Source organism: Camelus dromedarius, chromosome 14 (assembly GCF_036321535.1).
Source record: "Camelus dromedarius isolate mCamDro1 chromosome 14, mCamDro1.pat, whole genome shotgun sequence".
NCBI classification, from domain to species: Eukaryota; Metazoa; Chordata; class Mammalia; order Artiodactyla; family Camelidae; genus Camelus; species Camelus dromedarius.
Genome location: NC_087449.1, coordinates 52,315,803 through 52,386,701, shown reverse-complemented (window position 1 = coordinate 52,386,701; position 70,899 = coordinate 52,315,803). Strand labels below are relative to the sequence as shown.

The following is a 70,899-nucleotide window of genomic DNA, read 5'->3' as shown; positions in this document are numbered from 1 at the left end:
ACTGGCAGAGATCAGGGGAGGTCTCCGCAGAAGCACAGTTGTGGGGGGGTGCGTGGGTTGCACACAGCCCATCCCTGTCTCCAGGCCCAGGGGCGCAGTAGGAGGCCAGGTTACATCTGGGAGCAGACATTTGTCCCTCTCCTCCTGCAATTCTCAAAGTGGGGTCCTTGGTGCAGCAGTAACAGCATCTGAAAAATGCAAATTCTTTTTTTTTTTTTGAATAGGGAAATTTATTAGACAGACTTCAACCATAACCTAAGATAATCGATAAAAAGATTTGGAATTAAGTATCATAACTTAGTATGCTCAGCCAATGATGTAATCCTTTTTATTTATTTATTTATTTTTTCCCTTTTCAGTTTTATTAGGTAGAATTATTACAATTCGATTGCACATACACATTATATTGCATGTAAATACATCTATACAGTATACTGCATTTTTTTAGTTTACATATATGTACTAATTATTGTTTCTAAGAGCAGATTAGATCTTTAGCTTTTTAAACGTAGATAGTTATCAAAGGAATAAAGCCAACTACAAAATAAGAATGCAAAGTCTTGACCCACCTCAGACCTACCTAATCAAGCATGGAGGGTGGGGCCCAGAAATCAGTGTTGTCATAAACCCTCCTGGGGATTCTGATGCACCTGGAGTTTGAGAAGCACCGTCAGAGTCAACAGAAGCTTAATTCTGTCCAGGTTATATATAACTGGGGTGTTTCCATTCAGCCCTGCCAGTTACTCATTTAGGGGCAGGTGTGGGGCCCAGTTCCGGTCAGTGAGACAGAAGGGGATCCGGAAAGATCCCCCAACCCCACCCCCTCATAAAACAGGACAGACATCGGAAGAGAAGCCTTGCCTGGTCCTGTCACCTTTGGATGCTGTCAGAGGCTGTACAGAGGGGTTAAAAGTGGAGGCTCTGCATTCCGGCTGCTGGGGCAGACATCCCAGGGTAGCGGGCAAAGGGAAGAATGGGACCAACTAATAACAGTGATACTGCTAACACAGCACTGCCAGCTGGAGCTCTAAGTACTTCACTTAGCATATTTCACCCTCATAGCAGTTCTAAGAGGTAGGTTCTTTTATTCCCATTTTATAGATGGGGAAACTGAGGCACAGAGAGGTTTAAATAACCTTGACTTCTCCAAAGTCACACAACTAATGTATGGAGGCCAGGATCCAGGCTGTCAGGGATGGGCATCAAAGGCCATGTGGGAGATCTTGGCCTTTTCTTGAGTGAAATGGACGCTTTTAAAAGGCCATAAGCAGGGGTGGCAGCCTGATTCATCTTTTAAGTCACTGGAGGACTTTGCTCATAAAGTTCTCCGGGTGGCTGGGGACAAGCCAGACACACTTGCATGGCCTGTTCTCTAGCCTCTTTCAGTCGCTTCTGAGCCGTCACCCCCAGTAGCAAACCTAAAGGCTTGGGTGACTGTGTGGGACCAGGGTGACTCATGCAGGTGGGGGTAGGAGAAACACACATCCCAGTCACCCTCTGGGGAAAAACCAAGAGCACCAGATCACTATAATGTCAGTTAAATAGAAGAATAGAAAGATGAAAAAAAAAAGATGATGTAGGTAATAGATGATACAGATAAATTTGACCCTGTATCACTTGTTATTTAAAAACCAATTTTATTATGTATAAAAAGAAAGACAAGGGGCCAGAACTCAGCACTCTCCAGGTAGTACTAGCTTTAGCTGAAATAAGCATAATGGTGAGTAACTCGGAGATTGTTGAGAGCGTGCTGGCCCCTTTCTTAGAGCATGTGTATTAACTCACGTAATCCTCACTAGCTTGGCCAAGATCACAAAGCTGAGGAGAGGCAGGCTAGAGTCCAGCCTCTCAACTACGTACGATTCTGCTTTTCTGGAAATTGTTTCCAAGTCCCTTGTGGATGAAAGGCCCATCCTCCCTTCCTCTCTCCGCAGTGAAAATGGCCTCCATTCTGTGCTGTACAGAATCACTCAGGCAGGGGGCTGGGGAGCAGGGGGAGGAAATAGAGGAGACAGGACAGGAGTGTTCAGCAGTTGTTTGAATCCTTGGAAGCCCAGACAACTCATTCTTCTTGCACATGTCGGTCCACAGAACCATCAGCCTAGACCCCAGGCTCCTGGGACTTCCGTGATACAGGTGGGTACAGAGGGGTGGCTCTTTGAACACTGTAGACATCTAAGCATTATGGTTCAAAATGTGTGGCTTTAAACCTCAGCTCTGCCACTTACCAGGTGTGACACCTTTGGCGAGTACCTTGTCTTTGTGAGTCTCAGTTTCTTCATTGGTAAAGGAAGATCCTGGCAGTTGTCAGTGTCGAATATCATAATACACATAAAGCTCTGATCACAGTGCTTGGCACATGATAAGCACTTATTGAATGACGGTTATTGTTATTATTATTCAATAAGCATTCAAGGAGCATCTACTTTGTGCCCAGCACTGTGCCGACAGCAGACCCCCCTAAAGATCCCAGAGCCCAGCAATTTCACCTCCAGGCTCCAGACACCCACAGACACAAGGATTTAGCAGAAACAAGAAACTGGAGCTAGAAATCCCTAGCACGTCCACAGGGCAAGGGATGGGGTTTGCATGAAACTTACCTTGGTCTCATGGGGCACGCCTGCCAACATCTGGCTTATAGACATCAGGGCAGCATGTACCCTTTCTTTCGTGATGGCAGAAGTCTGACTTTGTCAAGGTTTGGAGGGCACGATGTACCCAGGTCTCAAGGGTAAATTGTGTCTGGTTTGAGCTAAGTGTGGCTTGCCTATTCTGTTTTGCCAGCAAAGAACTTGCTCAGAGTCACTCAGGGAGTAAGCTGGCAAGGCTGATCGTTCAATTTGTGCAGTTTGAGGGTGAGTTTGTGACCCTCATCGTGATAAACAAGGAATAGTAGGGCCTACCTCACAGGATTGTTGGAAGAATTAAATTCGTGGTCACATACGAAGTGCTTAGAACAGTCACTGGTATTCATAAATATATGGTTGATATTAGCTGACTGATTTTATCTTTCTCTTCCACCACCCTTTCCCTCTTTGTTTCAGCTACTCTACACACTCTTTCTGTGCCTTAAATCACCATTTACAAACATTTAAAAATCTGCATTTTCCAATCTCCCTTGCAGCAGATCTAACCATATGACCAAGTTCTGGTCAATGGAATTTAAGTAGAAGTGGTATGTACAACTTCTAGTAACTGCCCTTAAACAGAGGGATTGTGCCTTTCTCCTCCCCTTTTCTCTTTCCTGCAAGATAAAGTGTAGTCATGATGACTGGAGCTGGAGCAGCCGTTTTGGGCCATGAGGCAAAGCTGGATGTGGAGGATTTTGGAGCAACAAGATAGAAAAATTCTAGGTCCTTAATTATTGTATTGCTACTGTACCACCCTGAATTGCATTCCTGGACATTCACATGAAAGAAGGAAACTTCTGTCTTGTTTAGGCCCCTGCTATTTTGTGTATCCATCCCTCATAGCTGAAATGAATCCAAACTAATTCAAGAACAAAACAAATTTGGACCCTAGCTTGCCTAACCCTGAGACACCCACCATGTAGATGGCAGACTACCTGAATCAGAATCATGGATGGGGACTTTGGTTAAAATGTGTATTCCAGAGTTCCACATCAGCTCTGCTGAGTTAGACTTTCCAGAGCTGGGGTCTTGGCAGTTCTATTTTAGGCAAGCTGCCAACCCAGAGGGTTCTGATGTATGCTGAAGTCTGAGAACATGGCATGTCATTCCTCCTGTAAATCTTAAAAAAATCAGGAGTCCATTCTGATCCCTTGGGTGGAGCTAAAGGCAGGTAGAGCTCAGGGTCCTAACATAACAGGGGACTCTGTGGTGGAGGACAGCTTGTGGATGGAGGTCAAGGGTCCGGAGCCTCAGGAAATCTGCATTCATCCCTGAGGCAGGTTCTGAGTGGCCGTTTCCCAGGAGGCAGCTCTGTCACAGGGTTGGGCAGTGGAGGGGTGGCAGGCTGGGTAATGTGGAGGATCAGCCACCTCTACACCCCTGCCCTCCCTCACACATGGCAGTTGCTCCAAAGCTGGAATCATCTGAGTGTCGATGGCATATTGAGATGCCCTTATGGAGCCTGGGACAAGCCCCAGGAGGCAAATCGCAGATCAGGAGCCAGGATTTTAGTTCAAAGCTGTTTCCCCTTCTGCAAGCCATTCTTCTCCTTTGGAGAAACAGCTCATGCCTTTTATAAGCTGGTGGGCCCCAGGGGAGACTCAAAGCCTGACATGAGGCACCTGGGGACCATGTGACAGAGCTGAGAGCTGTCTGACCTTGCCCCAAAGGCAGGTGTGCCCAGCAGCATCTGTCGTCAAGGGGAGAAGGCAGTCGTGGGAAAGGGACTGGGCCCAGGCGAGCTGCTGAGCCAGCAGTGAATTCTCCAGGGTCCCTTCTCCAGCTTCCAGCAGCCCCTCCCTCCACCCACATCTCAAACGCAGGTCCCCAGTTGCCCAAGGATTGAAAACTCAAGCCTGTGCTGTGTAAAGAGCTTGGGGACACTTGCTACAACACTTGGTGAAGACTGGAATTCATGGGCAGAGTGCCCGTGGGCACCAGGTCCCTGTCTGAGGGTGGAGACACCATGGGGCAGAGGGACCCGCTCTCCACCATGTTCTTCCTTTCATAGGCTAGTATGAGAATGGCCTTGGGGTGACAGGGTGATGGTGTGAGGGGAGTGAATGCTAAGCAATCTGACTTTAAGTGTCAACTCTTTGGGAAAACGCCCTCCTGGAGGCCTTGGGCCCTGAGCCCCACCTCGTCCTCATCCCAGAAAAGGATGAGCTCAGGCACAGCCCCTCCTTCAGGGACAGGGAGCCACTGGTCCCAGCTTGCTGGTTGCCAGGCAACCCAGGAGGAGCGTTCGAGGTCATTTCTCAGACAATTCTGAGCTCTCTCCACAGCCTGTTAACAGATGGTTTCACAAGCAGCCAGCCCTAGCCAGAAATCGATTGCTGTGGCACTGCTGCCCCTTTCCGACAGCGACAGTGACGAGAAACCTTTCCAGGGCTTCTAGCGGTACATTTTGTTTTTCGTTTTGCATGGAAGGAGAGGCGGCCTGAAGTCAGGCTCTACGTCAGCTCTGGGCAGTGGCTGGTGATCTTGCCAGGTGGGCAGGGGCTGGGAATGGGGGAGACTGGAGGACTGATGACAAGAAGGTGCTATATGGTCAGAAGCTCAGGATGAGCCCAGACTAAAAGAGAATGCTTGTCCCAGATGACTGTCCACCGAGGGGCACCCCTTGAAAGGAGGCTCAATATTCAAGGGACACCTGGGGGTGTCACTCTCTTCCCTTCTTTGATTTTAGGACTTGAACAAAATTTGAGAAAATATTGCAAGCTCTACTACACCTTACCTTTGATAATTTCTAATTGCTGTAAGAGTTAAATTTTGGGACAAGAGATACAGACCATTCATGGGCTTTTTCCTGTCCCGTTATCCTGACCTAAGATCATGCAAGCAACATTTGGCTATTATTCTCTGGGGACAGAACTGGTCATAACTAGACTGTGACTCTTACTCACTTAAGGCAGCTTCAGAGGTGACATCCAGCATGACTTTCTTGCCTTATTTGAGGCATGAAGAACTTCAATTTTCTGATAGAAATGTTAAACCACAAGCTAGCATTTTTTTCCCCCAGGACTAGGACAAATTCCCTTAAGAATTTTGCAAACATCACATGTTCTCTTTCTCCTTGTTGCAATATGTATAATTTATCTTCTGGTGTAACTTGCTTAATAGATACAGTTTGTTAATTCCATCTGCTTCTCCCAGGGGAGGACAAATTGCTACATGGTGATGTCCTGAGTTCTGAGACTCTCCCAGAAGCCTCAGCTGGTCAAGAACTTCATCAGTGGGGAGAAGGTGTATAGCTCAGTGGCAGAGCACGTGCTCAGCATGCATGAGGTCCTGGTTCAATCCCTCGTACCTCCACAAAAAAAAAAAAAAAAAAAAAAAAACTTCATTGGTGGAGGGGTGGCGATTTGTCCACCTGTGATAGAGCCTTACCGCAGAGTTGGATTTGCTTCCCCACCTTCCCTCCGCCTCCCTCCGTACTTCCATTCTTAAACGTACTGAATGGCACTGCTGGGCCTTGTCGAACACAACATGGCTTCCCACCAAGAAGCTCATGTTTCTGTGAAGACCGAAGACATACACCATTAGGCCAGTGCCCATGGGGTTCACTGGTCTTTCCTTGGGCCCCTCACCCAGAACAAGGCAGTCTCAAGGCTCAGGGAATGTCCCAACGCAGGCTTGGTTGTGGTTGAGACACGAATGTGTGAGATCTGCTGGCCTGCAGGTGGTGGCATGTGCTCTGAGCCAGTAACCACACGGGACGCAAGTTCTCCTGGAGTCAAATACGTGGGTCTGGGAGCCAGAGGAGGGAGGTTAGGTCCAGGAGGAGAACTGGGTCCACCAAGAGATACAAGAATGATTCCTCTGAAGTGGAAGCTGAGACTGGGCACTGAGAAAACAGGTAATAAGGAGGGTGCCCAGCTCTCTCTTCTTGTTGGGAAGGACAGGGGCCACTGGCCCTAGAGATTAGTTTGGTTGGGTTCTCTCCCTCCATAGCAGCACCCTTTGGAGGTGGTCTGGCATCTGACCTCTTGGATCCCAGTCCCAGCACAACAACTTACTAAAGGTGTATGTGTGTGTCTCTGTGTGTGTGTGTCCATGTGCAAGTTACTTAGGTTTTTTGTGGCCACAGTTTCCTTCTCTGTAAATGGGGGGAAAGTACCTAACTCTTATGAGTTGTTGTTGAAATTAAATGTAGAACTAAAACCATAACGTTTCTAGAAGAAAACAGAAGAGAAAAATTTTACAATCAGGAGGTAAGCAAAAGCTTCTTAGACTGGACAGAGAAAACAATAATCATTAAAACACAGTAAATTAGACTTCATCACAATTTAAAACTTCTGCTCATCAAAAGTCATCATGAAGAAAATGGATAGACAAGCCACAGAGAGGGAGAAAATATTCACAAAACCTGTATCTTGACAAATGACTTGTTTCCAAAAAATATAAAGAGTTTCTAAAACTCAAAAATGAAAAGACAAATGCCCAATTTTAAAATGGGCGAAAGATTTGAACAGATACTTCACAAAGAAAGACATGTTCATGGCCAGTAAGTTTAGGACAAGATGTTTAACATCATTATGTAATGTACATAAATTAAAGCCACAATGAGATACCCCTGCACAACCCATTAGAACGGCTAAAAATGAAAAGACTTCCCCAAAAGATGCCAAGGATGTGGAGCACCTGGAACGCTCATGTATTGTTGGGGAGGATAAAATGGCTCAGCCACTTTGGGAAAAGGTCCAGCAGTTTCTTATAAAACTAAACAATCACATAACCTGCGACTGGCAAGTCCACCTGTAGGTCTTTACTAAAGAGAAATGAAAACATGTCCACAAAAAGATTTGGACAACAAGGTTTATGGCAGCTCTATTCACAACAGCCCATGTTGGAAACAGTCCAAGCGTTATCAATGGGACACTGGATTCAACTGTATACTTACAATAGGATACAGATCAATAAAGTAGAAGGGACCACTGATGGATGGCAGCCACATGGATGAATCTCAGAAACAGACTGAGGGACAAAAGACAGACACAAAGAGCACATATTGTATGGTTCCATTTACATGGAAGTTCTAGAACAGGCACAAACAATCTATGGTTAAAAAAATGATAATGGTGGCTGCCAAGGGCAACTGAGAATTGACTAGGAAGGAGCATGAGGGACTTTTCTGGGGGTGATGGAGATGTTCTGTTTATTGATGAGGGTCTGGGAAATATGGATATATTGCATTTGCCAAAATTTACCTAATGGTACACTTAAAATCTGCATTTCACTGAGTCTAAATTTTATCTCAAAAGAAAAAAAGGGGGCAGAAGACCTGAATAGACATTTTCCCAAAGAGGATATGCAGATGGCCAACAGGCACATGAAAAGATTATCAACATTGCTAACTATCAAGGAAATGCAAATCAAAACCATAATGAAGGGGGAGAGAGTATAGTTCAGTGGTAGAGTGCATGCCTAGCCTGCACCAGTGCCTGGGTTCAATCCCCAGTACCTCCACTAAATAAAAATAAATAAATAAACATAATCATCTCCTCCCAAAACAAACAAAAAAGCCCACAATGTGATATCACTTCACATCTGTCAGAATGGCTATCATCAAGAAGACCACAAATAATAAATGTTGGTGAGGATGTGGAGAAAAGGGAACCCTCATACACTGTTGGTGGGAATGTAAATTGGTGTAACCATTGTGGAAGACAGTGTGGATATTTCTCAAAAAAACAGAAATAGAAAACTATATGACCCAGCAGTTCCACTCTTGGGTATATATCCAAAAGAAACAAAACCATGAATTCAAAAAGATATGTGCACCCCAATGTTCATAGCAACATTATTTGTAATTGCCAAGATATGGAAGCAACCTAAGTGTCCATCAATAGATGAATTGTTAAAGATGTGGTGTATACATATACAATGGAATACTACTCAGCCATAAAAAAGAATGAAATGTTGCCATTTGCAACAAGATGGGTGGACTTAGAGGGTATTATGCTAAGTGAAATAAGTCAGACAGAGAAAGACAAATACTGTATGATGTCAATTATATGTGAATCTGAAAATACAACAAACTAGTGAATATAACAAAAAAGAAAAGGACTTACAAATATATAGAATGTATTAGTGGTTACCAGTGGGGAGAGGAGATGGGAGAGGGGTAATATAGGAGTAGAGGATTAAGAGGTATAAGTTTTATGTATAAAATAAGTTACAAGGATATATTGTACAACACAGGGAATATAGCCACTATTTTTATAATAACTATAAATGGAGTATAACCTTTAAAAATTGTGAATCATTCTATTGTACACCTGTCACTTGTATAACATTGTACATCAACCATACTTCAGTTAAAAAAAGAAAAAAAGAACTGTAAACAAATATTGAACTCTAGACAATGCTATTCATGCTGAAGTGTTCAGGAATAAGGTGTACTTATATCTGCAAATTACTTTGAAATGCATTAAGCATAAGATACATTGTTATTCACAATAGTCAAAAGGTGGAAGCAATCCAAGTGTCCATTAACAGATGAATGAATAAACAAAACGTGGTACAGACACACAATGAAATATTATTCAGCTTTAAAAAAGAAGGAAATTCTGACACATGCTACATCATGAACGAACCTTGAAGAAATTATGCTAAGTGAAATAAACAGTTACAAAAAAAACCCCCAATGATTCCACTCATATGAGGTTCTTAGAGTAGTCAAATTCATAGAGATGGAAAGAATGGTAGTTTCCAGGGGCTGGGGTTGAGGGGAATGGGAGTTATTATTTTATAGGTATAGAGTTTCAGTTTTGCAAGATGAAAAATGTGTGGAGATGGTGGTGATGCTTGCCTAATGTGAATGTACTTAATGCTACAAAACCATACACTTAAAAGTGGTTAAAATGGTAAACTTTATGTTACACATACTTTACCACAATTGAAATAAACAGATAAAATAAAATTTGATAGATACATAAAGGGATGGATATATAATAAAGCAAATACAGCAAAATGTTAACAACTGTAGAATCCAGGTGGTGAGTATACCTACATTCACTGTACAGTTTCTTCCACTTTTATGTATGTTTGAAATTTTTCCTAATTAAATATTGGGAAAATTAGATGTAGAGAAATAGTAAGATTGTAAGTTAGTTCAACATTCCTGGGAAAATATTCAGCAACATTTATCAAGAGCCTTGTACCATTAATTTCCCTATTCTTAGGGAATAATTAGAAATTAGAACAAAGATGTATGTAAAATTAGAATTGTTACTTTAACACTTGGCAGAACTTCCAAGGATGCTTGAAATTTTCTTTGTGGGCAGATATTTGATTGCTGATTCAATTCCTTTACTCATGCGGTGAGCAGACTCTAAGATTGCCCCCCAGTGATCTCTGCCTCCTGGTATGAAGCCTTTGTGTAATCTGCTCCCCTTGAGTGGGGGCAAGACGTGTGATTTGCTTTTAACCAATAGATTATGGCAAAGGGGATGGAATATTATTTCCATGATTAGGTTATATAAGATTGTAACTTCCATCTTGCTAGTGGACTCTGTTGCCATCTTGGTGTGCACCCTCTGATGAAGCAAGTGGCTGTGTTGGAGAAGTCCATGTGGCAAGAAACAGACGGTAGCCTTAGGTCAATAGCCAGCTAGGAACTGAGGCCCACAGTCCAACAACCTTTGAGATGGATTCTGCTAACAGCCATGCGAACCTAGAGGTGAGTCCTTCCCCAGGTGAGCCTTTAGATGAAACCCAGCCTTGGCTAATGATTGCAGCCTTGTCAGAGACTCTGAAACAAAGCACCCAGCTAAGATGTGCCCAGACTCCTAACCCACAGAAATTATGAGACGATAAATGTATGTTTTTAAGTTGATAAGTTTGTTGTAACTTGTTACAGAGCAATAGATTACTGGCTATAGAACTATTCAGATATCTTACTTTTTTGATTCAGTTTTGGAAAGTAATAGTTTTCCAGAAACTTGCTCATTGTGCCTAAATTTTCAAATATGTTGGCATAAAGTTGTTCAACTTCTTTCTGTTTTAAAACTTGATTGTGAACTATAACCCACATACAGAAAGGCGCATAAAACATAAATGCGTAGTATGATGTATAATTAGAAAGCAAACATCTGTGTAATCACCTCCCAAGTCAAGAAACAGAATATCACCAGCACCACAGGAATCCGCATGTGCCCCTTCTCAGTCACATCCCCTCCTTTCCTGGTAGGAGTAATCATTCTTGTATTTATGGTTTTCTCTGCCTAGTGTTATAGTTTTATAGTTCTGTATAGTTTATCTATCCTTACACAATAGGGTTTAGATTTTTCTGGCTTTGAATTTTAAATAAATGAAAAAATTCCCTGTGTATCTTTTGTATTTTATTTCTTTTGCTCAGCATTGGATTTATAACATTAATTCATGTCATAAAGTTCTAGTTTGTTTATTTTCATCACTGTTTAATAGTCTATGGTATGATTATATCAAAATTTATCTATTTTACTATTGATAGGCACTTTGATTATTTCCAGTTTGGGGCTCAATAAACAATTCTCCTCTGGACATTTTTGTACATGTCTCCTGGCGCATAGTAAAGGCACTTCTCAATCTTTCTTTTTTTTTTTTTTTTTTTTTTGGTGTGGGGGAGGTAATTATGTTTGTTTGCTTATGTATTGGAGGTACTGGAGATTGAACCCAGGACCTTGTGCATGCTAAGCATGTGCTCTACCACTGAGCTATACCCCTCACTCCCTGTAAATGCACTTCTCAGGACATTTTTCCAGGGTGATGTTGCTGGGTCATAGGCTATGAGTATTTGCACCACTTTGCTGGAAAATGCCAAAATTTCCCCCAAAGTAGTTGGGCTAATAGTCACCAGCGGTGTGTGAGAGCTCCTGTTGCACCACATCCTTGTCACTACTTGGTCTTGTCATACTTTTGAACTTTACCCAACTGGTGTGTGTACAGTAGTACTTCATTTTAATGTTTGTACTTCCTTGATTATTTATGGAGTTAAGACTTCACTATGTTCTTCTTGGCCATTTGGATTTTCTTTTTTACAAAATATGCATTGAATTTATTTGCCCATTTATCTGTTGGGTGGGTTTGTCTTTTCTTGTTGATTTATAGGAACTCTTTGTAATTTCGAGATCAAACTACTTTATCAGTTATTTATGTTCAACTATTATTCCATTGTTTGGCTTGTCTTTTCATTCTCTTTATGGAGTTTGTGAGTTTTGATATAATTAAATGTATCTATCTTTTCATTTATGGTCACTCATGGTAACTTGTTCCCTTGTTTGCATGGTTAGCAGTTCACATTTTTAAAAACGTAATTTGCTGACATCTTTGAGGCTTAGGATGGTGGTGCATTCTCTTCCATCAGGTGCTAAGGGCATTACAAGCCCAGGATCATTTTAAACTAAATTTACAGTCTCAGTATTTGTAGATCATGATAGGTGAGGTGAATTGTATGCAATTTTGCATACGAAACAGCTTCAGGAAGCAATGTCTCGGGGATATGACTTCCATCTTCCTGCTCTTTGTGGCACCATGGCATGCTTCCTTGGAGTCCCTGGGGAGTGCAGCATTAGTTTCTCCTGGTTTGCTCTTACATTCAGAGTATGGCCCTTTTGAGGTCTTTTATCAGATTCTCCTTTTTGGTTAGGTCCTTGGCTTTGTGGGACCATCAAACCCAAGACAGATAAATGACCTCAGGGAAAAACAGCTCCAGACCTTGACTTACCTCTCCTACTTCACTTAGATTTTGCCTGGTTATTCAGTATAAACTTGTCAGAATTCAAGGATGATTATTCATTATAAGCATATTCTTAAAATATATCTTCTTTTCAGGAAGATGTTTTCAGGAAAATACTTACCAGAAATTTTACTCCCAAAGATTTCACGTACTAAGATGTTAATTGGAAAATTAGTTAAAATACAGAAAAATTAGGTATAATAGGTAATGCTCAAACGGGGGAATTATTAAATTATGATATCACATATGACAATTACCGTGCTCATTCTCTAAAGTACCCACTATGGCAAAGACTGCCAGATGGCCATCAAAATCTGTTCTCTCCTTCTTTTCTATTAGTAGTAGGTTTACTTAGCTGCCCAGCTAGAAACTACATTTCCAAGCCTCCCGTGTGGCTGGGTGTGTCTACAGATAGGTCACTATCAGTGGATGTGGGCAGAAGTGATGGGTGTCCTCTCCAAGCCCAGGCCGTCAAGTTTAAGTGTGTTCTCCTCCGTGCCCAATTCTCTTCCATTGGGCTAAACACAGGCCATGATTTTAACTATGAAGATGAAGACAACACCTTAGGAGATGTCAGAGTCACAAGATGGGAGGGACCTGGTCACTGAAAGACTGCAGGGAGCACAGTGGTCCAAACAATCAGGACCACTTATCTCAGGATTGTTACATGAGAAAAACTCTAACTCTGTGAAGTCACTGTATTTTGGGATATTTTTGTTATAGTACCTTCGCCTTTCCCCCTAGCTAATACAAACCCTCTTAACAGTGTTCCCCTCTGCTGGAGATGTCCAGTGCATTGACCACAGTTCTTCATCCTGCCATCTTTACTCTTTTGGGATAGCTTCTAGATCTTATGGTTTCTTATGATAATCACACCTCTGAAATATTAACTCCTTAGCCCCTCTTCCATTTTATCTTACTTAGCAAAACTCATCTTTCTGGTGCCTGTACTCAAATATCTGAAGATCATTGATAAAATCATACAGTTAGGCTGACTGGTTTCCTGTTCTCAAACATCAGATGGACTCAACAGGGAAAATGCTACATTGAAATAAGCACAATTTCCTTCTGTTCTACTCTCTCAAGATTACTGTTTCATCTCTTTGCCTCATTCCTCAAATTTCCTACCTCCTTTTCCAGGTCCATTTTCATCTGGTGACCTTGCCTAATTCTTCCCTGAGAGATTTAAAGCCTTCAGTTGCACCGACATGTTTCCTCTTTCTCCCACTAAATCTGCAAACCCATCTGCTCCTGCAAGCTCTGGAGAAGCTGTCTCCTCTTCTCTCAAGAGTGTCTGACTCTGAATCTCTACTCCTTTTATGTTCTCAAAGTGTCTCCTTCTCAACTGGGTCATCTCCCAACAGCTTACAAATATGTCTAATATCTCCCATCTCCCTCGACAAGACAAGACCAACATCTGTATTCATTTTATAGTCTGTATAATACACAACCACAAACTTAGTCCTTAAAACAACCCAGATTTATTGCATCACAGTTTCTGTGGGTCAGAAGTCCAGCAAGTTTTCACTGGGTTCTCTGCCCAGGGTCTCACCAGGCTGAGAGCAAGATGCTGGCCAAGGCTGTGATCTCCTCTGAGGCTCAGGTTCCTCTCCAAGCTCACTAGGTGGTGGCAGAACTCAGCTTCTCTGTCCAGATCCTCTCCCTAGATTAGTGTTAGTTCATCTGGTCTTGTGGCTTTAAATGCCATTTAGATACTGAAAGACTCACCACATTATTTGTAGCCCAAACCTCTCCCCCAGGCTCCAGACTCATTTATGTGGAGACTTAACGTGATAGCTCCATCCAGCTTTCTCATTGGCATCTCTAACTAAACATGTCCTACAGCCAACTCCGGATTTCCTGCTCCTAAACCTGTTCTTCCTCTGAGTGGCCGCACCATCCCCCACCCAGTCAGAGCACCAGGAACCTGGAGTTTTCCCTGATTCCCGTCTTTTCCTCACTTCTCATATGCAGCCTGTCAGGGTCTGTCATTATACCGCTACATTACACACATCTGCAGCAGCACCGTCTGCGCCCTAGTCCTGGCCTCCATCACCTGCCTGGACCACTGCTCCAGTCTCCTTACTTCCTACTTCCATTCCAGACACTCTTCAGTCAATTCTCCATACGGCCCAAAGTCATCCTTTAAAAGAACAGATGAGGTAATATAACTTTCCTGCTTAAATCAAGTGAATAATTTCCCAATGCACTTCAAATAAAATTCATTTTCCTCTCTGGCCTATGAAGTCTGTGTAATTTGACCATTGCCTTTTTTCAAGCTCTCAAAAATGTCCCATCCTGCCCATCCCTCTGACCCAAGGATCTCTACTACTCATCCTGGTGGGTTCTCTCTTTCTTTCAGCTGTCACTTAGCACCTTCGCAGAGAGCCCTTCACTCACCACTGAATCTAAAGGCTTCCCTCCCATTGTTCCCTCATCTCCTTTAGTGCGCTGAGCACAAACAGATCGATGTGTGTACTTGTTTATTGTCCATCTGCCCCACCAGCCCACGGACTGTTTCACCTTGGCACGGATGGTGAACCTGTGGAGAAGGGGACCTATTCTAGCTGTGGGGCTGGGCTGACAGCTAACCAGCCAGGCTCCTAGAAGCCTCCCAAGTAGCAGCAGAACACTGCATGCTGCACAGATGAATTATTCAGGATGTGACGTCAGGGCTGGTGGCTAGATTTTTTTTTTAAATATCATTTAAAAAATTTACACATAGTAAAATGCATACATCCTAAGTGTACAATTAAATGAGTTTTGGTAACACTCTGATCAAGATATACAACACTTCTATCAATCACCTACCCACACCCCTCAAATTCCTACTTACCCTCTTCCAGTCAATCCCTAAACCCCATAGGCAACCACTGTTGGTAGCTGGATTTTTATTCCTTGTTCAGGCAAGGGCAATGAGTGTTTCTATAATATTCCAGCCAATTCACATATCTTGACACCACTTTTTTTTTAACCAATGAGACCCATTTCTAATATTCAGTGTTCTAACTGGCACAGCTTCCGGGTTGATGGGAAATAAAATAAACTGAAGCTCTGGTAGCGGCCAGGACTGGAGAACAGCCCTTCTGGCTAAATGAGGGCTGATAACTTCCATCCTCTTCCCTCTCAGTGTGAATTCCCAGTCAGAGCAACTGTCTGCTCCCTGGAGCAGAGCTTAAACTCACGCACATCTAACATCACACTGTTTATGCTCAAATTCAGATACTACAGCAAAGTGGAACCAGTGGAACAGGCTAAGCAAAAGGGACCTTGGGGAGCTGGATGGTGGACCTGGAAAGGCAGCCAGTGGACCCAGGGCTGCTGAAACAGTGGGTCTGGTTGATGTGTCCTCCAGGGCACATGCCGAGCCCAGCAGACATAGATCGTATCAGAACACAGTCTTCTCTGAAGACCGGCCACTTAGTTTGAGTCACCCCGGCCTCCCCTCGCCTTCCACGATGCAGGCTGGTACCTGGGGCTCCTTTGGGATGCAAAAGGAGAAACAGCCATCCTCTTCTCTCTCTTTGCGGCTCCCAGATTTTCCACCTGGGACTCAGGGAGTCCTGCTCCTGGGTTCGACCCCCCTGGCTCTCCTTCCTCGAATCCCTCTCTGGGACACCCTGGGGGCTAGGAAGCTGGGCTTCAACTCCCTACAACTGTCCCTTCCCACCCCCATCCTTTCCCTGAGCACAGAGTACAGCACCCAGTGAACCCTCAAAAAATATTCCTTGATGGAAAATTTTTTTCCTGGTTCTCACTGGCATGATCCTTTTACTGCATTTGTGATGTGGGCAGAAATTAGGAATCCCTTGTTTCAGATGAGGACAGGGCTCTATGTGCTTCCCTCTCTTCACACCAACACACACCCCCGCTCTGGGCCTGTTTGCTGAATAGCACGGGGGGCAGCCAAACCTCAGTTTCCTTATCTGTAAACTGAGGCATTGTGTCTGATGCTCTCCACTTGCCAGAACAGGCCCACTCTTTACTTCTCTCCATTCTGCACTGGTCAACGGAGGCTGACCTTTCCCAAGTCCGCAGCTCTCATCAGCATCCCTGGCTCCCCAGGTGATAAAGCTTCCTGTGCTGCTGCCCCCGAGTACCACACCGGCCTTTCCTCGCTCCTTTAACTCTGTAACTCCCACCACTTTGTAATAATCCCTTCATCAAACCCTTTTCAATTACCCCTTTAAATGTGCCATCTGTTTCCATCCAGCGCCCTGACTGCTACAATAATTGGTACCAGAATAGCCCTGGGAAACAGATTCTTGGCTGGGATTCTGGGGTTGGGTTGCTCACACATCTTGATTAGTGTGGGAATAATCTCCTCGTCAGGGGGGAATGGACAGTGGTAATCCCTGCAGGCAGTGGCATCACAGTTACTGACTTTATGGCCAGTGGTGGCATGAGAGGGACTGGTAAGATGTGGGGAGATCAAGTAGCTAAGACACTTAGTCACTATGGTGACACTGGTGATTTCAAAGACTGGAGTGGCATTCTGACTCTGTTTGATCGCCCTCGAAAACATATGCAAAGAAAAAAAAAAAACAGACTGAGAGCCTTGAGCTGGGCTATATGGGATATAATTCTCATTATGGGCCTAGAGGCAATGAGAGGTGATGGAGTGTCCTGGGGAAAATCAGCATCCGTCTCCTGTGAGGAAATTACCCCAAGCGAAGTCACTGAAGGATTTTTATGCTAAGAAGTCTGGTTTTCTCAGACTGAAGGCAGGGGAATGCTGCCTTCACCAACAAGGAAGATTCAGGGGTTTTGGGGGGGGTTCCAAGTTCTATCCAAATGTCCTCAGCCCTTGCCTTGGCATCCCATTCCTTTCTAACCAGTGCCCTCCCGTTAGTGTGAAAGACTTGGTGGGGTGGCACCTTTAACTGGCTCTGCAACCCTGGGACCCTGACAGTCAAGGCCTGAGCTTTGTCCTCTTCTATATCTGCTCTGTGGCTACCAGAGATCAAAGATTCCTTCAGAGCCATTCTAGAGGCTTCCTGAATGTCCACCCTTGAGTCAAGTCATGAGTTCAAGGATTTCAGTTAGTTCTTAGCTAGAGTGAACCCAGTGAGACCTCAGACTGATCCTGTGTCTATAAATTAATTGGCAGAATCCTGCCACTGATTTCCTGACTCAGGGAGTAAAAGCTCTTAGGGGTGAAAGGACCAAATGGAAGCCCCTGAACTGCAACATCCCCACCAGCAAAATAGTAAACCAAAGGCAACAGTACACCCCTAAGGAAATTCCAGAAATTACTGTTATCATCAAAGATCTGAAATATGTAGATGTGGTCATTCCTATCAAGGGTCTCACCTTTTTGGCTGGTGCAAAAACCAGCTGAATCTTGAGGAATGACTATAGATTACTGTATTAATTATAGATTACTCTAATTACTATAGTTAATTAGGTGGGATGCCGATTGTAACTGTGGTTCTAGACATGAAACTTTTACTAGAACAAATCAACACAGCTCCTGGCCTTGTGTACATCTTTGACCCCCAAATGCTTTCTTTTCTAGTCCACTAAGTGAAGATCAGCAGAAACAGTTTGCCTTTGTGTAGCAGGGACAACAGTACGTCTTCACTTTACTAGCTCAGGGCTTTGTTTGCGCTCATGATTTTTGTCCTAATATTATGCTGGTCCATTTTATTGATGACAGCATGGTAGTTGGGCCTACTGAGCAAGAAATTGCAAGCACTCTACATTCTTAGTAGAATGTATGTATGCCAACGGAAGGGTGAGAAATCCCACAAAAATTGAGGGGAATAGCTTGTCAGTGAAGTTTCTAGTCTATCCAGCAGTCTGGGGCACGTCAGGACATCTCCTCCAAAATGAGAGACAAGTTACTGAACCTTGTACTGCCCACTACAAAAAAGAGGCAAAATGTTTGATGGGACCCTGGATTTTTGAGGCCATATATACTACATTTGGTCATGCTGTTCTACCCACTTACTGGAAAACCCCATCATACCGCAAGTTTCAAGTGAGGCCTGCAGCAAGATGAGACTCTGCAGCAGATCCAGACTGCAGAGCAAGCTGCCCTGTCACATGAGCTTTAGGATTTGGATGTGACTATGGCAGAAAAAGATGCCGTATGAACAAGCTCCAATAGGAGAGCTGCAGTACAGTTACAGACCCTCAGGGTTTTGGATTAATTCATGTCCTTTTCTGCCAATAACAATTCTCCATTTAAAAACAGCTCCTGGCTCACAGCTGGGCACGGTGGAGACTGAATGCCTGACTGTGAGACACCAAGTGACCCATGCAACTGGAACTGGGTATTATCTGATCCATCTAATCATAAAATTGGACATGCATGGCAACATTCTATTATTAAGTAATATATATGAGATCAGGTCTGAGCAAGTCCAGAAGGCACAAAGAAATTGCATGAACAGGTGGCTCAAATTCCCATGGTAGGTACTCTTACTGCTTCACTGCTTCTCTCTCAGCCCACAGTTGGGAATGTTGCTATGACCAGTTATCATGGAGGAAAAAGCACAGACATGAATTTTAAATGAATCTGCATGGTGTATTAGCGCCAGTCACAAATGGATAACTGTAGCATTAAAGCCACATGCAGAGGGTCTGTAAAAGACAATGATGAAGAGATATCCTCTGTAGGCAGAACTTCTCGTTATACTGATGGTCCATTTTCAGAGGAAGGAGAAATGACCGGAGGTACAGTTCTACTCTGATTCATGAGCAGTGGCTAACAAGTTGACTTGAAAATAAAACTTGAAAATAAAAAGATTGAGAGACTGGTGATGAAGAAGTCTAAGGGAAAGCTATATGGATGAACTGCTTGAAATGGGCACAGGTGGTGAAGCTATTTTTGTCCCACGCAAACGCCCTGAAAGGGCCTCCACTGTGATGGAGGGTCTCAGTGATCAGGTGGACACAATGACCTGTTCTGTTGATGTCAACTTCTTTCCCTGGCAACCCTGATTCTTGCTCAATGGGCCCAAGTACAGATGGCTGTGTGGCAAGGATAGGGGGTGTGCATAGTGTGGTAGATGAATAATGACCTCCCAAAGATGTCTTTGTCCTAATCTTTGGGACCTGTGGGTATGTTATATTTTTTATGGCAAAGGGTAAATTAAGGTAGCAGATAGAATTCAGGTTGCCAATCAGCTGAATTATCTGGGTGGGCCCAGTGTAATCACAAGCATCTTTAAATGTGAAAGCAGGAGGGAGAGTTAGTGTCATGCTGGTGTGATGTGAGAAAGATTCTACTGGTCACGACTGTTTTGAAGATGGAAAGAGGGAGCAAGCCAAGGAATGCAGGCAGCCTCTAGAAGCTGGAAAAGGCAAGAAAACGGATTCTCTTCTGGAAACTCCAGAAAGGACTGCAGTCTTGTGGCAGCTTGAGTTTAGCCCAGTTAGACTCATTTCAGGCTTCTGACCTCCCGAACTATAAGATAATAAATTTGTGTGATTTTAAGCCACTAGGTTTGTGGTAAATCCAATACAGCGGCCATACCAAACAAATACACAGACTCCACACATCTGATCAGGGAGTTGGCACTGCTGAGTGCCCGAGCTGCCAGCAGCAAAGACAAAGCTGAGTTCCCTACATGACACCATTCCCCCAGGGAATGGTTCTCTAAGTGTGAACCAGGAACCCCTACTGGTTCCCAAGACTTTTTCAGGGGTTCTAGGAGGTCAAACTTGTTTTATTAATACTAAGACAGTATGTGCCTTTTTCATTGTCATTCTTTTATGAGTGCTTTGTGGAATTTTTCAGAGCCTTCACGACGTGTATACAACATACTGAATGCTGAGGCAGACCCGAGAATCTAGCTGTCTTTTATTAAGCTAGACTCTAAAGAGACTTGCAAAAATGTCAAATAATGCCACTCTTCTCACAATTTTTGTTTTGAAAAGGTTATTTTTCATCAAAATATTATATTTAGATTATTTGTAATGGGCTTATTAGTTTTAAATACATACATACATAGCTTAAAACTTCAATTTCTAATCCAGTAAAATAGATATAACCTACATTCACAAAAACACTTTGCAATTTTTAAGAGTATAATTTTTCAGTAATTCTTAAAAGTATAAAAATATTTTTTTCAAGAGTGTAAAGGGATCCTATAAATAAATAAATAAACCCAATTACCTCCCCCTTCAAAAAAAAAAAAAAAAAAGAGTGTAAAGGGATCCTGAGCACAAAACACTTGAGAAGCACAGCCTTAGGGGGACCAGCCAGCTGCCTATTGGCAGGTTGATTGCTTTGTTCCCTTCCTTCAAAAAGGGGACAGTTATCTATTACCTCATGGTAATGACTATATGTTCCTGCTATGGACTTGCTTTCCCTGTCTGCAATGCTTCTGGCAGCCCCGTCACTTCTGGACTTGTTCGTTCATCACTGTGCTATCCGATACATTGCCTGTCTTCATTTTATAGTGAAAGTGCACAGCAATGGTCTTGCCCATGCAATGCACTAGACGTACAATGTGCCCCATCATTCAGAAGCAGCTGACTGCAGACAGAAACCAGCTGGGAGCTGGAAGACAGCAATCTGCGAGATCAGGCTATTGACCCGTAGGATGCAGTAGAAGTTTGAAATCAAGCGGCTGATATATGGCTCCACCTCTCACACAGCCAGAATCCAGAGGCCCAGGGACCCAGAGGTGGAAATGAGGGTGGCTCCTCTCACTGTTATTCCAAATAATCTCCTGGAGGAATTTTTGCCTTCCATCCCCTCACCTTTGTGTTCAGTGGGTCTGGAGTCCTTAGTGCCCAAGGGAGGAATACCTCCTCCAGGGAACACAGATGTGGCTCCTTTAAATTGAAATAGAGTCTTCTTTCTGGTCATCCTGAGCTCTGTATGGTGCTTAACCAGAAGGCAGAGAGGGAATTAATGGTACCAGAGAGACCAATGGATCCAGAAAGTGGAGGGTGAGCAGGAAGGCCACGTCTGGAATCCGAAGGATTGCCTAGGTGCCTCTCGGATCTCACATGTCCAATAATGACTGTAAGTGGAAAACTTGGCAACCTGACAAACCAAAGATCAATAAGAACCTGAACTGCATAGGAATATAGACTTAGGACGCGCACACACGCATGTGCGCGCGCACATACCCGGTAAAGAGCCCGATCAGCCAAAGGCCGGTAGCTAGTAAGAGGAATGTGCAAGGGATGGAAGGAGGAAGGCATGCCTGCTAACTCAGGCCTTGGGACCAGATACAGCAGGGGCGCTGAAGCAGGTTTCTGCATTATCCCCTCTCCTGTCTTGTTCAAAGACCCTTGATGATGACTGTTGGGCTCCACGTGAGTATGACTGAAGGATGTCAAGGACATGGTGGGTATGACAAGGATATTGTGGTTGATGAGACTGTGGTTTCCCTGTTAGGGATGAGCTTTTTTTAACCCCTTAATTTCTGAAGACTTGAGGTGAAATTCACATAACATAAAACAAACCATTTTAAAGTGAACAATCAATGGCACTTAGTAGCTTCGAGATGCTGTTCAACCATCACCGTGATCTATTTCCAAAGCCTTTTCATTACCTCAGACAGAAATTTTGTAACCTTTAAGCAATAGGGATGTGAGTTCTTCATCTGAAGGACAAGAGTGGGTGGTGGGGGAGGGGGCAAAAGGAACGGCTCCGCTGGGATATCCCATCTCCCTTCTAAACCCACTCTCACCTTGCTCCATTACTGGAAAGCTGGCCTGTGTGGACTGCGCTCAGTGAAGTCACTCAGGTGCCTTCCCTTTTGGTTTTCAGGTGGGTTTGACCAAAGGGAGGCACCAGCAGGGTCCAAGTCAGAATCTCCATCCCCTGGCTCCCTGCCTGGTGGCTGCAGCTCCAGCAGGGTGGCCTCCTCTTCCACAGGAACAGCTCCCTCCTCTTGCCCTTCAGGTCTAGGTTTGCTTCAGGTCTAGGTCATAATGGCTTCCTGAAGTGTGAACATTCCTGGTAGGTTCCCTTAACCCTGCCCACACTGCAAAGACCCCCTTAATGAAAGCACTTCAGTAACCCTTTGAGCATACCATGTTTCTTGCAGGGACACCGATACAGGAGTGGATGGTGTGGTCCCTCCCCATGGTCTTTTTGGCATTGGCCACTTTGGGTTTTGTGGGTGAAACCAGCTCCATTCACAGGTCCTGGTCTGCACAAAGGAGCTGCTCTCCTCAACAGCCCAGGTGCCAAAGGTGCCTGGGGTGTATGCCAAGGCCCCACTGCCCTCTGGTGGTCAGCTCCTGAAAATGCACCTTAGGGATCCAACCTCAGTTGAACTAAACCCACAGGACACTGTGCTGAGCCCATTACACACCCGAATACATTTCAGCCAGGGGTTGTTGTCCCCACTTTACAAGGGAGAGTCTCCCCATTGCCCTTAGTACAAACCAAAATTTGACCGCGGGCTGCAAGGTCCCATCTTCACTTCCCCTCCTATCACTCTGGCTCAGCTCCCAGCCCTTCCGCAGATCCCAGGGTTCTCCCAGGTGCAGCTCTCAATTAAAATATCTGGAAACTCTGAAACCTCAGCTCATTCTATAGTCCTCTTCTAGAATATCACTTAGGAAAGTCCTCCTCGCCATCCCCTCTCTTCCCTCACGGTCACTCACACACACACAGGGTTTTCCTGGTGTGACTGATTAATGCTGCTCTTCCCCAGGGGCTGAAGGAACATCGTGCTTTGCTCACGTGCTTTGCTGGTGCCTGGCCCATGGCAATAACCATACCAGCTCCTGACGTGGACTAAGTGTTTCTCTGTGCCAGCCACTGAGCTAAGTCCTTCAGGCCCCTGGGTCACCCTTCTCCCCAAAGTCCCTGGTCCCCAGGAAGCAGCCCTCGACCCTATCAAAAATTCACATGGATTTATTAGAATATGAAAAAGATTCGGTTTCTTCTGTACAGGCGGCAGAGCAGCAGTAGCTGTGGTGGCTTTGAACATGGTTGTCAACGTCACCCTTGCATGGTGACTCCTGCCCAAAACAGCACTTACATGGAGAGGACTGGGGGACAGATGAGCGCCCACTGCCCAGTCCACTGGGAAGGGGAACACTCTGACTATTGCACAACCTTGGGGAAGGGCGTACCCTAGGGAGGAGGACAGACACCAGCAGGCCTGGGCCTGGCCCATGGTGGCAGTGGGGGTAGGAGTGTGTGCCTGTGAGCAAAGGCCTCTGGGGGCCCAGGACCTGCCCACCCACCAGCCCTGGCAGGTGGGAGATGCTCAGGGGAGGCCTCCTCCCCTGAGGACTCAGCTCCACAGAAAGCTGGGTGCAGTGCTTGTAAGAGAGGTTCCAGGAGCCAGTAGGGGCAGGGGGAGTGATGAAAGAAGAGAGACCAACAGGAACTGAGTCAGGCCCAAGAAAAAGGAGGTGCCAAGAGGCCCAGCATCTGTGAATTAGAGAAAAACTGATTAGGGTTTGGGGAAGGGGGGTCACTTCTGAAATCAGAACCTTGGGGCCATGGTTAAGAGCCCAGGAGATGGAGGACTGATTTGGGATAAAGTGTTGGGCAGACAGGCACAAATGAGGACAGGTAATTCTCTGGAGTATCATGGCCAGACCTCTGTTCAGAAAGAGGTTTTCAAAATGTTTTAAAAACAGGAATGCCCTCTGTGCAAATAGAATCATACATGGAAGTGTGAACAAACAAAACAGATAAAAAGGCAGCACTTTCTGGAACCCCTGACAGCAGCCCCTGAAGGGCCCAGTGGTCCCCGCTGGAGCAGTCTGGAAAGCTGAGTCATACCATCATCCAAAGGGCCCCAGCTCCAGACAGAGAAGCTCAGAGATGCCCTCAGCCTGCAGCTCTGAGTAAGGGCAGGTCAGGTGGCTGGCCAGGATGACAGTGCCAGCAGGGGGAGGGTGGGACTGCCATGGGTCACCAATTCCTCCCCCAGTCAGATGCCTGGTCCGCTAGTCTTCCCCCTGTTAACGGAGGGCCTGGCCTACGCCAAAGGACTCCTTGGTCCTTCCCTTCCCAGGAGGGACCAAGGCCGAGCCAGAGGCTCTTTGGTTAGAAACTAAGATCGATCTGAATGTGGAGGGTGACAGAATGGGAGGGGGTCCTCTGGGGTCTGGGAAACTCAGAGACCTTGGTCCAGGTGTGGGAGAGCCTAGACTGAGAAGGGGCAGGGTTTGCCTCACAGCCCAGCAGGTCTGCCAAATGGATTGGGAAGGCAGTTCTGGTGGGAGGGAGGACGCTTCCCGGGAGGCAGGGGGAGCCGTGCTGCGGTGGGGCTGTGGGCCCAGCTGCCATGCGTGGGGGAGGGGCGGGGCCAATCCAGGTCGGGAAGGACGAGGGGAGCCCCCCCAGCAGCCCCTGCTCTGGTAGGAGAGTCTGTGGTGAGACGGGCACTGCCCGCTGGCCCCAGTGCTACTGGCCCTTGGGGATGAAAGGCTCTCCCTCCCCAGGCTCAGGGTGGGGGCCTGGGTCACTGAGGCAGCGCTGTATCCTCTGGGAACTGGGGCTGTCACTTGGTGCAGGAGTGAAGACGTCGTCGGTGCCCGGGGATGAGGGCTCCTTGGTCCGCATCACGATGCCCCCATCGTCATCATCGTCCTCAGTCATCCTCGCTGGATCCCGGCTCAGCCCCAAGACCTTGCCCTTCAGATCCTCGTTCACCAGGTCCACAGACTCAGGCGACTGTGGGGAGGCTGGGTCGATGGTGATCACAGGCAAGTCGGCCTTTGGCTCATAGGCTAGCGGGTCTGGGGATCAAGAGCAAGATACAAGCTGGCTTTTGCCCCAGAGCCCTGCCCAGCGTGCGCCCCACCTCAGCCCATGCCAGCAACTCCTAGAGAACTTTCCTATGACAGTACCAATCCTGGTACATTCAAATCACTCCACGTGGGCCTTTATGAGCCCTCATCAGAAGTCAGGTAGGTTCTCTTCCTCTCGGACTGGGTTCTCAAAGGTAGGATCGTGTTCCCCTCCTCAGACCTGGGGTTCCCATAGGAGTCCCTCCTCAGACCAAGAATTCAGGCTCCCTCCTGAGTCACCCTGTCCTGGGAGAAGGCCTGCCCTTGTTTCCCCCTCATGTTGGAAATCCCAAAGGTGCAGCGGCCTCCCTGCCAGGCACCTCAGCTAGAGCCCCCGTGGAACACTCTGTCCTTGGGGAGGACAGCAGGACCACTCTTCTGCCCCACTGGGTGAACGCCCTCCTCTACCTGATGTAGGAGAAACTTACGGCTTGGGAGGAGGTCAGGGAGGGAGAAGGCATCCTCCCTTCTAGCTCTCTGGGGCCTGTTCCTGTTGGAGCCTCATCCTCAGGCGAAAGGGTCACTGAGCGCCCAGCCTTGAGGTCCCTCACCAGGCACTCTACGCCCTGCCTTACCTGAGCCGATGCGGGCCCGAGACATGGTGGGCGAGTCCAGCTTGTGGGCTGGCACCGTCAAGTAGTTGTTGATCTGCCAGAGAAAGAGCAGACGGGCTGAGCATGGGCAGCTCCTGGACAGTGCCCAAGACCGGTGTCTACACCCTCCTTTGGTGTGCTGCAGTGCCCACTCCCTCTCTGGCAGGTCCTCATCAGGCTCTTTGTCCGCCTGTGCCAGCACTGGAGCCGGGCTGGCACCTCAGGGGTTCTCCAGGGCTTGGCCGAGGCTCTCAGCAAGCTATGCTGTCTCCAGGGCAGCCATGAACACCCCACGCTGCCCTGCCTCTCCCACGGTGACACTGCCCTGGCCTCCAGCTCCAGCCCACCCCTGCCCCTGAGGTACAGACCCATGGAGTCCATTGAGGAGAGGACACCTGGGCCCCGGACAGCTCCCAGGGATCTCAAAGCAGCCCAAGACGCTGAACTCAGCTCCTTCAAAACTTGTTCCTCCCTCAGCGTCCCCTATCTCAGCGGCCACTCCCACTACCCCAATCAGAAGGCTAGACCTGACCCCTGACTCCTTTCCTCTTCTCTTAGCACCCCCTCAAACTGGTGACTGAGTCTTGCTACTTCCACCTCCTAAGTGTCCCTTGAGTCTACCCGCTCCTTTCCATTTCCCCCACCACCGCCCTAATCTGGGCCACCTCCTCCCCTCTCCATGTCACTCCCTTGCTTAGAACCCTTGGCATATAGCCCAAACCCTTACTAATTAACAAGCTTCCTTGAAAGCTGAGGCCCCTCAGTCTGCGGTCAGGAATTATGCACAGCTTCTTCCTTCTGCCTGACCTTCCTCTGCCCACACTCCCTCCCCCTGGCTCTCACTCCTAAGCTTGCCCTGACCACCTCCCTGTTCAAGGTGCGTAGGGCCCCTTGCACTTCCTGTCCTGCACGGGTTACTGCGTGAGAAACTCTGTAAGGGAAGGAAGGACTGAGCTGACTCACCGCGGATTCACAGGCTACTCTGCTGCCTGGCACTTAGGAACTGCTCCTCAAGTGCTTCCTGAACAAATGAACGAATGCGTGTGTGCTTTGCTTTGTGACAGGTCCCTTTCCCCCCGGGCCTGAGTTTTCTCACTAGAAAATTAAGGATTAGAGCACGTGGATAGACTCTTCTAGTTCAGCTGCCAGAGGATACAAGAGGGGGCCCTGGCCTCTTCGCTGCTCTGAGTGGGGAGGAGGTGGAGGAGGCAGCTTTCTGGAACCTGCCCTGGGTCTTGGCCTTGAAAACAGCAGAGGAGGTCAAAACCCAGCTCAGAGTGGCTCAGTCCCCAAAAGGGCTTGGTAGTGGGGATGCGGGAAGGAGAAGAAGCCAGGTTCCTGGAGAAAGGTGGAAGCCAGCTCCAGTCCCGGACACACCTTCTGCTCCAGTTGCCGGGCCTTCTGTCTGCGGAGCAGCATCTGGTTCCAGGCTTCCTCGTAGGGGTCAGCCACCAGCGTGTGTCTGTTGTAAGACCGCAGCTGTGGGAGGAACTGCTGTCAGGTCCAGAAGCTGGGCCTGGAGGGGCCGGGGTGGCTTGGGGTGTGTGTGGGGCAGGGCTGGAGCAGAAAGGGGGTGGAGGGGCTCCTCTGCTGGGGTGGGGAGTGGGCAGGGAGCAGCCTCACCCGCTGCCTGGTCTTCTGCAAGTTGTTCCTCAGGATTTTGCGGATCTCCTCTTCCTTGTCCTTGGACAGTGCTGGCAGGATGCGCTCAGCAGGCAGGGACTTGGGGTGGATGTTCCTGGAACAACAAGGCACAGATTAGGGCTCCAAGAAAATTCCTAGGACCCTGGAGCCTGCAGGGCTGGGCCAGAAGGGTCCCCTGGGGATGGCTCAGGTGGGTGGGCCAAGGCTCAGGTACTCAGTGTGGCCCTGCAGCTCTCATGCCCGTCCTGATAGGATGACAGAGGGGCTGTGCTCACTGCCACCCCTACACACCACCCACCAAAGTGGTCTGCTCCACGTGGGTGCCCAGAGGTCAGTATGTGGCTGCAGAAGCTGCCGGGTTGGCCCCTAGCACTCACTGCATGGAAACAGTGGAGACGGCGGAGGGGATCTTGCCCATGCCCCCACTTTCCACCAGCTCAATAGCCTGCTTCATCTCCATCTTGTGGTAGAAAGCGATGAGCTGGGGCTCCTTGGAGCGCTCGCCAGCTATCAGACACTTCTTCACGTACTTCTTATTAAACCGGTTGAGCCTGGTGGAAGGAGGAAGGAGACGGATGGAGCCAGCCTCTAGGGGTGCGGTGATGCCCAGGCCCCGGAAGACCCTTACCTGCCCCTCCCCGCCCTCCTACCCACCAGGCCTGCCACCTACTTGTCCTTCCAATGGTGGTGGCCGTAGTGGCCACAGATGTCTTCAATGCCTGTCAGAAGGTGGTCCAGGAACTGAAACAGGCCCAGGGCCAGGTCAAGCCTCGCTACTGGGCTCCTCCCCTACCAAGACTTCTGCACGGGCCCCCCCCATCTTCCAACCCAGGGCAGCTCTGCTCAGCCCAGCCCTGTAGTTCCAAGAGCAGCCAGGAGGTGGCGCCAATACACCACTCATCCTGAACCCCAGTGGACCCTCCGCAGGGCTGGCTGAGCCCCCTTCTCTGAACCCACTTGTGCCCAACACTTGGGACAGGCTCCTGCAGAGGCAGTGGTGGCATGAAGCCCCCTCCTCAGGCTCTTAGCTGTTCATACCACACCTCCCTATGGTGTACCCTGGTGACCTCAGGAGCCTGAAGGACCACCCAGCACTGGGATGAGAGAGGAAGGGCTGACTGAGGGCACGGGCTCAAGGCCTAGCTGCTCCCCAGCTCCCTGAGCCCCCTCCTGCATTGGAGGGTCCGGGCCCATCTTCCATACCTGCGTGTGGATCTCCTCGTTGATGGAGCGCTTCGTTTCTTGCTTTTTCTTCACAGCCAGCAGGTCTACCAGGGGCCGAATGGTCATGCCCTGGGGGGCAGGTGAGTGTCAGGCACTCTAGTTCTGCTACCCTGGCAGGGAGGCCATAGAACCCACTTCCCCCAACCCCCAGGGTCCCTGAGTCTGGGGTGCCCTCTGCTCTGAGGTTTTCAATCTCCCAAGCTCCATGCCAGCACTTATATAAAGGCAGGTCCTTAAGGCCCACATCTTCCTGAAGACACAGCCAGAGGTTTCACAGTCCATCTAGCCAAGTGACACACACAGGTTATCTAGCCCAGGCCAGGGCTCAGAGGGCCCAGGTTCAAGTGTGAGCTCTACCACAGACGTGTTCTGTAACCCCAGGGAAGTCAGGCCTGGCTAGCAGGGAGGACCATCTCCTCTGCCCCCTTGCAGGCCTGCGAGCAAGGACCTAGAAAGAGCAGCAGCAGCTGATTTAACTGCACACTTGCCATGTGCCAAAGCCCCTGTGCTTTACTAGTATTAGCTCTACAACATCCATGATGGCCCTAAGAGGTAGGCCCTTTCACTGTCCCCATTTTACAGATGAGGCAACTGATACATGGAGAGGTTAAGAACTTTCTAAGGTCTCACAGAAGTAATAAAGCTGGATTCAAATCCAGGCAGGGAGGTTCCCTACCTCAATGCTGCCTTATTGAAAGTGGCCTTGGTAAACCATCAGTGTATACAACTGCAAAGTCAAGGTAATAAAATATTTCTGAAGATGGAAGCAGGACAAGATGACAAAAGAGGTAGCCTCCTCTCCTTTTAAATGACAGAAAACAAGTCCAGCCCCAGGAGGTTTCCTCTACCTTGTTTTCTCCCGAGAAGAATGAAGTTTCCCATCTAGGACTTCGCCAGGATTAGTGTCCAGGAAAGATGGAGGGGATGGTAGAGAAACAGAGGCCCACACAGTGTTTCTCACTTGCTCAAGGTCACAGGTCAGGTAAGGAGGAGCAATTTACATCATCCCAGGCTGGGCTTCCTTGGGGCCTCTGAGGGGAGGTGAGGGGTGGGGGTGGGCTCTCAACTAAGCCTGGGTCATTTAAATGCACAGAAATCATGACCAGCAGGCTGGAAGGATTCTTCAGGATCCTCTAGTCCAGTCCCCTCCCTTCACAGATAGAGATCTGAGACCCAGAGATGGGAGGAGAATCTTTCTTGGGGTCACCCTGACGGCAGCAGAGCTTCGTCTGACTCCAGACCGCCTTCTGGAACTGACCTTTCCAGTTCCTCCTGTTGTGCTATAGTGCATTTTACAGATGCAAAAACTAAGATCCTAAGATATTAAATCACTTCCCTAAAGCCCTACAATGAGCGCCCTGGGACTGCTGACTGAACCCACTTCTCTAATGCTGTCTGGGTTCCTAACTAAGCGAGGCAGCATTCTGGTTACTTTACATTCTGATTGGTCACTTTACAATGACTCATTATCATAACTCTCCCTTTACAATGGAGGACACTGAGGCCCAGAAAGGGGCAGTGGCTTGTCGAAGGTTGGTGCAAGTTATCAGTGGAGCTGGGACTAGAACCCGTGGCCCCCTCTCAGGTCACGTGCTTCCTCTTTTCACTGGCAGAGTCAGGGTCCCCAGGCAGGGCTGCTCCACCCTGTCCAGTACCTGCACAAAGACGGTGAAGAAGATGACGGTGATGATGGCCGTGAGGAACAGGTCACACATGGGGAAGTGCTTCTTGTCCAGGAGGTAGCCCAGGGAGAAGGCAATGGCCCCGCGCAGGCCCCCGTAGGCGATGATGAATTGGTCCTTGGGGGTCAGCTTCACGATGCGGAACTTGTTGATGAACCAGGTCAGGCCCAGCACACCTGCCAGGGAGGGGATAGAGAAGGGTCAGGCTGTCCCCACCTCTCCTGGCTTCTGCTTCCTCTGTCTGGAGGAAGCCTCCACCAGTAAGCCCACCCAGCGCATTCATTTCTTGGGTCCCTTGGCCCAAGGCGCTCCAAATCCCTCAATCCAAGAGCTAGATGGATCTTTAAGGGGGTCCCCCAACCTGAATGTACTTTAGAGACATCATAGAGGCCTCCAGTGGCAGAAGGTCAGGAGGGGGATGGGAAAAGAGATGAACAGGAGTGGCCACAAACTGATATATTTTAAATATGATGGGTATGTGGGGTCTACTTTTCTACGTGTTTGAGATTTTAGCATGCACGAGATCCTGGGTTCCATCTCCCATACTTCGGCTAAAAAAAGAAAAGCAGAGGTCAGAGTTCAACCCCAATGCATAGAACCAGACTCTCCGGAGGATGAGGCCCAGGATTAAAGGGGTTTTAAGACAGTGCAGCAAGTAAATGTGACGCTCAGGCCTAATCTCAGAGAGGAGGTGAGATCCAGAGGGGAGAAGCCACACAGTCACTGAGGTAACATACGTCTGGAAGGTACAAGCAGAACCCAAGGGCCCAAGGCCTGGGTCTGTGTGTGCACCCTGTGGCTGGCAGCAGAGGTTTGGAGGAGCCGCCACAGCTTGGCAAGTGCTAAAGCCACCGGTGCCACAAAATGGTGCAGAGACACAGACCTGGCTCTGTGGGCCTTAGTCCCCTCCTCAGACACTGACAGGCTTAGAACTGCAGGGTTCCTGAGGCCCCTCCACTGGCACACCACGACAGTCTCCCCAGAGATCCTGGCCGTCTCTCCCCTCAAGGGCCCATCACAGCCTCAGCATTGTGGAGAGCAGGCGTGGGGAAGCCCCCATCCTGCTGTGCTGGGAGCAGCCAGGAGCCACCCCCGGCCCTCCACACAGTGCAGTTCCCCTGACTTGGGCCCGCGACCTCACCTAACACTCGGGCGATGAGGCAGAAGAGTAGGGTGCTGATGACAAAGGTCCAGTTCCAGTGGTGGGAGCCGGCCACCGTGGAGACACCGAGGAAGATGAAGATGAGGGTCTCGCTGACACTGCTCCACATCTTCAGGAAATATTTGATGGTCGTGTGGGACTTGTGGGAGATGTTGGCCTCCACGTAGGGGCGCATCACTACTCCTGAGGCAATGAGTCTGGGGTCATGGAAGAGTGGGGTTTAGGATTCAGAGTTGAGATGCACCATCCCTGAGCACCTCCATTGCCAGGGAGGCAGACAGGGGCCCATCTCCAGAGCTCCTCCTACAGGTCAGATGCCCCTGCGGGCTTCACACGCCTGTTCTCACTCAATCCTCTCACCCAACCCTGCAGACATGAGTGTATTCTTGCATTTTCCAGACGAGAGATCTGAGACTTGGAGAAATAAAGTTGTCCATCCGCTGTCATACTGTCAGCAAGTGGCAGAGCTAGGACACAAATGAAGGTCTGTCTGCCCAACTCCTAAGCCTGAGTCTCCTCCCAAAGTCACACTGCCTCTCTACCTAACAGGAGTCAAGTCTGTGGCCTCAGGTTTATCCCCTTGAGTGTGAGGTCCCCTTAACATATGGGGGTCCCCATAGGGAGCTCTATTCCAAGCAGCAGCCCAAGCCCTCCTAGCCTGGCACCTACAGCTGGGTTCCACTCCTGCTGGCCCAGCCTCCTCACTGTTACCCCCTAATCCAGCCTCTGTACTTCCAATGTCCTCCCCTACTGGAAACACCTTTGCACCTCACTGCCTCTCTACATTCCCAACTTCAAGACCCCAATGAAACCTCAGGATCTCCAGGACTTCTCATTTCAAGGGAGGCCCCAAGGGAAGCCCCAGGGGAGCCTCCTTGCCTGACTGCTGAGGGGAGCAGTGAGTGTGAGTGCCTGTATCCAGCTACAACCAAGGGGCTCCCATGAAACAAATGAAGGGAAGAATTAGCTGGAGGCTAGGCCTGCAGAGCTCTGTTGTGCTCCTATGAGCCTGGGGAATCCAAGCTGGTGGCCCCCATCGCGCCCGGACTCACGCCATGATGCCCGACAGGTGGAAGAGCTCGGCTGACAGGTAGGCCATGTAGCTGTAGAGGAAGACGAACAGCGGCTCGATGACACGGATGTGGGAGGTGAACCGGGACGTGAAGGCCGCGATGACCCCGTAGACCACGCCCACAAACACCCCGCCCAGGGACACCACAAAGAAGCTCAGGAAGCCGAGGACGATGTCCACGATGCCCACGCGGTCGTAGTTGGCAAACTCCTCAAAGAGGTGATACAGGACCTGGGGAGGGTGTGCAGGCTGTTTGGCAGGAGAGTGGGGCCCTGCTCCATGGCTCCCTGAGGTCCACCCAGGATGAGCCCATCCCCTCCAGTGACCACCGCTACATGATAGTAGAGAAACCCTGGTGCCAAGCCGGTGCTCAAAACCACTGGTCTGGGGGCCAGGAGGTCTTCAGGCCTGCAGCCTGCTCTGTGGTTAAGAACACAGCTCTGTGGCCAAACTGCCTGGGCTTGGATTCTGGCTCTGCCGCTCCCCAGCTGTATACATGGGCAAGTTACTCAAATCTCCCCATGCTTCAGTTTTCCTTTCCATAAAAAGGGGGTAACAGTACCAACCTTACAGGGCTACTGTGAGATTAAATTAGTAATGAAGGTAAAGTGCCTATCCCAGCGTTAGCTCCCACTGCACCAGTTTGTCTCTCGTGTCCCTGTCTGAATTTCGGTTTCTCCTTCAGCACAAAGCAGGGGAAGTTCAGACAATGAAACAGAACAGGACTTCTTAACTGTGGAAACTCTCTGAAAAGACATACAGCCAGGCCAGACCCCACGTAGACTGTCCGGAAGTGGGGCCCAGAAATCTCTGCTCAATAAGCTCCCCAGGTGGTTGCAATGAACCCAGTTCAGACGCTATGGAACTAGAGGCTCTCTACTGCTTCCCCACCTCTGGGACGGGGCAATAAACGGTCATTGTAACACTATCATCAGACATTTAAGTGGCACTCCATACACTGTAAAGCACTTTGATTATGGTTATCCTGCTCGGCATACCACAGCCTCGTGAGGTGGGCGAGCTAAGGATGCTTGCTCCCTTGCTAAACTGAGGCTCAGAGTGATGAAGTGACTTGTCAGAGGGCCCCCAGCCCAGCAGCAGCAGAACTGAGCTAAGAACTTGCTCCTAGACAGCAGTGGGTGGGGCCTCCTTGGGGTCCACTTTGAGGTTCTGCCACCTCCTAGGTGCTGGCTGCCAGGTCTGCGCCTACATAGCTCTGCCAGGAAACCAGCTGGGGAGTGTCCAGGCCTGGGGGGTGCTGAGGGAGAGGGGACCTGAGGATCCCTGAGAGGGAGCCGTCCAAAGCCCGCAGTACCTGGGCAGCATGTAGAAGCAGGGGTCGGGGAGGTGACCTGCTCCAGGGCAAAGGACCTCCTTTCCAGCCTGGTTCCATTATCACTGGGACTGGAGAGGCAGAGTAGCATAGTGGTAAGCATCTGAGCTCTGGCCTCAGACTGTACAGATCTGAACCCCAGCTACATCACCTATCAGCTAATCTGACCTTGGACAAGTTTCTTAATCTCTCAGTGCCTCAGTTCCCTCACCTAGAAAAACTGGGAATAATTACAGTGCCAACTTCATGGAGTTTCTGTGAGGACTAAATGAGGCAATACACATTCAGACAGGAAGGGCTCAATGAACACCGATTACTACCACCACTGCCACCATCCCAGGGAGGCAAGGCCATGCGCCCCAGGTGGCCGGACTGAGGTATCCACTCTTGCAACTGTGCCCCACTGCTCCCCAATAGTGCCAACCTGAACCCCAACACACAGATCCTCTGGGGAGGGCTTTGTCTCTGGTTTTGCAGACATTAGTGAGTGTGACATCCGTAAGAACCCCAGATGCAGGCTAAGAACTGCAATCCCTGTTACAGGTGGGGAAACGGCTGGTGTGGTAACCCTGGGCAAGAGCTGGTGCTAGAAGACACAGGATGGAGGCCGGCCTGCTCAGGCCAGGCCGCTGTGTTACTGGCCTCAAGAGGAGCTGACGAGGGCGGCAGAGGAGGAAATGGGAGAGGAAGCGAGGCTGTCGGCAGCCGACCACCACTGCCTGTCTCTTCTTTGAGGTGCAGCTTCCTGAGGGGCTGGGGGTGAAGTGGGAGTGTGGGTGTGAGCGTGCATGAGGCGTGCACACGTGTCCCTTCATTTTCCTGTGTGCGCAGCTGCTCTCTGAGGGGTCCAGCTATGAGGGGGATGGAGGTGTTTTCACAATACGATGTGTGCACATACACATATCTGTTTCCTGAGGAAGCCGGCTGGGAGGAAGGGCATTTGTAAACATACACAGTGTTGCCATGTGCAGACCCTGCAGTGCGGGTGTCTGTACTTGCTAGACCCAGGAGGAAAGCACTAAATACTCTGCCACTTTGCAGCTATCATGGGTGAGGCCCAGAGAGGTACAGTCACTTGCTTAAGGTCACACAGTAAGTAAGGGGGCCAACCCAGATCAACCCATTTTACTTATCACTTTCTGGAGGTTTTAGAGGCAAGGTACCCTTCCACAATTGCTGCCCCAAAACTTGGCACAAAATAAACTTTAACTTAAGACACAGTCAACACGAAAGCTGAAATGCCCCTCAGAGACTAAATGGGCTATAAAGTGTAAACTGAGGTACAAAGAGGATAAGTAACTTAACCAAGACCATCTCACAATCCGCCAGAGACGGACATACGACCTGGTAAGGCAAAGAGCTCAGGCTCTGGTGTCAGACAGACCTGGTTTCTAAATTTGTTTCTATCATATTCTAGCAAAGCTACCTAATGTCTTTGGGCCTGACAACTCCTCTGTAAAGTGAGAATAATAAGCACCTCTTAAAGTGGTCACGAGGATGAAATGAGATAACCCACGTCCAGTGCCCAGTACAATGGCTGGCCCACAGTAAGCAGGAACGGACATTTGCTATCTTATTACTATTCTTAGCAGGTGGATGTGGGATTCACTCTGGACCTGGATTCGGGTCTGTCTTGTGTGCAGGTGGGTGTGGTCCCTGCCCCCTCACCACAGTGACGGCATCGTTGAGCAGGGACTCCCCGAAGACAAGGATATGTAGCAGCTCGTTGATGTGAATTTCCTCGAAGACGGCTAGCACGGCCACGGGGTCCACGGCTGAGATGATGCTGCCAAAGAGCAGGTTATCCAGGAGGCCGATGTTGTTAATCTGCTCACCGCCCACCAGGCACACGGCGTACATGAGGCCACCCAGGAAGAAGGCGTTCCACAGCGTGCCCACCACGGCGAAGATGAGGATGGTGCCCAGGTTCTCTGTGAACTGCCTCAGTGGCAGGAAATAGCCTGCATCCAGGATGATGGGCGGCAGCAGGAAGAGGAAGAAGACATCCGACTGCAGGAAGGGGGGGGTCTCGCCCACGCCCTTGATGAGGCCCCCTACCAGCAGCCCCACCACGATCAGCAGGCAGCTCTCCGGGACAATGCTGGAGATAGTGGGGATCACATGGAAACCTGTGGAGGTGAGAGAATGGGAGGCCATAGGCTTGTGGGGAGCCAGGAGGGCAGGCTGCGGACAGGGCCGGGGACAGGGGCAGCTGGTGAGAGGGGCACAGGTTTGGTTTCAGAGGGCTGCTCTGTTAACTCTCTGAACCTCATCTTCCTCACCTGTAAAATGGAGGTGATAATCGCAGCTTCACAGGGTTGCTGTACAAACAAAGTGACGATGTTGTTAAAGCGCTTTTATCAAAGGACATACAGATGTGATCTCTGTCACTGTCATAAAGTAGTAGAAAGCAGCAGCTCTGTATGCCTCTAGAAAGCAGAAATTATCCATTCATTACCGAGCCTCCAAGTACCTCCAAGTTCCCTGATCACCCTGTCAGCCCAGGTGAGCACAGGAGTCCTACTCTGGTGCCTTCCCTTCTCACAACTTCAATCCACAATCCAAAGGGCATTACCTACACCTGAACCCAAGTCATCTTCCCAGGCACGTGTTCAGGGAGGCAGCTATGAGCTCAAGACTGGGCATAACAATCTAATAATTCTGTCCAAGGGAAGACAGCAAGTACCCCATCATGGAGGTGTTTAAGCAGAAGGCAGGCAACTGGCTGATGAAGTGACACAGGAGACAGGAGAAAGCAGAGGAATCAAAGAATATCAGCGCAGGAGGGAACCTGGGGCTCATACTGCCCAGGGTTTGCAAACATGCAGAACACACGCAGCGACCTCCAACCCCGGAGCCACATGCTTTCCTGCTGAGCCCAGAGAGCTGCTCAGGAAGCCAACGGCCATCAGTCAGTTTTGCATGTGAGACAAAACCTATTTGCCACCCTGTTTCCTGAACCCAATCACACGCACTTTAAAGATGGGGCAACTGAAGCTCAGAAAGGGGAAGGGACTTGCCCGAGGCCACACAGCAAATCAGTAGCAGAACCAGGACAGAATCCAGGTCTGACCCACTAGCTCCCATCAAACTCTGCAGTTCTGTAAGTCAACCCCTCCTTCCTTCCCATTAAAGCATAAAATGCCCTTTTGCCTGAGACCCGCCAACCATCTCCCCAAGCCACGTCCTGACCAGCAGTTGCAGCAGCAGCAGGTCACCCTCTGCAACAGGACCCCTTGGGGCTTCAAATCCAGAGCTGAGAGGTAGCAAAAATCTCCTTCGGAGAGGTCCCCTCTTAATATCAGGTTTGGCCCCAAGCTCCTTATGGGTTTTTGGTTTGTTTTGGGTAGGGAGGCGGGTGAAGACCTGAGCATCTAGCTACATGTTGGGCATATAACCCCCAGGTTCCACGTGGTTAAGAGGGCATGACGCTGTGCTCATGGTGAAAGCTCTCACTCTCCTCTCCCTAGCCTGTAGGCTTTGTGCAGGTACATTCCATATAGTTTATGATTATATACCCCCAGGGCTGGGGACACAGTAGCTGCTCAACAAGTATCTATGGATTTGAAAATGCAAAGGGCTGGGCCAGGACCCACGTGATTCCAGACAACCTACCTGGCCAGGCCTCTCCTCTCCTCGCCCCGGAGATCCCTGGGAAGGGAGAGGAACATCCTTCCTCATGCCCAAAGCCCCTCCTACTCTCCAGGGCTGATCTGGGTAGTGCCAGTGAAGCTACAAGTCAAGACTCAATACACCGTCTTGGCCCAGAACCTTGTCACAGAGCCAAGCACCTAGGAGACACTCAAAACATGTTGGCAAAAAATATATCTCCATCCTAGGCCAGGAGACTTCAAACAGACCTGACCAAAAGTCACCTCTTTTGATGAAAAGTCCCTCCATCTTTGTAGTGTTCACCAGTAACTCCCAGTGTTGACTTGGCTGGTGCACAGGGGAGAGATCATACTGACTCCAAGTTTCTCTGCTGTAAAGTCCAAACTTCCAGCACTGCCTCTGTCATCAGGTCTTGCTCGCTTCCCATGCTGCCCACTCTCAATCCTTATGTTTCAACTTTGACAAATTCCTTGTAATTCCCCCAAATGAGCTTTATCCTCTTTTGGCGGTAGAACTTTGCCTAGTCTAGTTTGCCTCTCCAGAATACCACTTCTGTACCTCTACCCCAACTGTGTGTGGCTGATACCATATCCTTCTCCTCCTCCTGCCTGCCTCCTCCTCCAGGAAGCATTCCCTGACCACCCTTGTCTGCCCAGGTTAGGGCAAAAGTCCTTCTCTGGTGTCTCCCCTATCATAACCTTCTATCCACAGTCATCGCCCAGACTCCTCTCTCTTCTTGGCACCCAGCAAGGTCAGACAACAGAGGCAGAAGCAGCAGGGACAGGACAAGGGCACTATAGCTGAGATCTGCACTGCCCTGGAGGGGAGACAGGATAGCATGGAGGGTCCAGGGAGTAGAACTCCTGCAGGCATAGACCGGCTTCTGCCAGCTGACCTTCTCAACACCCTCCCTTCCCCACTGCCTGGGAGTTGAGCACCAATAGCTGCTGCAGGAGAAGGCAGAATCTAAAGAGACAGCCCAGGGCAGGTGGAGGATGGCTTCCACCTCCACCTAGCAAGTTAGGCTCTGAAACTGTCTCCCTGCTCTCTTGCCATTGGTCCAATCCACAGAGCTTTCTGGCCCCAGGAAGTGCCAGGCATGCACTGGAGACCCAGAGACAAGTAAGCCACAGTCCCCTGGGGTGGGGGTACTGGGGGTTGTGTGTGTGAAACGAGCCGAGAGCAATAACATGAAGAATGTTCATTACTCCTGAAGGTGCACCAGATGCCAGGCCTTGTGCTGGGAACCTGGCACGTCACCTCTTCAGTCCTCACAAAAGCCCTGTTGGATAGATATTGTCCCCATTTTGCAGAAGAGGAAGCTGAGGCTTGGCAACATTCAGTAGCTTCCCCAGAGTCTAAAGTAGGAGTTCCCCTCTAGCTCAGAACATCTCAAACCTGTGGCAGAGAGAGCTAAGTAACCCTTTACGCAGGCGCGGGTGTGTTCTCTGAGCCAGGCAGCGCTGTGCACTCGGAGCACTGAGGTTGCCCAGGGTCAGAACCTCTGTGTGGAGCTTGTGAGGACGGCCATGCTTTTCCCAACCTGGGGACCTTCAGGCTAGCAGGCCTCCATCCCTAGATGAAGAGACAGCTACTTGACAGATGAAAACCTGGTGCTCAGAGGAGGCAGGACGTGCCCAGGTCACCCAGGACTAGGTCCCAGGCCTCCAGACACGGGTGTAGTGCACTTTCTTCCAAATAAGCCAGCTCTCAGAGTACCTGGGCTGGGGCCTCATTCCGGGAGCGGATCCCCCCAGGTCTTCCTGTGTTGGCCCTGCCTCTCACGGTGCAGAAGGAACTCCGGGCCCTAATGAGGAAGGGGAGGGAAGGTCCAGGCTGAGGAGGAAGAAGGTCTGGGATCCACTTTGGCTCCTCGCCCACGGGTAGGCGGCACGTTACTGGAAAGCAGCTTCAGGGGGAGGGGTGGATTCTGTCATCAGGCGCAGTGGCTCAGGGCGGGGTAGGGGGGCCTGTGGGCCTGTTCTGGCTTGTCCTCTCCCAAGGCCCTGACTCTACCGGTCATCCCCACCCTGTATCTCTGGAGAGTCCCTTCGAAGTGCAGGAAGCTTGCTTACCCTGAGTGTGGTGAAAGGGGTGCAGCTGGGGCCCCTGGTCCCCTGACAAAGGCCCAGCATTGAGGTGGGACCCCAAAATGCCAAGAAACAAGGCAAAGCTTCCAGGGCCCGAACCTGTGGCAGAGGTGATGTCACCAGGATGGAATCAGGGGGTGGGGCAGAGGCAGTTAGATCCAGAGCCCTGAGAGCTGAAACAGAATTTGGAGAGCAACCAAATCCTCCATTACAGGGTTAGAGAAACTGTGACTCCAAGAGAAGCGGTGACCCATCAGTGGTCACGACCAGTCCCACCACGAGAACCCACAAAGCTCCAAGGCCAGTGATCACTCAGGCCATATGGCCTCCAGCTGGAGCACCCAGTCCTCCCAGAGCACGGAGGATGGAGAAGGTGTGGAATTCAACAGCTCCCCGCCACAGGGCAAACCTGCCGACACAGTTGGGGCTGGCCTCCCTTTTAAATGAAGAGGCTGAGGGAAGGGAGAAGTGTTTCTCACTCTGTCCAGTACAGGTGGCAGTGGGGCAACTGGGGGCACTGGGGAACACACACACACATTCCCTGCACTCTCAACTCTCTGACACACTCACCCTCTCACACTCACTCCCCTATGCACACAATAGCCTACATTCTTGCTCTCTCTCACTCTCACCCACACTCTCACTTCCTTACACACACTCACATGTACTCAAATTGAACAGACTCTTGACCAAACTTCAAATTGGTGAGGGGCTCCTGGTCCTCTGCAGCCTCCCTGATCGTCACCGTGAGGACATTTTACTTACATCTCCTCCGACTGTCCCCATCTGCTGGGACTGGCACAGTGGAGCAGGCAGGCAAGGCAGTCCCATGTCTCCCTTGGTTGCCAGGGTGACTAGACACCCCTGATCCCACTTCCCACATCTGTTCCCTGGCCTGGGCGGTCAGAGGGGAGTGCTGGGAAGAGGGGCCTCCCTGGCCCTCCAGTGCCGGGTCACCAGGGACCCCGGTGCATGTGAGGGGCTCTGCCGCCCTAGTTCCAGGCCTGAGGACTGCTCTGGGGCAGCAACTTGGCCAGGTCCCAAGGGATTCCTGGTTACACAACGATTCCATTTCTTTAACTCCCTCTTCAACTGCCCCAGCAACCAGTCTCAACTATAGTAATGAAAGGTAATAACCTCCTGACGAAAGCCTGGCACTCTACAGTTTATAGCAGTGTGCTCTGAGTAACTCATCTGCATCTCGCCAAGCTCTGGGACGTCACAATTACCATCCCTTCATTTTAGAAATGAAGAAACTGAGGCACAGAAAGGGGAAGCAACTTGCTCAAAGTCAAGTAGCTGGGAACCAATTCAAATCCAGGCAGTCTCTGGCTCCAGGCTATGTTCCTAGTCACTTCCATTACCCCTGGCTTTATTCTTATTTTATTCCTAAGGGGAGCATCAGAACCCAAAACTGAAGAGCCCCAAAGTGGTTCCCTGAGCCAGAGGTGGTATTTCTTTCCATGAGCTCTTCTCCAGGGAAGTCTCACGGCTGCTTTCCACCCTAGAGGCCTCGCAGAGACCTTGGAGGAATCTTTCCTACCTTTTCTGCCAGCCTCTTCTCTCCCCAGTCAACTCGGCCAGAAGGGGTCAGTCTTCCCCTAAACTCCTAGGGCAGGAGGTGGAATTCTCAGACTGCACAGCCCCTGCCTGCCTCGTTTCCACTGGGGCTGGAGGGTCCTTTGGGGCAGGAGGGGCTCTGATTTTTCTTGAGTCAGATTCTTCTCAGTGTTGATGGTTCCCACCATCAACGTCAGCTCCAAGGACCAGGGAGAAAGATAAACCAGATGCAGCCGCTGCCTCAGTAGGTTTGCAGCCAGACCAGCAGAGCACTCGCCACTCTGCCCTGGGTTCTAACCAGGGTGCAGCTACTGAATAGCCTGGTGGCCTTGGGCAAGTTATATCTCCCACCCTTAGTTCTCCCATCTGTGGAAGAGCGTACTTCAGAAGGTTTCTGGAGCAAAAGAGGACATTTAAGGCTGAAGAATGCCAAATAATGCTGGCACTCAACATTAGCAAAAGTGGTGACTGCTATTATTATAACCTTCTTCAAAACCCAGGTATAACATGGATCAGTCTACAATATCATGACCTACTGGTGAGCACTTGCTCATCACTGGGTTTTAAGCTCCCTAAGGGTGGGAACTTTTCAGAGTCATCTGGGTCTCCAGCTTTCAGCACAGAACAGGCATTAACTATTTGTGAACTGAGATAAAACTGACTTTCAGATATGAAGTGTGGGAAAGAGAAAGGAGATGGTCGGGAAGGCTCTGAAGTTTCAAGAGTAGGTGATGCTCCCAGAGTAGAGACCATCTGAACTGGGCTTTGAAGGATCAATAGAAGTTTACCAGAAAGAGAAGCAGGAAAAAACCATTCTAGGGTCTGTATTCTCTAAAGAGCCCAGCACAAGTATTCTGCACGTAGCAAATGGATGTATGGGTAATGAATGAATGAAAAACAAGGAAAGAAAAAGACAACAGAAAGGCAGGCTGACCTCACCAGGCCTTTGCCAATATCCAAATATGAGTGCTGCTGGGAAGATTAAATGAGATGATGTCTGTAAAACACTTAGCACAATACCTGTGACACGTGTCTCTGAGTTGGTCCCTCTTCTGTAACTGGGATGAAGATGCCACTGCCAGGGTGTCTGTGTCACTGAGATCATTTATTTAGAGCTCCTGGGCCAAAGGAGTCACCCAATAAATGACAATTTTTTAAAAAATGTAAACCAACAGTGCCCACTCAGTAAGACTGTATTTGATCTTGATTCACTTTAAGATACAATCTCCAGCACAGAGAAGGAGAAAAACACATACTGGACACTTAGAGTGTCTGATGCAAGGTGCTATGCTGAAGCTTTTACGTATTTCCTCTCATTTCATCTCATATCCTGACCCCCATTTGACAGATGAAGAAACTGAGGCTCAGAGAGATGAAGTGACTTGCCCAAGGCTACCTAGGTAGGAAGGGGCAGAGTCAAAATTAGAACCTGAGTCTCCTAATTGCCATTTCTTTGTGCCAGGCTGCTAACTAAGCCTGTCGGCATCATCAGGAAGAGAATTCAAGTCTGCAATATGCCTCCCCTGAAAAACAGCCATAAATAACTCTGATTCAAGTACATGGGGTGGAATCGTTCTCTATGCCAGGGGAGTCAGTCTCTCTCTGGGCCTTCCCCCATCATTCTTCCAAATGGCACCTGTTTCTCCTGCCTGTTTCAATCCACATCTCAGGGAGATAGGGCCCTACTCTCTGGGAACTCAAGTCTGGGTGGGAAATTAGCTAATAAGCTAGTTGAGAACACAGTACCGTATGCTGGACCACCTGAGGCATGGGAAAACAAGGACTGGGCCAGGAGGCCAAAACTCAGGTTTGAGGCCCAGTTCTTCCCTTGAGTAACCAGGAGGCGTTGAGCAAATCATTACACTACAGACGGACCTCAGTTTCCTCATGTGCAGACAAGTGAGAATCAAAGGACCTGACACAGAAGCACCCTGTACATTGTGAAGTGGCAGACAAACTTCAGAGAGAGATAAGGACAGAAATGCCACATGGGTCCGGGGACCAAGGAGACTTGAGAGCAATAGGCAGAGTGGTGCTGGCGACTTGAGAGCAATAGGCAGAGTGGTGCTGCGACTGCCAGCCCTCTCGGAGACCAGGCAGGAGAGGCTGTGATCAGGATTCTGGGTTTCGGGAGCTAGCCGAGCTCAAGGTTACCCCTTAGCACTAAACCAATTCCTTTACTCCAGTTGCTAGAAGTACCCAAACCCCATCTCTGTGCACACAGAGGGGAATTCTTCACCTTGAACTTCTATCCACCTTTCAAAACCCAGTGCAGGTGTTACCTCTTCTGGGAGGTCTTCCCTGAACTCCTAGGCTGAGTCACATGTTGCTGCAAACTGAGGAACGGGAGCTCAGCTCTATAGCTGGTGTTCTAGTTGGCTTGGCAGCCCAGGCACAGCCCAGGACCCCACAGAGGTGACATTCAGGATAAGAGGGTTAAAGGAATGATGGAAGCTTCCTAAAGGACATAGGATTGAAGTTGGGTCTGGCTCGCAGAGGTTGGGGGTGGGGGGCTGGGAGAATAGTGAACAAATGAACAGGGAAGGCATCTCAAAAGCCTTCCAAGAACCCCGAGGCCCCAGCCTGAAATGAGACTGAAAGTGAGGGAAGTGCTGGCACACTGCTGGAGTAGGAAGATCGTGCTGGGGTGGCACCTCTAGGCACCCAGCGCAGCCTCCCCACTCATCTAAGCTCTCCATAAACATTTGTTGAATGAATTTCACTCCGGCAGATTCTCCCCAGCCCCCACAGGAAAGGTGTTGGATGGAGAGTCCCCATGCAGTAGAGATGGAGGATGACTCACAGGGGAGGGGAGGGAGGGACACAGACCAGGGACTGGCAGTAAACAGTCTATGTGTGTTGACAAGATACAGAGCTCCAGCAGCCAACGGCAGGGCCTGGCAGGGAGAGGTGTCCACGCAGCCAGTCAGGGTGGCAGCTCAGGGGGGTGGGGTAGGACCTCAGGCTCCAAAGACTCCCGTGGCTGGTTTGGTGACCATGTGATATACACTGGTTTCTTTTTATCTTTTTCAAAATATATATTAGTTTTGTGATTTTAAACGAATCCCATGGTCATTTAAAACTTTTCCTCAACAATATATAAGTGCACTAAGTCAAAGGAGAGTAATTTATCAATGATTCTCCCTTTCCTGTACCCACCACACACCCTCCCAACCCCCAATCCACACTGTTAACAGTTTGATACACAAACTTCCAAATTTTTCTGCACCTATAATTTTAGATTTTGTGTTTCAGTGGTATATTCCACATACTGTGCTGTAACTGCTTCTGTGGGGCAGAGACCATGCTAAGCACTTCACTGCAGCGTCTGGTTTAATTCTCTAAACAACCCTACTGCAGTAGATACTATTATTGTCCTCATTTTAAGGTAAGCAAAGAGGTCAGAGGGATGACCACTTACATGCCCTAAGATCAAAGAGCCAGGGCTACAGAGCAGTGTTTCAGACCCAGGCCGACCTGCCCCTCCCCCCCCACCCCTGCCCCCTTCACTGTGTGTATGGCCTTGCCTGTGCCATCATGTACTGGATGGTCCCTCCACGGTGGCTTTGGGCTGAAGGCTAGTTTCTTAAACTCTGAGATCCTCCACTAAGAGCCCCAGACAGGCCCTCCCTCTGTGTCTGGGAGTGAAACCAGGAGGCCTTGGCTTCTGCTTTCTCCTGACCCAGAGGTACCACTGGCGTCAAAAAAAATCTAAATCACATCTTTTGCAAAGGAGGCCCTTCTGGGCTCCCCAGATTTCAGCCATGGAGTGTGGAGGAGAGGAAAGCACCAAATGCTTGAGCTGGAAAAGAACCTGGGATGAGTCTGGTTTCAAGCCAAGGTCTCCCTCCTTTCCTGGTGCCCCAAGGTGTGCAGCTCCCCTGCACGGGCTCTCCCCTTTCTGGCCCATCCCTGTCCCTGGCCCTGTCCTGACTCCTGCCAGACTGCCCCTCAGGACTTGCAGGCAGCAGCAGGAGTTCCAAGCACCAGTCTGCCCCACACCTGGCGTAAGGAAGAAACAAGAGGCTCGATAAGCGAGGTTCCATTTCCAGAAACTTTAGAGCCCTGGGAAAGCTGGATGTTTCATTTCTTTTATTTTTGCTGGGGGTAGGGTGTAGTTTGCAAAATGCAAACTTAAGAGAAAACTGGAATTGAGTATATCAAATACCTGCTGTTCTTCGTGCCCTAGTTGAAAGTCACTTAGGTTAGAAGCACAACAATGAATTAAATCCATCATATATAACTTGAACTTCTCACAAGATCATCACACTTAGATAAAGAGAGGTGGAGTACAGAGAGGTGGCTGTTGGAAAGCAACACAAGAAATTCTACCATTTCCAGGACAACAGCCTTGCAGAAAAGAAAGCAAGTCCTGGCGCCCCCATTTTCAGCTGCTGCAGGGGAGGGAGGGGACGCTGCAAAGGGACAGCATGACTAAGGTGGCAATGGCCAGGTGAGGGAGAGGGAGCAGCGGCCCAGGGAGGCATCTGGGGCCCCTTAGACCCCTCCCAGCTCAATCACTACAGAGTCTGTTATGTGCTTGACAGCACCTAGGGGTGATGATGAAGAGGGGGTGCCTAGAACCCTTCAACCTGAGCATTTTGGTGACCTCTCAGAAACGTCAAAATGACACTGATGAAAGAAAATGACTTGCAGAGGACAGAGCTTGGAGTGGGCCCGAGAAGGGGGAGACTTCTGGAGGGGTAGGGATGGGGTGGACCTGCAGAGTGGCAAGGACACAGGAGCTACGCTCTCATCTCCCCACCCCCAAACCTGCTCCTCCTCCAGTGGTCCCTGTCTCCCCAGCATCCCTCAGTTGCTCAGGCCCCAAACACTGGGATCATCCTGACTCCTTTCTTTCTCTCACACCCCACATCCAAACCAGCGGCAAGCCCTGCATTTGGCTCTACTCACTCCCCTCTGGCTCTACTGGCCTCCTTGCTTTTCCTTGAGTGCAAATATGATTCCACCCCAGGAACTTTGCATTTGCTGGCTCCTCTGCCTGAAACATTCTGCACTGCATAGGTGGATGGCAGATTCCCTCCCTTCTTACTAGGTCCCTGCTCGAATGCCGCCTCCTCAGTGGGGGTCTTCCCCTACCCTCCTATCTGCCTTCCCTGCTTTATCATTCTTTAGAGCACATACCACTTCCTGACAGTCTGTCTGTGCTCACTGATGGTTTCCCTGACCCAGAATGTGAGCTCCGTCAGGGCAGGCTGTCGCAACTGCTGTCATGTGCCTGGAGCTGTGCCTGGCACACAGTAGGCTGTGCCTGGCACACAGTAGGCTCTCAATCAGGACTAGCTCAGTGGATGACTGTCTCCTGCCTCAATGACCTAACAAGGTTGCTGTGAGGACCACATGAGACCTAGACATGGGAGCACTGAGCAGACTACGAGATCCTGTCGGGGTGGGTTACTGCAGAGCCGTCCTCCCAGGTGCCGCTCACACTAGCTCCTTCAGCGGCTCTCCCCAAATACCCCCCAGGGCAGAACTAGTCACACCCAGGGCTGTGATCCTTCAGGGCCTGGGACACACGGCCCTCCGCCAGAGTCTTCCCACACTGTGTGGTTGGTTGGCTGCGTCCTCTCCAGACCACTCCTCAAGGGCAGGGACCCTGTCCTATTCACTGCCAACTCTCCAGCACTTAGCACAGAATCTGGCACATGGCAAGGATAAGACTTGTTTGTTGAGTTTGCATGACTATTCGTTGGATTTAACTTAACCTCCAGTGTTGGCGTGAAGCTTGTGTACACTAAAAGCTACCTGAACTGGCCTAAGCCTGAAGGAAGCGCAAAGTCCCAGCATCTGGAAAGGCAAGACGCTGGTGTAGCTGGAGGACTTCTGCTGGGTACAGATGACAGTGAAGGCTGAAGAGGAAATAATTTCTCAGGCAGTTATAAAACAGCTTTTCCTCTGGTCCTCACTAAAACCCAGAGCAAAAGACAACAGATGAGGAAACAGAAGTTCAGAGAGGTCCGTACATTCACTCAAGGTCACACAGTTAGCAGCAGAGCTAGGTCACAAAGCTGAGACAGCTGACTCCCAGTCCAGTGCTCAACCAGGGCCAGATTGTGAAAAGCCTTAAATATCCTGGAGAGGGAATACTGGGTCAACCTGGTGAAGCAGGCAGAGCTGCTGCAGGGCTTTGACAGAGGATGGTGAAAGTCTTGCCGGAAAGTACCTGGGGGAGGGAGTCAGGGAGATGGTGCTGGTTCCCAGGCTCAGCACCCTGGGGTGAAGCAGAGCTCTCCAACTGCCTAGCCATTAAGTCTGGGCTCCAGGGGCAGCTGGCACTGCCTCCTGCATATTTCAGCAGGTGGATAAGCCCCCCTCTCCATCTCACTTCCACATATCTGCAGAGACTAGAAAGCTACAACTGGAGAGAGAAGGGGCCGGAGCCAACCCCAGGCTGGGGATCAGGAGACCTGGGTTCCAGTCTAGACCCTGCCATCACCTCACCAGGTGCTTTGAACAAGCCCTTGCCTTTCTCTGGCCTCAGCCTCCCCATCCTAAGAGGCATGGTGAGAGCCTTTCCAGCTCTGACATCTGACCAATGAGCTCTGCTGATAGACAAAGCCAGGGCTCTGTAATACCCACCATCTCTGTCCAGGTCAACAAGCACAGTGTCTGGGCCCAGAACAGTCCGCATGCAGAAAAAGGCTGCGTGCGGCAGCATGGGGCAGTGTAAAGAGCCCTGGTCTGCTAACAAGGGAGCTGGCTTCTGTCCCAGTTCTAAACCTGAACTTACCTGTGATCTCTGGCAAATCATAGTATTGCCCTGAACCTCACTTCCTTCCTCTCTAGCATGGGGATGAGCGATACTGTGGCACAGGGTGGTTCTGAGAGAGAAGAGGGGATGGAGGTAAAAACACTGAGAGGAAAATAAAAGAAACATTCAGATTGCTGCAGCAATCATTGTGACAACTCCACTTCCAAGGAAGACACGAAGAGGGTGGAGGACACACCTTGGATGAAGGGGTGGGATGGCAAGATGCCTCTCTGCTGCTGGGGAGCAGGGTACATCTGCCCTCCAGGACTTGGCCTCCTCTGTGGCCCAGTGTGGCCGCCACCTGACTTGGCTTCCACAAGAGCACAGCAAGAATATCGTGACACCAGAGGCCTGCGCCCTCCATTGGAGCAGAGGCTCATTCTGGAACCCAGGCCGAGCCCCACAGACAGGCCCCATTGAGAGGAGGACCCACCAGTCATGTGGGGGTCTGCACTAGGGGCAGCTCCTCTTGGGGGTGGGCAGCCAGCACTCTCGGGAACTGAGGTAGAGGTCTGGGCCAAGGGAGGCAGTCCACGTGCAGGCTGCGAGGTCCCGAGTGAGATGGCTGGGAAGGGAGACATTGGAAAAACAAACAGGGTGTTGCCTCAAGGTTCAGTCCAAAGTTTCAACTCAAATTCAGCTATCAGTCAGGGAAGGCAGGGAGCCTGCGATTAAGACACAGCATGGTCTTGAGAACCCAGCACCAGGTTTCCTGGCTCTGCCATCTACTCACAGGTAGGTACTCAACTTCAGAGTCTTGATTTCTTCATCTGAAAAGCAGGTCTCATAATCATTTCTATCTCAGAGAGCTGCTCCAATGAGATGATGGACATGGTCCCATCACTGCCCCCAAGTCCCAGGCCAGAGAGGGCCCGATGGCCCCAGAGCACAGCCACACAGCACACTCTGAGGCAGCCCCTCCGAAGCAGAGCTTGGTGCCCTGTCCCTGTCATCATTGGATCCAGGCTGAGCCTGGCTGGCAGAAGTCCCTAGAGGTGCTGAGGGAAGGCAGAGGGGAGGCTGAAGAGAGGCAGGAGCCCTCTGGAGCCCCACTGAACCTGCTTCTAGTCCCCTGTAAAATCTGTAAAAAACTTCCTTCCAGGGTCCCTGAACACGGATGTGAAGAGGATGTGGCTCACGGATGTGGCTGGGCCTTGCAGACGCAGGTTTCCTGCAACCTCAGCAGCGGGGTCCCTGAGGCAGGCTGCTGGCGTGGGGAGGCCAAGTTCCCCCTAAGCAGGTGCCCGAGGCATCCGTCTCAGGGTCTGCCCTGAGTCCCCAAACACTTCTCCTAAAAACAGCCCACCTAGCTGAGCGTCAAGACGGAGGGGGACCAGTAGGCCTCTCCCTGCCTCCTCTCCCTGTCCACTTAGGACAGTTTGCCACCTCAGGCCTCCAGGAGCCAGGAGATGCGTGGAGTAGATGGGAGAGCTGAGCATGCTCAGAGGAGGCTGCCCTTTAGAGGACACTGCAGAGAAGAGATGAGGACACAGCCAGCTGCAGGCCTTGGTCCTGGTGCCAGGAAGGCCCAGCACTCCAGAAACAGCAAAGGGAAGTCAGCCTCTCCTGGGGAAGAAGAGGGGCAGCAAAAAGCCACAGGAGGTTAGAAGAGGCAGGGCCTCCCCAGACCATTTCAATCTGACCCCTCCACTTCACAGATGCAAGGAATGATGCCCAGAGACAGGGAGGGACTTGGCCAAGGTCACACTGCAAAGTGGTGGCAGAGCCAGGAGTCACACCCAGAACTCATACTCCAAAGCCAGTCCTTGCTTGGAATACAGTACTACCCTTCATCCTACTCCCACCTTCTGGAACTCTTCTAGAGGCACCTCCCAGGCCCGGGTCCAGCCTGCACGGCCCCTTCTTAATGTCTGCACACACTGCCTTGGGGGACACAGTGCAGCCGTCTACCTGCAACCAGCATGGGAAGGGAGAATCACACCAAGCCCTGTGCTTTCTCATTTTGCCTCAGTAATGCCACGAGGTAGGTACAGTTTCAATTCTGGGGGGAGAAACTGAGGCTCAGAGCCTAAAGAACTTGCCCAAATGGCACACAGCCAGCAAGCAACACAACTGGTATTCGATTCCAGGACTGCCTGATCCCCGAGGGCAAGCTCTGCCATCACGCCACGTTTCTCGATAGGAAACGATATGTAACAGCTTCCTGCTGTCACTCTCATCCTCAGGGCACAGGTGCCGGCCTCTGGCTCCAGTGGAGCTGTGCGGTGAGAGCCTGGCTGGAGGCCGGGAGCCCATCAGTGACGAGCAAGGTCCCAGGCAGGCTGAATAAAGAAAGCCTCCATCGGCACCTGCTTCCCCCTGGGCAGGGCCCACCGTCATATGAGCCTGCACATGGCACAAAGGCGGGGATGGCTGTGGCAGCAGGAGCTGGGGAAGCAGTCCCCGCAGGGCAGGACACGGAGGGCCTGGAACTCCAGCTGGAGTCCTTGCTCTGATCAATTCACTGATGCTCATGAGACGGGTCTGTTGATGCTGATAGCACTCACAGAGGGCTCCTGAGTCCTCACAAGTACCCGGTGAGGGAGGCCCTATCATACCCACATCACAGATGAGGAGCCTGAGGGTCAGAGAGGTAGGTTGTCTGCCCAAGGCCTCTTAGCTGGAAAGTGGCAGGGCCAAACAGGACTCAAGCCCAGGAGGCTGACTCTGGAGCTGACAGGTACTCATCCTCCAGGGCGTTTCTGAGCTGGGTTCCTCATCTGAGCCACAGAGAACATGATCTGGATAACTTTTTTCTCTATTCTCCAAAGGATGGACCTGACTACAACTGTCTCAGGATGTTCAAAGGAGGAGGCTGGGGGCCTCAGTATGGAATAACTAGTGCTGTTATCAGTGGAATGGAAAGAACACTATCCCTAATGCTTGTCCCCACACTGCCCTAACTCTAGGCCTTGGGTTTGCTCCTCTGTGAGGGGAGAGGATGGGGTAACCTCAAAATAGCTTTCACCCTGGCATCCTAGGATTCAAGTTCCACCACTTTCTGGTGCGTGTGACCCTGGGTAAGCTAGTTAACCTCTCCAGACTGCAGGGCCCTCATTTATAAATGGGGACACCTCCACCCACCTCACACACAGGGTCAGGTGAGGCCCACCGAGACAATGAAGGCAGAGGGCTGAACATGGAGTCACACGAGCAAAAGCTGGAGCATGAGGTGGTTGTGCCTATTCTTCGTGCAGAACTCCTGTGACACCATTCACTGCCATTAGAACACGTGTCACTCCACAACCTCACCCTGAAAGCAGATACCAGGGTTAAGAGCCCCTCCCCAAGCCCTACCCTGGACCAACAGGGCACTCCCAGGTGCAGCCTGCCCAGCTCCAGGATATCACCACAGGTGCTTTCATAATGAGCGGAGCTGTGGCTCCAAGACAAGCAGGAGTCAGAGCGCGGGGAGCCACATCCGCCGCTATGTGCCTGGCACCACATGTGGTAGCCAAATACCGAGGAAAGTGGGGCCCACCTGGCCTGGTACCGAGCAAATCTTATCTCACCACATTCTTCCCTGGGAGGAGCAGAGTAGTGAGGCAAAGGCCCAGCCCATGCTGGTCAGGGTTTCGTTTCCGGATTCTTGACCTCAGCCCAGGTGTAATCTCACAGGCCTGGGGGACCCCTCAACTCTCTTGCAGAAGCTGTGAGGGTGAAGGCTTAGGGGCTCTAAACACTGAGCTAGAAGACATCTGAGAGACTACGCAGATCCAGGCCTTCATCTGCCTGAGAGGACAGGGCAGGGGTGCTAGCTTGGCATCTTGGAGGGGAGGAAATGAGCTCACAGAACCCCAGGTTTGGGGGTCCAGTTAGGACAGGGAAGGCACTGAGCCTAGACCAGGGCTGGATCTCATTCCCATCCAAATCCCCACTCTTCTGCCCCACCTTCCTGCTTTTCTACTCTCTTGGACGCGGGGAGGGTGGGTACAGATCACTGCCTAATCACTCCAGTAGTCTTAGCCAGGGACCAAGGAGGAGATCAGGTCTGGCAAATTTTCTGTAGTGCCTTCTCCCTAGCAGAGAGTCCCCATAGATAAGTGAGGGGTCAAGTTCTCATCCAGAGAGAGTGGGAATTGAGGAGGGAGGAGTGGGGCACCCTGGGAAGCTGTAGCTCCAACGACTCCCTTGGCTCTGGCTCCATCATTTGCTGGCTCTGTGACCTTCCCCAGGCCACTGTTTACTCACGTGTAATATGATGGGCTGAGTTAGCCTCTCAGAGGCCTCCTCTAGCTCTGACAGCCTAGGATTTTATATAATAACTGGCACACATGCATCACTCTCCATTTTGCTTTGTATTTTCCCATACTTTGTTGCACTGAAACCTCATGACATCTTTCTGAGGCAAGTAACCTCCTAGGTTAAAGGTGAACAAACCAAAGCTCAGGGCATTTAAACCCAAGAACATACCCAGATAGGGCACAACAGAGCCAAGGCTTGCACCCTGGGCTCCAGAAGCAAAACCCTGGGCTCCACATAGAGGAACACTGAGAGCGGCCCGACCAGGCCAGGGTGGAAGGCCTGAGTGACCAGTTCAGGAGCTCACCCTACCTGTCTCTCTTGAAGTTGCTTCTACGATGCAGATAAGGGGACTCCTTTAAAAGCTCAGATTTAATGACAAAAGTAAGCTGCAAGAGATATGGACAGCATGATCATTATGGTGAAACAATTTTTATTAAAAAGAACTTCACGGGGGGTTGGGGGGTGTAGCTCAGTGGTAGAGCCCATGCTTGGTGTGCATGAGGTTCTGGGTTCAATCCCCAATGCCTCTGTTCATGGGAAATAAATAAATATTTAAAAAATTTTTAAACTGAAAAAAGAAATAAAAAGAACTTCACACAACTGTGGGGAAGAGTTTAGCCAGATACACTGAACTGTGGGGAGTAATCAGATCTGAGGAGCAGGGGAGTGAAAGGGATATGACTTGCATTTTTTTTCTTAAGTACTTGTGTAGTATTTGTTGGTTTTTTTTTTTTTTCCTTTTTACAAACAACAACAACAAAAATCTGGGGGGAAAATTTCTGAGCACCGGCTCTAAGTCAAAACTCAATGTTAAACTTTGATTATCTCATCTGATTTCCACAAAACCCCAGTGGAGTATAAGGATGTTCATAACAGCTTTATGCATAATTGTCAAAAGCGGGAACCAACGCAAATGCCCATCCACAGGAGAATGAAGCAACTGTGGCTTATTCACACAAGGCAATGCCACATAGCTACAGAAAGAATATAACTCTGGGACATGTGACGATAGAGAGGAACCTCACAGAAATGCTGAGCAAAAGAAGCCAGACACAAGAGTACCTGCTGTCTAACTGCAGATACACGGAGTTGAAGAAAAGGTATAACCAAGTGACAAAGACAGATGTCAAAATGTTGGTTCCCTCAGGGGAGTACAGACTGGGAAGGACAGAGGGGACTCCAGGAGGGCACACAGATGTCCTATATCTCAATCTGGGTGGTTAACATGGACATGAACATTTGCAAGTAATCACTGAGCTGTACAATTTAAGATCAGTGCACTCTACTGCGGGTATCTATGTATATTATTCCTCAATTAAATAAATAGAGGGAGGAAAAGATTTAAAAAAAAAACATGCAGGGGAAAATTATTTCCAGAAAAAAAATGATGCTCACAGGTCAAGTACTTAGCCCAAGGTCATACACCTGGCAGGTAGTAGAGCTGGGATTCAAAGCCAGGTTTGTTGGACTCTGAAGATCTTAAGCCACCAGGCTATATTGACCCTTGACTGCCCTGAAGGATGCCTTGAGTCTCCTAATGGGCCCCTGTGTCGCTGCACAGGCAGCCTTGCCCATGGGTTCACGACCAGCTTGCTCCTCACTGTTAACCACTGGTCACTGTGGCTCAGTCACCTGCTCACACCAAGTGGAGCCAGGTCCCTCAGGCTCAGCTCACTGAGAGCTGCTGTTTAACCAGTGAGGCAAGAAGGAAGCAGAGGCTTGGCCCACAAAAAGCTTTGAGCCTGCTGGGAGCTGGGACAGGAGGAGTGCTCTGTGCCAGGAGAGGGTGCCTGGTGCACACCTACCTGCCATGACAGGCCCTGGCTCACAATGGGAATTTCAGATGTGGAATGATAGCCGAGCAGCAGAGCTGGACCTGGGCTTGGCTCTGACACCTGGCCTAGCGCTCCAAGTGCTAGGCTTCACTGACCCACTTTCTCCCATTAGGACCCCAGCTCCTGTTGACTCAGAAAAGCTGGATCCTGCAGGTCAACCTCACCCTTCTTCCCCACCAAGAGGAGAAGAACTTTGAGGAACTTGGCTTCTCCAGAGCCACCCACACTCTGCTTTAAATTCCCAGCCTGCGTAAGCTCCCCCTCCCCCTCCAAAGGGAGCCACCTCCTGCTGCTTGGCATGGAGTCCCCGTCTCCTGCAGCATCCTTTCCACTCTCCCCCCAACTCCTACACAATCCTGGTCCTGAACAATTTCCTGCAGCTTCCCATCTGATCAATTTCTTAGGAAGGATAATTATCCATAGAGAGAGGAGGCGGAAAATTCCCAGAGCCAAGAATATTAGGAAAAACTTCATCTAGTTCATTCTCCACCTGCCAGGAGAGCCTTATTCCTAAACACAGTCATGGCCACGCCTCCCTCCCGAACCTCTGCAGTTCCTGCCACTACAGGAGAGTCCACACTACTCTGTAGTGAATCAGAAGCCTTCCTGACCTGTCCCAACTTCGGTTCAGGCCTCATCACTGCTCCATTCTAAGTGGCAGTGCCAGAACTGAGACCGTCTGCCACCAGGGCCCACGCTGCATTGTGCTGCCTCCCTGTGTCACTTCAGCCTGCCTCGTATTTAAGCTGTTTACATGTCTATCTCCCACACAAAACTGTCACCGCTGCAAGGGTGGGAACCACCTCCCACACAGCCGTGCGGATATGCAGTAGGTGCTCAGAGGCAAGTTGAAGAGGAGGTGAGATGCCTGGGACCACCACCTTGCCCCTGCAGAAGGAACAGGGCACTGTCCCAGAGGGAACAGTGCAGGAGAGAAGAACCACTTACGCTACCACAGAAGAGCTCTGGACTGGGGGTTGGAAGGCCTGAACCAACCCCAGCTCTGCCACCACCCACCGTGGCCTGTGGGCAAGTCACTTCCGCTCTGGCCTCTGCTTCCTTCTCTGTGAGATGAGGGTCAGGCTCTGTCACTGCTGGCCAAGCCCTCACTGCTAGATGCCCTCCACAGCTTTATCACTGAAACTCCACACTGTGCACGTCAGTCACCGCACAGCTGCAAGAGCAGGAGCCAGGATTGGAGTCCAGGCCTTTTAGTCCCCAACCCCCTTATCTTTTTCCATTACACCTCCTGGTCCTAACTCTGTCTCTAGGCTCCCTCCCAATAATAAAGTCTGACTCTCTGATTCCAGACCTGCCCCTCTGGGCCTGATAACTCCCCAGACCACGTGAGACCACAAGGTTCAGCCAGGAGCAGGCATGTCAGGGCCCTCCCACATGACAGGTCTGGTGACATCCTGCCTGCGGGCGCTGGGCTGGGCAGGGGAGGCAGCAGGAGTGCAGCAGAACCTGGCACCTCACTCAGCCCCTCCCCTCCCCACACGCTCTCACCCTCTCCTGCTCTGCTCCGCTCCCTGTCCACTTCTTTCTGGACACGGCCCTCCATCTCACTTCTGGCCCAGCCAGGGGTGCCTGTTTGGAAGTTTGGCTCTTGTTCTTTCATACTTCCTGGTCAAGTAGCCGTGGGCCAGGGATCTGCTTTGCTAAGCTTGCTGCAGCCAACCCAAAGATGGAACCAATGCTGGGAGCCACCTCTGGCCCCCCAGGCTGCTCTGTACATCCCTCACTATGTCAGACCACAGCGCCCTGCTCAGTGGCACTGCACAGCACCGGGTCCAATCCTGAGCCTAACCCAAGGCCCCCAGGCAGTAAATGGTTTGACTCCTACCTTCCTCTCTGTCCTCACACCACGCCTCCCTCTTACTCCACTCCAGTTTCCTCAAACACTCTCTCCTTAGGGACCCTGATCTTTGAAAGGCAGGCTCCTTCTTATCATTTGCTCAGCTCAAAAGCCATCTCCTTGGAGAGGCTTTCACTGGCCATCCAAAGTAGCACGTCTTTCTCATATTTATCTTATTCAGGACACTTATCGCAGCCTGACATTGTGTCCACTGTCCAACATCCCACACTGGCCTGGGAGCCCCTGACATCAGGAACCTCCTCTTCTTGCTCCTGGCTGTGTCCTCAGCACCCAGAAGAGTGTCTGACATGGGTGGGATGGGGTGGGGTGTGCTACATATTAGACCAGGTGGCCAGAGAGGCCTCTGAGGAGACGGCATCTGATCCAGAGCCTGAATGAGGCAGTCGGCCTGCAGTGGTCTCCAGGCAGCCTTCCAGGCTCTGGGTTCTGTATGGAGGAACAGGCCTGGCAAGGTTTGGTGTTTGAGGAACCCAGGGAAGCTGGTGTGAGTGGAGTAGAGGAAAGAGCAGTGGGGAGTGAAGGAGAGAGAGGTATAGGGCATACATTTCCTTGGGATTTTTACCCCAAGTTCATCAGGAAGCAATTTAAAGGTTTTAGCAGGAGAACACCACGTTCTGGGTTACATTTCTAAACCATTCCTCTGGCTGCTTTATGGAGAGCTGATTACAGGCAGAGGGGAGTGGAACCAGGAGATCATGCTGGAGGCCTCTGGAGTCACCCAGGTTAGAGATGCTCATGGCTTGGACAGCGAGAGCAGAAGTGGAAATGGAGGGAAGGGGCAGGCATTCAATCCATGGAGCCATGCTTTCCACCAGCCCAAGAGGCCTGATCGAGTTCACATCCCTCTGGCTGGAGTTCTAGATGCTCAGGAATCCAGCCCAGCCCAGCCCACCTACCCAATCCTATTTCTCACTGACCCAGCCCAGATTTCCCCCAGGCTGGCTGGGCCTCCTTCTCAGGTGCCCACCCATACACTGGCTGCTCAGAGCCGAGCTGTGCGGCGACCCTCGCCTGAACTTCTACCTCCCCCGCCACTTCCCCTCCCTATCTGAGGGCCTGCATAAAGGCCCCTGTTCCCTGCTCATTCCAGCCACATTCCTCCCCTCCCTGAAGTCCTTCTGGGCTTTGGGTTTGAGGCAGCGGCCCAGCAGTCATCAAGTACTTAATTATCCCTCTTTTACTTTCCCAAGGTAGCTGTAAGCTGGATAAAGGCAGACACCACAACTCGCACCCTTCGGGGTTGTCAGGACACTCAGACAATGATGTGCCACAGAGAGCCCCCACCACCAGGCCAGGCTGCCAATAGGTCTCAATCCTCAATCAATGGTAGCTCCCTCCTCACCACTTATCTACGAGGGCACCCATCCCTGGTGCTCACTGTCCTACAGGGAGGCTCAGCTTCTCTGCCCAGCCAGGCAGGTGGGTTAAGTATGTGTGGGGGTGAGGTGGGGGTGAGGTGGGGGTGACGAATGCCCCAGTAGGTTCCCAAAGCAAAGATCAATGGCTCTGCATTATCTATGGCTTTGCATTATCCACATTTCTGCCTTTCTCCAGCTCCTCCTTCCATGTGAGATAAGCAAACTCCTCATAACCTTCAAGGTCTCGGAAATCTTCCTAATCCACCCCCAACCCCACTCCTCCCATGCCCCCACAGCCCATGGGCCCCTGCTGTGTGTGGCACTTCACACAGGCACATCACAAGTGCCTATTTACAGCCAGCCTCTCCTGGGAGGCTGGCATTATGTTTATTCATCATTCCATCTTCAGCATAGCATTTATCAGGCACGAATCAGTGTTTACTGAGTATGTGTCTCCCCCTCTTCCAACTGAAGACCAAACTTAGATATTTCTGTTCACGGTCTCATCTGCATGCCCACCCCAGTCCTGGAGACATTCAGCCCTACCCCAATACCCTCTGGCCTACATACCTAAAATCATCCTCCACTGCTAGACTTCACTCTCATCTCTTCCTTTAATGCTACAGGACAGTGGCAACTCCCATTTCTGAGAGCTTATGATGTGCTCGGGGCTTTACAGACATTACCCCATTTGATTGGGGAAACTGAGGCTCAGACAAGGTGATGGAGTTAGGAAGTGAAAAATCTTCTGCCCTTAACATGGGCACAGATCACCTGGCACCTCATCATAGCTGGGCCTATTTTAAAACCCATCATCTGTTCTGCAAAATTTAGTGCTTTTATAGTTACACATCAACTTGTCATAGAAAATCGCGCTTTGCTCATTAAATGTTTCAAGTGATAAGTCTTGCTTAAGGTGGTGAAATGACTGTTATGTACGAGAAACAGCACAGGACTTGGAATGTAAGCCCTGGGTCTGGTTTCAGCTGTGCCGCAGTCAGGATGTATGACCCTAGGCAAGTCACCTAACCTTGCTGGGCCTCAGTTTCCTCAATTGTATAAAGGAGAATGACAGTATCTCCCCAAAAGGCTTCCTGATACATGCTAGAAAATGTTCTACCAACCTCATTAAAAGGATGAATATTATTTATCCATAGCCACCTCACCCTTGCCTTTAGCACAGCACTAGACACACAGCAGGCCATCAGTAAGTCTCGCTGAATGATTTTTCAGTTGCTGGGAGATTCAGGAGTCAGAAAAAACAAGTCAGTACTTCTCCTCCTCCTGACCCTAGAGGTACTCCTAAGTGCCACCATTTATCATGTGTTCGGAACGTGTCAAACTCTATGCCATGCATCTTACACGGGTGCTCTCCCTGAATGCTCCCAACATCCCTGCCAGTGTCACTCCATGTTGCAAGATGATCATATTGAGACTCAAATAGCGGGAAGTGACTTACCCAAAGTCACAGTGCTACAAAGTAGTAGAGCTGAAATTTGAATCCAGGTCTGTCAAGCTGCAAAGTCATCATGTTTCCAAAGGTAACTGCTTGGAGACACTCCTCTGCAATCCAAAGGTCCTGCCCTAAGTGGAAGCTTCTGGCAGTGCCCAGTGAGCCATTTCACACAAGCATCTCATCTAAATCCTACCTATCCTTCAGGGGCTAGTTCACCAGTCACCTCCATAAAGCCTCCCCAGACGTCCCAGGTGGGAAGGTCTTCCTGCCTCCTCTAAACCCTAAAAGGATTCCGTCTGTACCTGGAATCACACTCACTTTCTACTGCCTGATTCCTGTGCATCTGTATTAAATTTCTCAGACCAGTCCCTGAGTTCCTTGAGAGAAGCAATTCTTGTGCATCTGTTTGTTCCACCAGCCAGGCAGGCCCAGAAGGGTGCTGTAGGGTGCCAGCTCCCTTCCCCTCTGAACTGTAACCTGAGTCTTGGGCTGGACTCAGCTAGGTGAGCTGGCCCTGCCTCATGCTGCCTACCTGGTACAGCATCGAGATTCCTATGGGCCCTGGCCCAGGACTCAGGAGGTAAGATCTCATTCCCTGGTATGATGGCAAAGATGTTATAAAAGCAGAGCACCCAGGCTCAATATTGGCTTGTGATGGAGTACAAAGGCCTGAGGAATTTGATGGGTGAGGGTAGAAGCCTCTGGGTCCTGAGCCTTGCACTCGGTTGTCCTTCAGAGACCTGTGTGGCCAAAGCCAAATGGCTTCCCTGCCAGAAACAGCTTTCTGATGGATACTCCAGCAGGAATCTGCCCTTCCTCAAGCTTTTAGGGCCCACTTGAGAGCTACCAACGCTTAGATACCAACACCCAGGCCAAAGACCACGGCCCCACCTCTTGGTCCAGCTCTTACTGCCTAGAGACCCCTGGGTTAGTTAGCAGAGCAGGGAAGGCTCTCCCTCTGCCATTAATTCATGTGCAGCTCTGGGCACATCCTCTCTAGGCCTTAATGGGAAGGTGAGAGAACTGGATCAAAACATCTCCATTCCCCCTTTGGGCCCTGGGACCATAGCTATGATAAGGTCCTTTCTATCTCCAAAATTCTAGAGGTAGAATGATATTCTCTACTTTTACTCCCAGAAGCAAGGAGTAGGAGATAGGGGTCCTCAATCCAGAAAACACCAGAGGCTACTTAGGGCTACCTAGCATTGCACCCTCAAAGTCTGTCTCCTTCAGAGGCAATCACCCCTTGTTTCTGCTGCCTCCAAGGCAGCTGCTTCCCCTAACAAGCCTCAGAGGTATGTGTGGGGCGGAGCCACTTTAGGAAAAAGGGCGAGAGGCCTGAGTTACCTCCTGGGGTGTCAGCTTGGCTTGCCTTGGAAACCCAGCAGACCCAGGGGGCAGAATGAACCCAGTACCTTCCCTGTCTACACTGGGCAGGGCGAGCCTGCTTTGTCTGCTTTGATCCTCAATCCAGAAAAGCTCTTCTCTACTTTATGGAGTCATTTTCCGTTCTCTTCCCCTAGGACACAGCTTATTCATGCAGAGTGAGTTCAATCTCCTTGCCTAGAAGGAGTTCTGCAGTTCCCCAGGCAAACCCCACTCATCCCACTTCGTCCAAGGAAAGTCTTTTACCCTTCTTCAAATTCCCACAAGAGAAAGGGCTAAAGCTCTTAACCTTTGTGTATGTGTGTGTGGCAGCGGGGGGAGGAGGGGCACAGACCCTGCTGAGAATCTGTGGCTACTGTGGGCTTTCTTCCTCTAATAAAAATATACACGTCTGCAGACTATTTGGCGGGGGGGATCCTATGGGTCCCCTGAACTTCATCAAGGACTCAGGGAAGACCCTTAGGAACCTAGATCCTAGAAGAACAGCAGGTCACCCAGTCCATTCTCCCTCCTAAGCCAAAATCCCTTCTAAGAGCAAGCCCCTCATCCAGTGATGCTCCTTTTCACCTGACCCACTGCTCAGGATCACCTCCCTCAGGGAGCCTTCCCACACCTCTCCTGCTCCTCTCTGAGCCCCTCAGCAGCCTGAGCCACACAATTTCCCACTTGAGCTTTCTCTACTGTGTGTTGTCTGACTTCCCCAGCAAGAGAGCTGGCTCTCTGCAGACTCATTCATTTAACCCCATAACCCTGAGCTCCCCATAAACCTGAGCTGGGGTTGGAGATGACCCATGATCATGAACTTGAGAATTCTGTGTTTTGAGGCCAGGGTTCATGACAGCAGTGGCCCATTCCCCCAAAGGATGGGGTTGTAGAGATCTCTGCCCAGGCCTCACCAGAGTAGGGGCTCCTTTGGGAGACTGCCTTTCCTGCGAGGAAGTTCCAGAGAGACTTTCAACAACTGAAATCAACAAATAGGGAAACTAGGCCCAGGGAGGCAAAATGACTTGCCATAGGTCAATATTCCAGAAAGAGGCAGAGCCAGGACCAGGACCCAGGTCCCTGGTCCCTAGTTCCCAGCCTAGAGCTCTCTTCCTTTACACAAGTGGCCTTATGAAAACTAACTCTGTCCTCACACTCCCACATTCATATATGCACGAGAGAATTTCTGAAAAGATGTACGAAAAAGTTAACAGTCCAGGGAGTATGACGGCAGAGATGGTCAGCGAAGTGACAAGGGAAACTTTTTTACCTTAACACCCTCTGTACTGCTGGGTTTTATTTTTGTTTGTTTTCTTTACCACGAACTTGTTTTATTTATTCAAATTATAAAAATAAATCTGCCACAGAAAGAAGATTCTGGCCCCAGCCCACTCCCAACACACACATTAAAACAAAGAGAAGCCGTAAGTCAACTTGTCCAGGTACAACTACAAAATTAATGAGATTGCTTTTTTGCATAGTTTATGGCCACTGGTCTCATTAATTCACAGTCACGGTGCAGTTGATGGCTTGAGGAATCTTCCCGGGAAAAGCTTAATTCAATTAGGGCTCTCGGCAGCTCCGTGAGGAAGCTCTGATATCTTGCTTTTACTTATACAAATTGAGAGCAGACCAAACAGACTCAGACTTTCCCAGAAAGACCCCACCCAGCCCAGAGAGGATGCCCTTGCAGGCACTCCATTAGAGCCAAGCCGAGGGAGGCAGTGGGAGAGGGAGCGGCAGCAGCATGTACCCACGGGCTGGCTGATGCCTGGAGCATCGCTCTGTGTCCAGCTGGTTTCTCGTCTGCCTCAAAGGCTTCACAGGGAACCTGTCTCTACATGGAAATCAGTCATGCACGCATTTGTTCCCCAAATATCTGTGCTGGCACAGAGAGGAAAGCAAACAATGGTTCTGCCCTCAAGGGGATTATATTCTTGTAGGAATCAAGTACTAAGAATAGCTCTCTCTGTCCTGCCTGTGTGCCTAATTTCTCTCCATCTTCAAGACTGGCTCAAGTTCTACCTCCTCTGAGAAACCGTCCCTGACCACCGGTGCCCTCAGGGACCTCTTGCTCTCTCTGAACACTGCCTCTGCCAGAAGTCTGCCCAGCCCTCAGCAGGGATTGAAGCAGACTGGAAGCTCCTGGTGAGCCAGGCCTGGGTCTCACTCTTGGTTCCTTGCTGTGCCACAAGCGCAAAGCCTGCTGGCCAGTTTCAGCTGACCTGCCTCTTTGACCCTAGACAGGCAAATTAATTAGCTGCCCTCAGTCCTGGTTGGCCAGCCCAAAGCCACAGCCTCTGTGAGTGTGCCAGGCACACAGTAAATGCTATGTTAAGTGTTAGCTACTTATTATTTTGGTGAGCTTATGGGCTCTGCCTGACACACAGCTGTGATGTCATCTCTGCCTTCAGCAGCCTGGTCTCAAACCGGCTGAGTACTGTGGAAGGGCCAGTCTGGACTTAGGGGTAAATGCCCCCCAAGGGAATGACCGGAAAAGGGACTTGGGAAGAAACAAGACTTCTCATCCTGGACCTCACTCACAGCTGCTTAAGGAAATATGTTTTCAGACAAGAGTTTGCCTGGGTAATTTGGGGGAAATCCAGATTCTCAGAAAGTCAGTGTCAGAACTCAGGGGTCATGTCTGGCCCAACAGACCCCAAAACCGGCCCAGCGTATGGAAAGAGCTTTAGGGGAAAGGAAATGAAGTCAGCATGATCCCAGGGAAGAGGGACAGCTCACTGATCCCGGCCCAACTCAAAACTTAGTTCAGTTAAAATTAGATTAGCCCGTAAGATTAAAAATACCCACATATAATCACGGGCTGCCCGAAAGCATCAGTTGATGCTTGTCGGCATCCAAAGAGACGGTTTGGCCCAGAGCGGTGTGTGCAGACAACCTTGGGGAGACATGTCTGACTCAGACATTTGCAGGGGGAGTGAGTGCTGCAGAAAGAGGCCCACACAGGCGATGGATGACTCAGGAATAACCCAGGTCCTGGGTTTGCTGAGTGCGCCTTCTCTCCCCACCACAGAAGGAAAGGGGGGCAGGTCGGGAAGTGGGGTGACAGGAGGAGGGAGGGAGGGAAGCAGGCCTGCTGGCTGTGGACAGGCTGGCATTCCCAAAGGGAGCCCAGGGCCCCTGAGCTCCAGTTCCCTGTCCCTCCTGTGTTTCTGAATGCCACCAACTCTGAGAAGGGCTATTTGCTTCATGGTAGGACTTGGAGAGGGTCGCAGTTTTCCCCCCAAACCCAAGAAATGAGGAACAGAGAGCAGCCAAGACTTGAAATACTAAAACTTTTAAACCTTCCCTGTTCAAAAGGATTATGGGAAAAATAAAACTTCTGAATTGAAAGGGGATCAGGGCATGATGATGAAAATATGAGCTCCAGAGTCAGACAGATCTGGGCTTCAACCCCAGTGTTTTCCGGCTGTGCAAGGACCTGACACAGCCTCTGAAACAGGAGCTTAGCAATGACAGCTAATATAATTAACAAATATTTAACACAAATACTACAAATTAGGAAACGAGGGCTCAGAGAAGTAGTGCCTTGCCTGAGTCACACAGCTAGGCAGCAGAGAGCTCAGACCAGATCTCAGGCCTCTTGACCTTCCCCCTCCCGCCCCATCAGGCATGTTTTCTGTTGTAATTCACTTCTCTGCCTCTCCTTTCTCCTCCCAGAGGTCCTGCAACACATCAAGGGAAAGGAAAAGCCCTCCATTTCAAAAGTTTCCTGTACCATAGACCATGAGAATGACAGATCCCAAGTCCAAGTCAGCCTTCATATTCTTTCTTCATATAAATACACACGTACTTGAGGGTTTAAGAACTGGGCTCCAGACCACCCCAAACCACCCTGCTCCTTCAGTCCTTCCCTGCTCCAGGAGGAGTGTCCCACCTGTCAGCCACTCAGGTTACCAATGTGGATATGCCTGGTCATTTACTCTAGTTAAAGCCCCTTGGGACCTCGGGTCCCCTTGATCATCACAATGACCCAACATGTCAGCCAGGCAGGAAACAGGACAGGACCTTGGGTTAGAAGTCCAGGGATTGTGTCGTTTGCCACTACTTGCTAAGTGACCTCAGGCAGGTCTCAACCTGAGACTCAGCTTCCTTAGATGCAAAATGGGTACATCAGTACCACCTGCTATTCTGGCCCACAGGACCACTGAGAAGATCAGCTTTAAATACTGTATATACAAGTGCTTTGGAAATAAGTTATAATACTAATGAGAATTACGAATAAAATTCCACCTGCCTTATAGGGCTAAAAAAAGTTGTGCCATCTGCTCCCAACACAGAGGCTGCCCCTCAGGGGATCCTGCTGGGCCCCGAGGGTAACCAAAAGCAGCCCAGGCCCCTTCCAGCCCAGAGGCAGGAGATGGCAATCACAGGTTAGCCACCCTCTGCTGGCTAAAGGAAACTACCATTTAATTGGCACTCCCCTGCCGAAGCAGGGAAGAAGCAAGCTTGGTCAGACCACTGAGAGAGCAAAAAGATGACAGGCAAGGTCACCACCAGAGGACAGGGATAGGTCCAGCCTGGCTGTGGGATTCAGGGGCACACATGCAGACTCACAGGGACAGAGGGTGGGCAAAGCCAGCACAGAACCTCTACAGCTTTTCAAGGCAAGGAGAGCTCCCACTGACACCTGCCAGCCCCCAGAGGGACTCCTAAAATTCCTGAATGCAGGTGCAGTGAGCTGGGCCCCGCCTCCGTGCAGGGTCCTGAGCATCTGCTGGGGGGAACATGGGGGACAGGAGATGCAGCTGCACCTCTCGAGGAGGTTATGCCAAGACTCAAACGAAAATAAATGGCAATTCAGCATCACAGCAGATAACCCCTCTGAGCTGTTTCCTCGTCTGTGAAACAGAGATAGCCTTTATCTCATATGATCTTAGTAGGAGTTAAATGAGATTACTTTTATAAAGTGCCTGACATGACTCTGTAGATACTCAATAAATGGTAATTCTTATTAAAACACCCCCCTCCTCCGCAACAGAAGCGATGTCATAGGGCAGGCTAGGCGTAATGCCAAAGTAGTGGATAAACAATAAGGGATACGGCTTTGGGGGAGAAATGAAAGCAATGGCTGTGGGCTGGAGTGGCCTGGGAAGACCGCCCAAAGGGGAGGAATCTGAACAGGACCTGAAAGCTGCCACAGCGATAGGGGCACCATGCTGGGCATTCCCATGTTCGGGTTCTATGTCGATCCTGGACGGTAGAGGCAGCATCCTTAGCTTCCGGATGAGGCAAGTCAGGCTCAGAGAAACCAGACGCCTGGCCACCCAAGTACTGAGAGGCAGGGGCAGGGCCCAGGCTTTGTAACCAGGTCTATCCTTTCCACCAGAGCTGGAGGAGCTGGGTGGGACAGGAAGCAGAGGAAAGGTGTGCCTCGTGGGTGCTCAGCTGAGTGAAGTCTGAGCAATGTGACCAACAGAGGCCCTCTAAGTGCCCTGGCACCTCAGGACACATCTGTCCTACCTGCAGCTTCCTCCCAGTCCCCAGCTGACCTCCCCTCTCATTCTGCAGTCACTTAGCTGTTTTCTCAAAGAGAAAAAGGTCACCTTTTTTTTTTTTAAGAGAGTCCCATCTGGGATTCTTGAGATAGTTTCAAGGTGACCTTTAAGTTGTTCCTCTCTCCTTTTGAGAAGTGAGAGAGGCGAGTTCTAATCTGATACAGGAAACCAGTTGCTGGGTCTGATTTCCACAGGTGTGAAGTGGGCAGTAACCATCCCCACCTCCCCTCCTCACAGGCTTCTTCTAAGGGGAAACGGCAGGACACACCTTGCAAAGACCAAAACCAAAAAAAGCTAAAAGATGTGAAGGGACAAAGGAAGGCTTTTTTGGTCTCTGGTCAGGAGGAGAGATGAATACCTGCTTCGTGGGCCGCCAGGAGTTCCGGGTCAAGAATGTGGGTAAACAAACACAGGGGTGCCAGTAGTGAGCTGGGTTAAGGTGAGGCTCTTCCTTGAAACAAGCTCTGGACCAGGAGCCAGGTGAACAGGGACAAAGCAGAATTCATGCAGCGTCCAAACCACAATGTGGGCGGGGGCATGGGATTACCTAAGGCTTGGGGTCACTCTCACACTTCTCCCAACAGTCTGACCCCCACTCATGCCACTGGCCCCTCCCTACCAAGGAAAAGGCAAGAATCCCTGCCTGTTGAAGAGAGAAAAAAGGCCCAGAGAAGGGAAGTGACTTGCCTAATGTCACCCACTGAATCAGTTAGAAAAGGACCCAGAAGCATCTACCCTAGAACTTCAGCTGTAACCCCACCCCTCCCACACCCATCTCTGACAGAGTCTACCTGAGGCTCTGCTCAACCATGAGGACAGGATTGAGAATTGCACACAGCACTTTCTATTCTTAAAGGAGGGGAACCTTGAAAGGGAAGCAGCTGCCACAGATGACAGAATGAGGCCTCCAACACAGCTCCTACCCACGCTGGGGCGCTGAGAGAAGAGGCAAGACCCTAAAATGAGCTCCCAGGCACCTGAGTATCTCATAGTGCAAAGGGAGCATGGCCTCAGCCCCCCACCCCTTTCCCCCAAGTCGGTTGGTGCCATGTCCCCTCCCCCCAGGACCTGCTCTGGAGGCAGCTTAAGAGAAAGGAAGAGCAAAGGCAGTAGGACACACCCTCCACCCTGAAATCTTAAGGAAGGACACCCAGTGGCAGCCTAAGTTGAGAGATTTGTAATCCTCCAGGCTCAGAGGAAAACCGTAGGAGGCTGATGTAGGGATGGATGAATTTACCTTAGCTGGTTAACATACCCAACAGGGGCACCTGCAACTCATTGAGTGTTTCCTGTAGGTACAAAGTCAGCTTTATGTGCATGAATTTATGTCATCATAACATCAGCAGCACTGTAGCTAAATACTATTATTTCCCCCTTTTTATACTTGGGGAAACTGAGGCTCAGGAAAGATAAATGGCAGAGTGGGGCCAACCTTGATCCAACACTGCAAAGGTAAAGGGGATAGTGGGCTTTCACTTTTTCCTATCCGAACAGGGACCCTCAAGATCTTTTGGCCACCTTTCTCTCTATTCTCTTCCCCAGGAAGGCCAGATGCTAGGGCACCTCTGTTTCAGAGGCAGAAAAATGCCCCATCATGCCAGAGACAGTCTTTTGGAACTGCAAAGGCCCTCAGAGACCATATCCAGCTTCCTCATTCTATGATGGGAAAATAGTGGCCCAAGGCTGAGTGACTTGCCAGGGTTACCCAAGTCAGTGGAATGGCAGAAATGTCAGACTTGGAAGAGGCCACAAAGATCAACTGACAAGTGGAAAGGCGTGAATGGCCCAAGGTCACAGAGGGAGGTGGGACAAGAGGCCAAGTTTCCTAACTTCTAGATGATACCCTTGCTATGGCACCACCTCTGCTCTCCAGCTGCCCAGGGGCCCGGGCACAGGTTTTGGTGGGGACAAAGCAGGCCAAGCCTGACCCCATTAGGATTAGAGATAATTAGGCCTGCAGTGACCCACTACTGACTGTCCACTGTAGATCTTGGTGGTCATGCTATCCACCTACCAGTAGGTACTGAGACCCATAGTGCTTGCAGTGCCCTAACACAATGCCAGGTGTGGCTGGGAGGTGAGGGGGTTGGAGAGAGAAGGGCAATTTATAAATAGTGCTTGTGAAGCCTCTTCCTGGTCTCATACAGACAAATGACACATCAGTCACTTCAGCTTCTTACAATAAATTAAGACACAAGGGTTCATGATTCAACTGATCTGGTCAAATTTAGAGATTCTTGCCAGTTTCACAGGTGGGTAAGACCTGCAGAAAAAGGCCCTGGCTTGTTCAAGGTCATGTATTTGTCAGAATCATTACACCTGGCTCCCCTTGCCCAGTCCTTGATTTTTTCCAGGAAGCTGGCTGCCACCAGGGGATAGGTGCTGGTAGTCCAGCTCCATGCACAGGCCTGCTACTGTCATAGCACCAAAGCCCCATATCAGGAAACCACCTCCTGGATGTGTTAAAACAGAGTCACCAGTGCCCTCCTGCAGCATGTCCCAGAGCCTGCCTCATACCAGCCTGGCATCGCCACTCAGCTCCTGCATGTCCTTGGGAAAGCTGCAAGGCTTCCTGCCAAGAGTCACAAACTCTCCAAACCCAAACCAGCAGAGTCCCAGGCCCTTGTACCATCCACAGCTAGCTGGGGACTAAAAAAGCAAAGGCAGCTTTCAAAGCCCCCTTGGATACCACTTCCAGGGACTTCTGGGCTGTGCAGGCTCTGGTGAGCCCCATCCATCACCTAGCAGAACAGAGTGCTCAGGCCTAGCAGGAAGATACTCTGGAAGGGAACAACTTTGCTGCTTCCTTCTCCCAAAAAGAACGTGTCAAAGTCTCTTCAGACCAGAACATTCCCTGAGCCCCTCTACCTGTCCCTCTCTCACTTGGTTGAGCAGCCAGCAGGCCAACATGACTGGCTGGCCCAGATAGCACCTTGAGACACAGCTAGGTGCCAACCTGGAGGTAAGCTGCGGCCCGACCGAGCTTGGACCTCCTCCACTCTTCCTCCATCCCCAAACCAGACTTCAGAAATTTCCAAGGCCCCCGGCCCATAAACTGTATAAGGAATGGCATTCCCGGGCAGGAAACTGACTCAGGGGCTCCCGGCCAGTCTGGACAGGCAGAGCTGACAGATAACATTCTGGGAAAGAAGGAAGGTGAGACTATGGGGATGCCTCATCTTCTACTACACTTCTAAGTCTCCAGCACACAGGTCCCTCACTATACTCAAACTCCTTAGACAGATCAAGTAGAAATATACTCCATTCTGGAACACCCTCCCATGAAGCGTGTAATTGCACTGGTCGCTGTTGACAGAGCAGATTATGCCACTTACTGAAGACACTTTCTGCCTCACACAGCTGGGTGCCTGGCTCCCCTTGGGGTCTGGCCCAGCCAGGGGAGACTTGCCAGGCCTGGAAACCTAGCTGAAGATACCTAGTATCAGAAGCATCCCATTCTCCAGTCCTGCTCTCTCCCAAGAACGATGCTGGCTCCAGTCTTAGGAAGCCTCAGACCACAGAGGCCACAGAGCTCAAGTCTAAGAAGGACCAAGATGGCAGGATGGGGGCTGCCTATGTTACGGAAGCAGTCCAGACCCTTATTCCTGGGCAGCCTCAAACGGTGAGGATGGGGCACGAAGCTCATCCGTTTGTGGGCAGCGGAAGCATAGGGGAGACTGGACTTACCTATCTTCATGAGGCAGGCCAGCAGGATCCAGAGGGAGATTTCGAAGGGTGTGCGCACATGTGTATAGTCGATGCCCAGGACTGGAAAGGCCTTTCGATCTTTCATGCTGTGTTCAGTGACGGAATGGTTAACAGGGCGGCTCTCAGGGGCAACCTCCGGTGGGGCAGTGGTGACATCCCCAATAGAGCGTTCCCGTGGCGGCTCTGAGCCTCTGATGGTGCTGGCAGTAGGGCTGGGCTGGAGGCCATGGCTTCTGAGAACGGGTAGCAGCCCCACCAAGGCTACCACCATGAGCAACGAAGGGAAGATTCGCGGCGGAGAGAGGCTACAGACGCCAGACCACAGAAGCATCCTGCTGCTCCCTCAACCCTTAGCAAAGTGAGAATAAGACCTGGGACATAGGTAGCAATGGGTCAGTAGGGAGGAAGAGACTGGGGTAGTCTCTAGGCAAAGTTCATGTTTTAGAGATGTGTTTTTGTGGAAGCAGTCCTCTGGAGGTGGAGGAAGGCTGGGGGTTCACGATCTAGAACTCCAAACTGGGGAAGAGGGACAAGAACCCTGTCAGGATCATAGGAGGAGATTAAAAGATCTGGAACTCCAGGCCTGGGAATGGGAGTGGGGGGAGGGGAGAGACTGCGCCCTAGGGACAGAGGAAGGGACAGGATGGGTTGGACCCCAGGCAAGGAAAAGGAAAAGGGAAGGCGGCGACCCTCGGCTGAGGAAAGTGACTGAGGAGCTGGGACTCACGGAGCCTGAGCTAAAGGAAGGGGATCAAAGCAGGTGGGATCCAGTCTAGGAGAAGAAGAAAGGGGGCTGAGAGCCCAGGCTGCGAGGAAGGAGTGAAGCCGGAAAGCGGCCGGGAGCTTCCCCACCCAGAGAAGGACCTGGGTGCAGGCGCGCCGGGCTGAGATTCCGGGGAAATGGAGGGAGGCGGAAGGCGGAGGCAGGCGGCCTGGCGAGAGGATGCCTCGGCGCGGGCTGGGGGCGGCTCACAGTGGGCCAGCAGCAAAACGCCCCTCCTTGCGGCCCCGGCGCGGCGCTGCGTTGCGCCCTGGCCCAGCTTCAGCTCCTCCGCGTCCAGCTCCAGCTCCAGCCCCAGCCCCAGCTCCAACTCCAGCCCCAGCTCCAACTCCAGCCCCGGCCCCAGTACCGGCGGCAGCTGACTGATGCCTTGCTGAGCCCGGCGCTGCCACTTATAGGCACCAGCGAGCAGACAGTGCAGCGGGCTAGAAGGATCTGTCAGCGCCCGCGCGGTGCAGCGACCCCTGTCTCCGAGGGGAGGAAGTATCGCGTTGAAAGAGGAGGGAGAGTCAGAGATGGCAAAAAAGTCCTGAATCTACAAAGATTCTGATAACACGGGTAAAATGCTCTGCTATTTACAAAGGGCTTTCACATCCACCCACAGTCTCATGGAGACTTCCTAATATTCTTGTGGAGGATGTACTATCTTATATATTTAGTTACCATATGACCTTGAGCAAATTACTTAACCTCTCTGTTCCACAGCCTTCTCAACTGAAAAAGTGGAGGTAACAAGAATACATATAAGTACTCGTTAGCTCATATATTGTAGTGTAGTATATGTGATGATTAAATGAGATAATCTATCTAAAGTGTTTAGAATGGAGCCCAAAACATAGACCATTATTATGGTTCCAGTTTTGCAGATGAGGAAACAGCTAGAGTTCCTTAGCTAGTATGTAAATAGTTGTGTTAGTTTGCTAGGG

At 50.3% G+C, this 70,899-nt stretch overlaps 1 protein-coding gene and 1 non-coding gene across 2 annotated transcripts; one reads left to right on the top strand and one right to left on the bottom strand.

Annotated features, from left to right (window-relative positions):
- Positions 1-23,169: 23,169 nt before the first annotated feature.
- SLC9A1 (solute carrier family 9 member A1) lies at positions 23,170-70,346 on the bottom strand. The gene is made up of 12 exons (XM_010993754.3): positions 69,172-70,346; positions 35,459-35,919; positions 32,438-32,688; positions 31,365-31,582; positions 30,197-30,399; positions 28,521-28,610; positions 27,988-28,058; positions 27,695-27,868; positions 27,297-27,411; positions 27,051-27,152; positions 25,656-25,728; positions 23,170-25,029 (listed from the first exon to the last, which is right to left on the bottom strand). The coding sequence occupies exons 1-12, from the start codon at positions 69,521-69,523 to the stop codon at positions 24,695-24,697; spliced, it is 2,445 nt and encodes an 814-aa protein (XP_010992056.1). The 5' UTR covers positions 69,524-70,346; the 3' UTR covers positions 23,170-24,694.
- On the top strand, positions 52,528-52,599 carry TRNAT-GGU (transfer RNA threonine (anticodon GGU)). The gene has a single exon. It is a non-coding gene; the product is annotated as a tRNA-Thr (tRNA).
- Positions 70,347-70,899: the final 553 nt, after the last annotated feature.

Coding starts and splice junctions, on each gene's coding strand:
- SLC9A1 (XM_010993754.3), bottom strand. CDS start 69,523: ATGCTTCTGTGGTCTGGCGTCTGTAGCCTCTCTCCGCCGCGAATCTTC. Junction 35,920..69,171: donor GGCCTGCCTCATGAAGATAG/GTAAGTCCAGTC, acceptor TCACCTCCACAG/GTTTCCATGTGATCCCCACT. Junction 30,400..31,364: donor CCTCATCGCCCGAGTGTTAG/GTGAGGTCGCGG, acceptor CCTCCCTGGCAG/GTGTGCTGGGCCTGACCTGG.